At 39.8% G+C, this 72,089-nt stretch overlaps 2 protein-coding genes across 2 annotated transcripts; one reads left to right on the forward strand and one right to left on the reverse strand.

Annotated features, from left to right (window-relative positions):
* Positions 1-18,440: 18,440 nt before the first annotated feature.
* LOC137825233 (uncharacterized) lies at positions 18,441-20,612 on the reverse strand. The gene is made up of 2 exons (XM_068630907.1): positions 20,113-20,612; positions 18,441-19,911 (listed from the first exon to the last, which is right to left on the reverse strand). The coding sequence occupies exons 1-2, from the start codon at positions 20,610-20,612 to the stop codon at positions 18,441-18,443; spliced, it is 1,971 nt and encodes a 656-aa protein (XP_068487008.1).
* A 7,410-nt stretch (positions 20,613-28,022) lies between these two features.
* Positions 28,023-41,384, forward strand: LOC137825490 (BTB/POZ domain-containing protein At1g21780-like). Its single transcript, XM_068631159.1, has 4 exons — positions 28,023-28,291; positions 28,422-28,570; positions 40,230-40,345; positions 40,606-41,384. The coding sequence occupies exons 1-4, from the start codon at positions 28,179-28,181 to the stop codon at positions 41,203-41,205; spliced, it is 978 nt and encodes a 325-aa protein (XP_068487260.1). The 5' UTR covers positions 28,023-28,178; the 3' UTR covers positions 41,206-41,384.
* Positions 41,385-72,089: the final 30,705 nt, after the last annotated feature.

Below are 72,089 nucleotides of genomic sequence, written 5' to 3' on the forward strand. Positions count from 1 at the left end.
GTGCCGAGGCAAAATTTCAATTTTTAAAGCTATAATGGTTGCGACAAGGAACAACAACGACGCTATGGCAGAACAGATGACTTTGATTCAAACCCTCCAAACTCAGATGGAGGAACTGCGGCAAAAGGGGATGGAAGACCGTCGTCAACACGAAGAGAATAGACGCCGCCAAGAGGAAGAAATCACCTTATTGAGAGAGCAGAATGCACGACTCCAGCGACAGGTCGATAATCCCGAACGAGAAGGCCAATCCCATATGGCCGACCGAACCGCCTCTCGCATACCTACACCGGCCGACACCAATCCTGCTTCCAGAGCTGAAACAGTCGAAAGAAAGTCAAGTAAAAGGGGTCATCCTTTTACAGACGAAATCATCACCACACCACTTCCTGACAAATGGAGAGGCCTCGCCATTAAACTCTATGATGGCTCGACCGACCCGGACGAGCATTTAAATGTTTACAAGACGCAAATGACTTTGTATACCACAGATAATAATGTGTGGTGTAAAGTATTCCCCACGTCGCTTCAGGGAGAACCTCTCACCTGGTTTACAGAGCTACCTCCGAACTCCATTGACGATTTTGACATCCTAGCCGCGAAATTCTCCACTCAATATGCTACCAGCCGACCGCATCACATGTCCTCCATGTTTCTCCTAGCGGTACAACAAGAAAAAGGTTAATCTCTCAGAACCTTTTTAGATAGATTCAATAATGCATGCATGAATATCCGAGGGCTCAAACAGGAAGTCGCGTTACACCATTTGGTTTCGGCCATCCGACCGAGCCGTTTTACCGAAAGTCTCATCAAAAAGCCGCCTCAAGACAAGGAGATCTTCGAACTCGGGCAACCAAATTCATGCAAATTGAGGAACACATTGACTATCACCAACGTTTCAAAGCCGTCGGATCCGGAGTTCTCAAAGATCAAACCCCGAGCAAAGAAAGGGAATTCGAGACCGAACGAACCGTTTGAACCACCCCAAGGTCCGACCGGAACAAAGGAGGCCAAATCCCCAGGTTTAACAGTTACACCCGTTTAACTGTGCCGAGGGGACGAGCCCTAGATGAAGCACTGCAAACGGATTTAATTCCGACACTAAAACAGTATCAAACACCACAGAATGCAGATACTGCTAAGCGTTGTCAGTACCATTGGAATTTCGGTCACATGACCGAAGGATGTCAAGCGTTGAAGGACAAAATCGAAGAGCTCATCCAGGCTGGCCATTTGCGGCAGTTCGTCAAGAGGACAAGGAATTCAAGATCCCCACCATGGAGTACCGACCGTCCATCCCGTGGCGTCGATCGGTCATAACCGTAACGATTACAAACGCCGAACTGACCATAGCCAGGCTTCACGGAAACGCAGTGAATGCCCCGTTCGACGTACACGCGCCCGCAGCACAAGTCCCGACCGAAACGCCCGCCCTCGCCAACGAGTCCGCGAAGTCATCAACATGATTGTTGGACCCGTTACCTTGGGCGAACCGAACCACGAAGTAAATTACATAGTCGGGGTCTTTGCCGGTGGCAGGTACTCAAATTCCGCCCGAAAGAAACATCTCCGGGACATCCAGTCCGCTCATGCTACCACGAGGAGGCGTCCACACATACCTCCGATCACTTTCACTGACGACGACTTCACAGCCATAGATTCAACCCAGGACGACCCTATGGTAATCACCATCGAAATTGACAAGTTCGCAATTGCCAAGACTTTGGTCGACCAAGGTAGCTCGGTCGACATATTATACTGGGAAATCTTCAAGAAATGCGCATCCCAGAATCAGATATTCAACCCTATAACGAACAAATTGTAGGGTTCTCAGGTGAACGGGTCGACACTAAGGGGTATATAGACTTATATACAACCTTTGGTGAGGAAGACGGTCTCCACAAAACAATAAACGTGCGATATCTTCTGGTCAACGCCCAAACTTCCTACAACATCTTGCTCGGTCGTCCGTCCATCAACAGATTAAAAGCCATTATTTCCACCCCACACTTAGCCATGAAATTCCCTTCGGCAAATAACGACATTGCAACAATCCATGTCGATCAAAAAACCGCTAGAGAATGTTATGTCGCAAGTTTGAAAAGTGAGCCAACTCGACGGCTCTACACGACCAGTTCGGACGACCGACTCCCGCAAAAAAGAGGACGATCCCCGACCCGACATTTCGGACGGCACATGTCCCGTCGACAAATGATAGCCCTTGTTGATCTCGACCCTCGTTTGGACGATCCCCGTATGGAGGCAGGAGAAGACTTACATCCGTTCCCACTTCGCGACGATCGCCACGCTACATATATCGGCACTTCACTGAAGCTGGACGACCGAATGACCATCGGCACGACACTTGTCAAAAATGCCGATCTGTTCGCATGGACGGCCGCTGACATGCCTGGCGTAGACCCACAGGTCATCACTCACCGATTATCACTGTATAAAGAGACTAGGCCAATAGCTCAAAAGAAAAGACATCTAGGCGAGGAACGACGCCAAGCCGCACGTGACGAAGCCGATAAATTGTTACAAGCTGGATTCATTCGGAAAGCCCATTACACCACATGGCTAGCCAACGTGGTTATGGTAAAGAAAGCAAACAGAAAATGGCGAATGTGCGGTGACTACACAAACCTCAATAAGGCATGCCCAAAAGACTCTTACCCTCTGCCTACCATTTATCGTCTCGTTGATGGGGCGGCCGGACATCACATCCTCAGCTTCCTTGATGCCTACTCAGGTTATAATCAAATCCAAATGCACCCGACCGACCGAAAGAAGACAGCCTTCATGACTGATTCCGATAATTTCTACTATGAAGTTATGCCCTTCGGACTCAAAAACGTCGGGGCCACTTATCAAAGACTAATGGACCATGTATTCCACGACATGATCGGCAGGAATGTTGAAGTCTATGTCGATGACATTGTTGTCAAGTCCGACTCATACAAGCAACATATTGCTGACCTAAAAGAAGTTTTTCAGGCCCTCCGCCAGCACCAGATGCGACTCAATCCTGACAAGTGTGCGTTCGGCGTCGAGGGAGGGAAGTTCTTAGGTTTAATGCTGACCCATAGAGGCATAGAAGCTAACCCTGAGAAATGTAAAGCTATTTCTGAAATGAGAAGTCCCAACTCCATTCAGGAAATTCAGAGACTCATCGGCCGACTCACCGCCCTATCCAGATTTGTTCCTAAACTTGCAGAACGAATGAGACCCATCGTCCGATTATTGAAAAAAGCATCCCGCTTTGAGTGGTCGGCCGAATGCGAGGAAATTTTCCTCCAATTGAAAACTTTTCTATCTTCCCCGCCGGTCATCCAGAAACCGGACGCCCGAGAGCCCATTATAGTCTACCTCGCCGTTTCACACGAAGCCGTTAGTTCAGTCTTAGTGCAAGAAATTAATTTTGAAGAACGGCCAGTTTATTTCGTCAGCCGCGCCCTCCATGGCACCGAAATCCGATACCAAACAATCGAAAAGGTAGCTATGGCTCTCATCATTACCGCCCGACGAATGTGTATGTATTTTCAAAATCATCGTATTATTGTTCGGACAAATTACCCCATTGTAAAGATTCTCACTAAGCCAGATTTAGCCGGACGAATGATTGGATGGACGATAGAACTATCTGAATTCCATATTCAGTACCAACCACGAGGAGCCATCAAGTCGCAAGCTCTTGCTGATTTCGCAGTCGAACTCACTCCTTCCTCAGCCGAGACTGAACACTCATCGTGGATCCTATACGTGGACGGCTCCTCCAACGAAAGGTCGTGCGGCGCTGGAGTCGTTTTGGAAGGCCCCGGCGAGATTGTCATAAAGCAAGCCCTAAAATTCGACTTCAAAACTTCAAACAATCAGGCCGAATATGAAGCCATTTTAGCCGGTCTACGCCTCGCTCAAGAATTGGAAATCACTAAGTTAATTTGTAAAAGTGATTACAGGCTAGTCATCGGTCAACTTAATGACGAATATGAAGTCCGAGAAAGCTTTTTACAGCGATACTATCACTTAGTCAAACAGTCGATGAACAACTTTTCTGAAATTTCCATGCAACACGTTCGACGCGATCACAATACTCGCGCGGACGCCTTGTCCCGGTTGGCAACCACGAAGTGTAAGGGAATGCATAGGTCGGTCATCCATGTTACGCTTGCACGCCCAAGCATCGACCTACAGGAATGCCTAACGACCGACGCGGAATCTACTTGGATTACCCCAATTAAGCAATATTTACTCGACGGCACATGTAGTCCTCTCGGCGAAAAAACCATGAAGCTGCAGGCCGCCCGTTTTGTCATAATTGGCGACGACCTTTACCACCGAGGTTATACCCGACCACTCCTTCAATGTTTGACACCCGACCAAGCTTCCTATGTCGTCCGAGAGTTGCACGAAGGAATTTGCGGAACTCACTCCGGCGCACGAACAATGGCTGCCAAAGTATTCCGGGCCGGGTACTACTGGCCGACCGTCCAAGGCGACTGCACCAGTTTCGTCCAAAAATGTCTTAAATGCCAAGAGTTTGGCACTTTGTCCCATCAAAAACCTGAGGAACTTCATTTTATGTTATTACCTTGGCCGTTCGTCCAATGGGGTATGGACATCATTGGCCCTTTCGCCCCCGGTAAAGGCCAGTGTAAATTCTTACTGGTCGGCATTGATTACTTCACCAAGTGGATCGAAGCCGAGCCTCTGACTGCGATCACCGCCCGCAATGTTCAAAATTTCGTATGGAAAAATATCGTTTGCCGCTTCGGGCTTCCACAGATCATCATCACCGATAACGGTCGACAATTCACCGACTGGACGTTAGCTGAATTTTACGAGAAACTCCACATCAAACACATCGCCAGTTCAGTCGAACATCCGCAAACAAATGGACAAGCAGAAGCTGCAAACAAGGTCATCCTGAACGAACTGAAGAAACGTCTCGGCCCAGCAAAGGGAACTGGACTGAAGAACTCTTAGAGGTCTTATGGGCATATCGCTGTACTCCTCAGACGACTACACAAGAAACGCCGTACAGCCTAACGTATGGCACTGAAGCTATGATTCCCGTCGAGATTGGAGAACCTTCTCTCCGCCGACAAACCCTTGATCTTGATCTAAACAAGGAAAGTCTCTCGATCGGCCTCGATCTCATCAACGAACTTCGGGACAAGAGTATAATTAGAGAAGAAGCATGCAAAATTCGGGCGGCCAGATGATACAACTCCAAGGTCAAACCGAGACTGTTCCACAAAGGCGACTTAGTATGGTGAATGCGGAGTAGCGCCCGCAAGGAAGGAGGCAAGTTCTCTAGCAATTGGGAAGGACCATTCCGCATAGCAGATACGGCAGCCAGTGGAGCCTATTACTTAGAACATTTATCTGGGAAGGACATACCGAGAACGTGAAATGCCACGCATCTCAAATTTTATTACAGTTGAACTTAATAATAAAAGTGTACTCTTTCCTCGCTCGGTCGCTTTTTCCCTAAGGAGGGTTTACGACCGAGAAGGTTTTAACGAGGCACTATAAATTAAAATCCAAGTCTCCTATTCCTTTTATTACTCAATCTATGCCTCGTTCGGCATTCAAATTATTATTAACTTATCATTACTTTAACGTAAACGGAATTATTTATGCCTCGTTCGGCATCAGAATTATTTATGTCTCGTTCGGCGTTATGCCTTGTTCGGCGTCAAAATTATCATTACTTTAACGTATTCAGAATTATTTATGCCTCGTTCGGCATCAGAACTATCATTCCTTTAACGTAATCGGAATTATTTATGCCTCGTTCGGCATCAGAATTATTCAGAATTATTTATCCCTTGCTCGGCATCAAAATTAACTCATTTCTTTAACGTAATCGGAATTATTTATGCCTCGTTCGGCATCAGAATTATTCGGAATTATTTATGCCCCGTTCAGCATCAGAATTATTCAGAATTATTTATGCCTTGTTCGGCATCAGAATTAACTTATTACTTTAACGAAATCGCAATTATTTATGTCTCGTTCGGCATCAGGATTAACTTATTACTTTTAACATAATCAGAATCATCCAGACCTCGTTCGGCATTCGCATTATTGCTAATGAAATCAACTACGCCTCGTCCGGCATCCAAATTAACAAAATCTACTTACAACAAACAAACAAGGTTCAAAAATACCAATCCGGTCGATCAGCAATCAAATATTACATCTAAAATAAAACCATCATTGTACGATGCCCACATGCCGGGTCCAGCAATTATCTATGGGATATTCATTAATTCTTCAAACGAGGCGTCCGGCTGTGGTCCCGGAGTCTCCGCCTCAGCCTCCTCATTAATATCGCCAGGGTTGGTCGGCACAGGTTTTCCATCGACCACCATTTTCTCAATGTCATACCGGTCGTCCTCCAGTGACGCACCGTGCAGACAAGCCACTTGTTGGATGCCCAACCGGAAGTATTCTTCGCTAATGCGAAGCATGAAGTCGTGACACTTGGCCACTTCCGCTTTCAAAGCCTCCTCCCGGTCGGCTCCTCCTTTCAATTGCGCCTCAAGACTCTTCGTGAGTTCCTCTTGCGCTTTTAAGGCTGTCTGCTTCTCCTCCAACTGGACCTTCAACCTCTCGGCCTTCTCGGTCGACATCTTGGTGGCTTGAGTGGCCTCGGTCACATCTTTCTTTAACCGGGGTATGGTAACGGTCGTCACTCTCTCGAGCTCTTCAACCACCGTCCGGCTTGCCATAAGCGCCCGGCTTTGTAACTCTAATGTTTCCACCATCAGTTTAGTTGTAGGGATGGTGGCAAAAATCTCATTCTCTTCGGCGGTCAGCTCTGCCTGCAGGTGGGCCGCTATGTCCAGGCCGACCGCCAACAGCGTTGGCTCAGAGGTCGTTCGGGATGGCCCAGCTCGGCCCTCCTGATTTCCCTTCGGGGGCCGACCCCTTTTCTTCGCAGCAGCCGAGGCCCCCGCCGCAGGAACCGTTGTAGACGGAACGGCCGCCAACGCCCCGGCCGTGTCGACAGAGGCCGACTGACCATCCCTACTCTGGCGCAACTTGTTCATATACTCATGCAAAGAAGCGTCCACCCGACTCATGATTTCTGCAAAACACACAGGAATTAAACACTATTAATGAAGTTATTCAATCAAACCAAATTTACAATCACATACCAATAAAATCCGCCCAGGGATCGGACGACGCATATAACGAAATTATCTCCCTCGTAGGTAACTTGTGAGAGAGTTGGTCAAACACCACCATAACGACCTTATCCAAAGCCGACAGGGCCGTACGGGAACTCGTGTTAAGCACAGTCGGATTCTGGGTCCAATGGAACGGAAACTTGGTAACATCATCATTATAAAAATACTCTCGGTCGTCCGGCTCCACAAATATCTTGAAATATCGTTCCTTGAAGTTCTTGTAGGACGTGGTGAAGGCCACAAAACGCACACTCCCCGGACGGCTGGTCAATGACACCCAACTTATCGGGTTGGACGAATGTGTGTTATAATAAAATAAAAACACTTCCGCTCTGGGCGTCAAGTCAAAAAGTTGACACACCATTCGGAAGGCCTGCATGCACGCCCATGATTTCGGATGAAGTTGGGTTGGAGCTAGGTTGAGAAATCGTAGCACGTCCATCGTGAACTCATCGAACGACAACGTCACTTTCAAATCAGCGAACAACGTACTATAAACATAAAAGAAATCTACCGGAGCATTCTCCCTTCCCTGACAGACACGGTCGGAATACCCACATATTTCGGCAATAAGAATATCTGAAGGTAAACCCGACCGCACGACAGGGGCCCTAGCTATCACTTTATCCAGGTCGTCCGGTTTCTTAAAAACAGTGGGTATATTCCTAACGCTAATATCTACCCACTCATAGCTCGGACCCATGGACCCACTCGTACTTTCGTCACTTCCGGACGATGACTCCCCACTCTCACTCGACTCCTTACTACCTACCTACTCTATTTGAAGAAAGTTGAGACATAACTAACCTTTCGTTCACAAATTAACACCCCGGTCGACAACTATGGTTCGTACAGCGCAACAACTCGCAAAGTGGACTCGACAATCGGAGCAACTCGGATGCCGAACTCAAGGAAACATGGTCTCTCTACAACTAGGGACGCTATTTATAGCATTTCCCTCTCACCCTCATCCGTTAGATTCCCGCTCATCCTACGACCCATATCAGCCGGAAGTCGAAACGTCATTTAATCCACACCGCCAGATCCATCTCCGCCGTCTTCGACAAAAAGCGAACGTCCCGTCATTCCGTTAAATTTAATGCCTTACACCTCGAAAGGCACAACAATCATTACAACTCTTCGACATTTATTCACCTCGAGCCTGGGGGGCAAGTGTACCGGTAGGCACCGGACGAACGTGGCCGACCGACCGAACGCATAATAAATGTGAGGCATGTGTGACAAAGCTAAGGTGGTTAAGATACACCTCCGAAGAATAAGGAATACGCGTTTAAAGAAGATATGTTCCCCGGGTATTCCGGAGCACGATTGGTAAGACCTATCCATAACCACCCTGAGCCCAAGGGATAGAAAGCCCATTAGGCAATCCTATAAATACGGTGCTCAAGCCAGAGAAAGGTACGTTTTCATTCACTTACTAAACCACACTTAGAATCTCATACTTACTTGAGCGTCGGAGTGCCTTCGCAAGTACCCTCCCCCGCCCGACCGGAGGAGACACCAAGAAGGAACGACCGACCGAAGGAGAAGAAGATCGACACGTCAGCGATTATCCTACATCAGCCGACCGTGCCTGGGCCCCATCTCTCCACTCAGGTACAATTATTATTATTTATTAAAATTATTTAATTTACACTTATTATCATTGTTCTCGTCAACTAACTTCGATCAGTCTCCAAGTTGAACTCCGCTTTGACTTGTCTTCACTTTGTGCTTCAAAGTGCTCCTTCACTGGACAAAAATGGTTCTACATGTTGATCACACTCCGACGATCAAGTCAGTAAAAATATTCAAACTATAAAATTGCTTCAGTCTAGAGTATTCAGAAAAGTGTACCTTTACTCGGGATCTCAAACTCCTTTTATAGACATTCCTTCAACAATTTTCATCAATAAGAATATAATCTCAACATCCAGAATATAATCTTCAACAAAAATAATATCATTCAACAATAATTCGTTTACTGTGTACCTGTTACTTTCGTGTACAAACATTCTTAACCGTTTTGACTTACATTTAATAATATACTTCAACTAACTCAATTATTCCTTCTGTTATTTTTAATTATCTTTTCCATGTAAACTTACTAAAAACTCAGGGTTGACCTTGTAATGAACTATTGGGTTCACATCCGGCCCAGACCGAGCTTAGTATAACTTATACAACCGAGTTGACCAGTACAATCATTATTTTTAAAATTTATTTTAAATAATATTATTATTTATAATTTTGTTGTTATTCTATAAATTAATTTAAATATTATTATTATTTTAATATTTATATTATATTATTAAAATTAATTCTATTAAAAAATTTATAAATAATTAATTATGTATATAATTTTTATAATATAATCTATTAGGTTAACATATATATAATATATATAACCCTGTAAAATTTATATTCATATTGGATTATTTGTATATAATTGATTATACATATAAATTTTATAATATAATTAATTTTATTTTTATTAATATATATAATATGTTTTATTTTATTGAAGATATATTTAATATTTTTTAATATAAATATATTAAATATTTTTTAGTATTGTTTATATGAGATAAAATTTAAAAATAAAAAAAATCAAATAGTTTTAACTATTTGTTCCGGCCGGTTGACCGGGACCATCTTTGTGCGTGGCTTGTCCTTGCGAGCTAGGGCACCTTCGTTTGCTCCGTCAAAGACACCTTAAAAGAGAAGTGAACAAAGGGGCGCCCTCGTGGCCGTTTGCACTCCGACGATCAAGTCAGCTAGCGAAAAACATAAAAAAAAACTGCACTGAATGACTGAAACTGTGTAACTAGAACTGTGTTGCCCTAATTGCCTTATGCTCACAGTGAGTGTGCCGCGAAGACAATTAGGGTTTTTCTCTGTGTATCTCTGTGTGTATTAGGTTAAAACTCGGTCCCTTTTCAAATGCCCAAAGGTCCCCTTTTATACACCTCTAATCTTTAAAGCGCGTTAAAGCGCATTGAAGGCGTATCCAAACATTCCTTGGAACATTCGAATCTTAACTGAATTAGCGCGTACCTTGGCAAACTTTCCCTGAAACTTTTAATGAGCACGTGGGTATTGCCACGTGCCCTTTTGACCTGATCGTTTATTATGTGCAAAGGGTCCTACAGTGCCGCCACCCAACTTAGGGTTTTTTCCATCATGTGAGCCATCTTTTCTGCGAAGTGCATTTGTCACGTGGGTTGACTTTTTGGGTGCCAACTCATGCGCCGTAATCACTAGTCACTCGTCCTGGGGGTGTATCTACCTTTCTCTCGTATCATGCACGTGGTTCTCCCTGGTCATGGCCCTCTCATGGGTCGTATCTGTCCTAGGGCCTCCGAGCAGTGGCGTGGATACTTCACGAGTTAGGTTTACCCCCTACTGGTACTAGAATTTATGGCCTTGAAGCCACCTTTCTCTTCTCCTTGCTACTGTTCTGAACTGTCGAGGCCCGAAGCCTCCTTGCGATGTCTTAGCTTGGCAATGCTTTAACCTGGCGGTACCCTTGCTTGGCGATGCCTCTCTTGGGCGACGCCTTACTTAGGCGATGCCTCAGCGAGGCGATGACTTGAGTGGTCAACCTGTTGACCTTCTTCCATGGGTCCCCGGAGGGGTTCCACCATGCGTTGACTTTGACCTTTGGTCAACGCCCGGGGACGAGACGGTACACAAGCCCCCAGTCTTGAGCTGACACTTGTTTCAGCGAAAAGACTAAGGTCTCACCCCATTATCTACGTGGCATTCTTGCTGACGTGACATTCCTTTGTTCAGTTTGACCTGACACTCCCTGAGAGTCTGACGCGACGTTTTTTGCGTGAAAGATGTGACGTCTTAAGTTGTGCGTTAATCTTTTGACACGTGGCTCGATCCTATGGCTAGGGATGAGTGTCGTTAGCGCTCCCAAGTTAACGTTATAACTCTTCAAAATCGTGCGCGCTCAAGGCACTGTTCCATCCCCTCTCATATTCTCTGCACTGTTCATCTTCTCAGAGTTTCCCCTGCGATTTCTGCTCTCTTCACGCATTCTCAACCTTTTTACCAATCCAAACGCTCAAAGGTATGATTTTTCTTTATCGCTTATTCTCGCCCTTTACTGTATTGATCTCGTATCTGCCTGGGCCCGCTTATGCCTCTGTATTTCTTGTATTTCCTTTCCCATTTCTCTGTTTCTTTCTCTTTGAACTTCTCGCGTGGGTAGGGGTTTTCTTAGGGTTTCTCTCCCTTTTTCTCCTTGTTTGCTGAACCCTTTTTTCTTCTCCGTTCTCCAGTTTTCGCCAATGGCGCGTACCAAAACGACGGCCAACCCCCCTCCCCTCAACGTTAACTATAGGGACCTATACCCGTGGGCTCCGATCGAACTGCTCGATGAGTGCTCGAGCCTAGTGTCCACCAAAGCTTGGAGGGACCACGTAGGGGAGCCAATTACTTACGACCATCGTGCCTTCGGGAAAAGGCATTATGATGACATTGCAGTGCTCCCTTGCACTCTAGGGGAGCCCGTATGTGGGGACGCTCGGGCCAACAACGGGGTCCCCTTCTTCTACTTCTACCAAGTCGTCTTCAAGCGTATTGGGATGCGCTTGCCTTTCTCCCGGTTTGAGAGGGAGTTATTGACGGAGATTAACATCGCCCCAGCCCAACTGCACCCCAATGGTTGGGCCTTCGTCAAGGCTTTTAGCGTTTTGTGCGGCTTCTTTGGGTGCACCCCTTCCGTTGACATCTTTCTGCACTTCTTTAAAGTGAAGAAACAGGGGAAAAGCCTCTGGGTGAGCCTCAGCAATATCCCTGGAAGGGTTCTCCTATCTCTCTTCCAACAATCCTTCAAGGGGTGGAAGGGCAAATTTTTCAAAGTCTGCTGCTCTGACTACGACCCCTCTGCCCTTGACGGTTTTCCCCTGTATTGGGTGAATGAGGTCAAAACCACAAAGTCCAAGTTGCTGGATGAACTGCCCTCGAACGATCGAGAGGCTTGTCAGATCCTTACCAGTGTGGGGGGCTTCGAGACCGCCACTCTGATAAGTCTAGAGTTCAATGCCGACGCTCTAGCCAACTATATAAGTATGCATGTTCTTCTCTGTAGCTTTTTGGCCTTTATTTCTATTAAATTCCCGCTTGATGTCTGATTGGTCTGCTCCTTTGTGTTATAACTTTAGCCTGTGCCTAACATCTGCTATACTTGTCTTTCTTGGTGTAGATTCTAGAATGGATAGGCAAAGACGGTTGCGACTGGTCCAAGTGCTGAAGTCCAAAGATGGGGCTTTGGCGTCTCCACCCTTAACCTCTTCCGCACCTCCATCTTCTCCTAACCCTCAACCTCAATCTGCAACAACACCAGCGAATCCAACAAACCCAGCTTCTCCCGGTCCACTTCCAAGTTCTCCACCTCCCATCACAGCCGTGCCTCTCGCGCTGGTCGAGGCGGGTGCTTTCTCAGCCCCCCTTGACAAGGGTAAGCGGGTGGTGGAGGTTGTTTCTGATGATGAAGACTCCGCTGAGGGGCAAGTCTTCAAACGACAAAGAACCCAGCATGCCCCTCAGATGGTTACCTCCGCTACTTCCTCCTCTCATGGGGCGGAGTCCTTAAGGGAGGATCCACCGAGCGCCACTTCCCCTCCCTAATCAGTGCATCAGGAGAGGGGGTTTGAAACTGAACCTGTGGGTGTTCTCCCCCCTGCCCCAGAGCTCCCTCTTCCCATGCAGGAGTCATTAAGGGGATTTTTGAGCTTGGGATCTGCTAATAGCCAAGTTGAGGAGCCCCAGAGGGAGAGCATGTACTATTACATGAGCCTTTCATGTCTTGTGCCTACACTTGGCACAAACAGTCCAGGGCCAGAACCGCCCAAGCTTCTGCCTTCCAAGCTCTGGAGAAAGAAGTTGCTTCTCTGAAAGAGGGGCAGGAGAAGCTCAAAGAGGAGAAATAGAGGTTAGCCGCTCACTGGGGGCGTCAAGAGGGTGCTTACAAAGAATCCCTGAGGGTGGCACAAAAGGCAAGGGAGGAGGCCAACAAACGGCTGCACGAGGTGGCTCAAGCCCAGGCAGAGCTTCTTAATGAAGTGGTCCTCTTCGCACAAAAATTGTTGATCTTGAAGCGGTTGCAGAAACTTCCAAAGCCTACCAGAAGAAACTTGAGGATCGGTGTGTGAATCGGGAGCAGTCATTGGGAAAGACTGAGGTCGCCCTTGCGAACAAAACTGATGAATGCTCCCGGTTAAACACTGAGAACAAGTCCCTTCAAGCCAAAGTCCAAGAGTTGACTTCTGCCTTGGCCTCCAAGGACCAAGAAATGGTAGCTCAAGCTGCCAATTTCAAAGCTGTTGAAGAGAAGCTGGTAGGGGAGTCTGCTACCAGTTTCGTTGAGGAGTTCACAGAGGCCCTTGTTCAAGCTGCTTGTGCGAACCCAGGCATCGACGTTTCTGGGTGCAACCCCTTGAACGAGGTGGTCGACGGCAAGCTGGTGCCTTTGGAGGCCTCTGAAGAATAGCCCTTCCCCCTTTCTTTGCTCATAGTTACCTTTGCTTAAATTTGCCACTATTGTGAACTTGCATCTGTAATTATAACTCTTGATCTTTACTTAAATGCTTATTTTAAACTTTATCCTTGCGTGCTTCCAACTTCTCTTGCGCTTTTATTTGCTTTCCTTCCTACGTCAAAGGCCCAACTGGTGCTTGCTTTCAACGTATTTCTCGGTTGCTTATCTTTCATTCTTTAGGTAGCGCATGTTTCTCCCTCTTATTCTTTCTTCGTAAGGCGTGAGGCACACCCTCTGATGATTCACGCTTCTACGCTTCTTCTTCTTAATCTTCGAATTCTTTTTTCCCTCTGAACTTGTGAAATCTTCAACATGCTCCCTACCTACCTTTCCAAGGCCTAAGGCCCTCGTAGCCGAAGGCAGTACTGACTTTCTCATCGATTTAGGATGAAAAGGGGAGTCTCTTCTTCTTTGGCCTTGACATCGCTCAAGGGCGAGGGGGACTTATCTGTTCTTCTGTGGCCTCAACATCGCTCGAAGGCAAGGAGGACTTATCCTACCTGTGCTGGGTGTCTACGTTCGAGGGGAGACCTGCTCTGGGCGTCCTCAGCGTGTCTAAATACTTTGGGACAAAAATCGCGCTCTGGTGCCCACGCCCATGGGGAGGTCTAAACAATAGTACCGTATCATCTATGGAGTGTCTAAAAACACCAAGGTGTAACGTTCTAAACATCAGACGCTGGGGCTAGCTGTTGATACTTGAGGAGGGGGCGTCCTGAAGGAATCCCTTAACCCCTGATCAAGGACTAGGCACCCAGATTTTAGCTTGCATTTATCGCCTGATACCGAGGCCAGCTATTCATACTTGAGGAGGGGGCATCCTGAAGGAATCCCTTAACCCCTACTCAAGGACTAAGCACTCGGGTTTTTAACTTATACTGATATCTGGCACCAGGGCTAGCTGTTCATACTTGAGGAGGGGGCGCCCCAAGGGAATCCCTTAACCCCTGCTCAAGGACTAAGCGCCCGGATTTTGACTTACACTGATATCTTGTACCAGGGCTAGCTGTTCATACTTGAGGAGGGGGCGTCCCAAGGGAATCCCTTAACCCCTGCTCAAGGACTAAGCTCCCGGATTTTAACTTATACCAGACATACCTGTTATCTTGCTCTGAACTTGACTTTTGCTTGATTATCTGGTGGCGACGCCTTGTGCTGGCGACGCCCTGTTCTAGTAACACCTTATCTTGGCGACGACTCATCTTGGCGGCACCTTGACTTGGCGACGACTCATCTTGGCGACGCCTTATCTTGGTGGCGCCTCAAGTTTTCGTCTTTGTTTCTTTAACCTTTGATCTTACATTCGAATATGAGAAAAACTAGAGAAAAAATATTTTAACTTTTCTTTTCTTTATTTGGGTGACCTCATTAAAAAACCCCCGGGAGGGAAAAAGAGTGTCCCCTTTACAAACTTCAACTGGAATAACATCAACTGAAATAAAACTTTAAATTTGCCGCATTCCAGCTACGTGGGATGGGGCTTCCTTCTAAAGTCTCTAGCTTATACGAACCGTTCCCTTTGACTTTGGTTATTCTGAACGGTCCGGTCCGCTTGGGAGACAACTTGTTTTCTAATTCGTAGGAGTGGGCCTTCCTTATGATCAGATCACCCATCTGGAATTGTCGCAGCTTCACTTTGGAGCTGTACTGACGCTCCACTCTTCTCTTCACGGCCTCGACCTTAATTTTTGCTTCTTCCCTAGCCTCGTCTATCAGGTCCAGGTTCACCCTCCTTTCTTCGTTGGATTCTTCCGCCACGAAACCCAGGAAACGAGGCGAGCTTTCGTGGATCTCTACTGGGATCATGGTGTCCGATCCATACACTAAGCTGAAGGGTGTCTCCATGGTGGAGGATTGAGGCGTGGTATGGTAAGCCCATACAATCCTTGGCACCTCTTCTGCCCATGCCCCTTTAGCCTTCTCTAATTTGCGCTTCAATCCTCTCAACAAAACTCTGTTTGCTGATTCGACCTGCCCTTTCGTCTGGGGGTGTTCGACAGACGCGAACACCTGCTTGATTCCTACTTCTGTACACAACTTTCCCAACTGTTGGCTCGCGAACTAGGTGCCATTGTCTGAAATGAGACGCCTTGGCACCCCAAAACGACATATAATGTTTTTCCAAACAAAGTGTTGTACCTTGTGGGCGGTGATCTGTGCCACTGGCTCTGCCTCTATCCACTTGGTGAAATATTCGATGGCAACGATCAGATATTTCATCTGCCTTATTGCAAATGGAAACGAGCCTAGGATATCAATTCCCCAGGTGTGGAAAGGCCATGGGCTATATATGGATCTTAACTCCTCTGGCGGCGCCTTGTGCCAATCGGCATGCCTCTGGCACTGCTTGCAATGCTGGGCGTATCGTACACAATCTTCTCTTACTGTTGGCCAGAAGAAACCTGCACGTATCACCTTGGACGTCAAGGATCTTCCTCCCACGTGGTTCCCACAAATACCTTCGTGAAGTTCGGCCATTATCCTGGTGCACTCGTCGCCGCTTACGCACGTCAAGATAGGGTGCGTAAACCCTGCCTAAACAATATCCCATCCACTAAGGTGTACCTGGCGGCGTTCCTCTTAGTCTTCTTGCCCTCCTCTGGCTCTGCTGGGAGGATTCCATCCGCCAGGTATCGCCTTTAAGGGGTCATCCAAGTGTCACCTTCCTCCAAAGCGCATACTTGTACACTCCTTTCTTCACCTGGCGAGGCTACGTAAGTACTGATGCAAGGTGCCCTCACCGTCTCTTGACTCAACGAGTGATGACTCCTTGGTTTCCCTCTTGTTGTACTAACGTGAAGGACGTCTACCCTGTTGTCTGCAATGAACTTTCGCGACGTCTTGAGGGTCTCCTGTATTACGATCCTCTGCTTTCCCCCCTTGCCTGAGCTGGCCAACTTGGCAAGCAGGTCAGCTTTGGCATTTTGTTCCCTGGGGACATGCACCAGCTCAAACGTAGCGAAGGCTCTTTTCAATACCTCGACGTACTTCAGATACGCAGCCATCTGTGGGTCCTTCGCTTGGTATCCCCCTCTTACTTGTCCTGTGACTAGTTGTGAGTCACTCTTTGCCAAGAGGCTCTGAGCACCCATTTCTTTGGCCAAAAGCATCCCGGCAATCAACGCCTCGTACTCCGCCTGGTTGTTGCTTGCCTTGAAGGCGAAGCGCAAAGCCTGTTCGATTAACACCCCCTTAGGTCCTTCCAGGATTATTCCAGCGCCGCTTCCTTGCTGGTCGGAAGATCCATCCACTGAGAGCCTCCACTGTGCCCCTGCTTCCACCTCTTGAGGGTCTCCTCCTGGTGAATGTTCTGCTACAAAGTCAGCATAGACCTGGCCTTTTATGCATCCCCGGGGCTCGTACTGGATGTCAAATTCTGACAATTCCACTGCCCAACGTACCATCCTCCCGGCCACGTCTGGCTTCTGGAGTACCTTCTGGATGGGAAGGTCCGTCATTACCACCACCATGAAACTGTGGAAATAGTGGCGAAGCCTTCGTGCTGAGAATACTACTGTCAGTGCTACCTCCTCTAGTGACTGGTATCTTGACTCTGGGCCTTGCATTGCCTTGCTTACGAAGTATATTGGTCTCTGTACTTGGTCTTGTTCCTGGACCAGTATAGAGCTAATAGCCCATTCTATTACTACAAAATATAGGCGGAGGGGGACGCCTATTTGTGGCTTGCAAAGCACAGGTGGCGTCGCCAGGTACTCCTTCAGTTTGAGGAACGCTGCTTCGCACTCGTCCGTCCACGCAAAACGACTATTCCTCTTGAGGCATTGGAAATAGTGGTGCCCCTTTTCCCCACCAGCTGATACGAATCTTGACAATGCTGCCATTCGCCTTGTTAGTTGTAGAACCTCCTTCACTGAAGTTGGGATCCTCATGGCGATGATGGCTGCACACTTGTCAGGATTCTCTTCTATTCCCCTTTCCGTGAGCATGAAACCCAGGAACTTTCCTGCCTCTACACCAAAGACGCACTTCTCTAGGTTCAACTTTAGGTGATACTTCGATATGGTAGCGAACAACTCTTCCAGATCAGCTGCGTGTCGGCCCCTCTCATCCGAGGTCACCACCATGTCGTCGACGTAGGCCTGCACATTCCTTCCTAGCATCGGTGCAAGGATTTTGTCCATCAATCTCTGGTAGGTGGCGCCTGCATTTTTCAAACCAAATGGCATTACCTTATAACAGTAGCTACATGTATCTGTCATAAACGTCGTTTTGCTTTCGTCCCTGGGATGCATTTTGATCTGATTATAACCTGAGAATGCATCCAAGAAACTCAGCATCTTGCAGCCCGAGGCACTGTCTACTAAGGTGTCAATGTTGGGGAGTGGGTATGAATCCTTTGGGCATGCCTTGTTCAGATCTGTGAAGTCTACGCACATCCTCCACTTCCCATTTGCCTTCTTGACGAGGACTACGTTGGCCAGCCACTCCGGGTATTGTATCTCCCTGATGTGCCCGGCGTTCAGCAGCTTCTGAGTCTCTTCCTTTATGACGAGGCATCGCTCCTCATTGAACTTCCTTCTTCTCTGCCGCACGGGGCGAGCCTTTGTGTCCATGGTAAGGCGATGGGATAAAAAATCCGGGTCGATACCCGGCATGTCTGCCGCGGTCCATGCAAATGCGTCTAAGTGCCGCGAGATCACCGTTGTTACCTTCCTTCATTCTTCCTAGCTCAAGTGGCGTCCTAATTTGAACGCCTTGCCTCCTATCTGACTTTCCACCGCGTGTTCCTCTGGCTGGGGCTGATCACGTTGCAGGCCTACCAGGCAAGACTCGTTTATGGGGTCCTCTTCCATGGGCGTCGCTTCCTCTGACTCTCCTTCCATAGGCAAGGCGCCGCAGCGTCTTCCCTTTGTGCATACGTCATCCACAGGCATCGCCTCTGTAGGTAAAGCGTCGTCGGGCGTGGACTCTACGGGCATCGCCTCTTCTATGGGTCCTAGCTCTGTTGCCGGGTCTGAAACGAGAGGTCGTTCAATTACCATTACCACGCCTCTCTTTGTTTTCAAACTATTCTCATAGCACTTTCGGGCTTCTTCATGGTCTGACTTGATGACTATCATCTTGCCGCTAAGGTTTGGCAACTTCATCTTCATGTGGCGAGTGGAAGGTACTGCCCTCAATCTATTTAGGGCGGGTCTGCCCAACAAAATGTTATAGGCCGAGTTGGCGTTAACCATTAGGTACCCGATACTTTCGGTACGTGACGCCGTTCCATCAGTGAACGTCGTTCTCAGCTCCAAGTACCCACGTACCTCCACTGAGTTATCTGCAAACCCGTACAAGCATCCGGTGTAGGGTCTCAAGAGGTCCGGGGACAACTGTAGCTTGTTGAAGGTTGCCCAGAACATGACATCTGCGGAACTGCCCTGGTCAACGAGAACCCTATGTACCTTTCTTCCTGCTGTAACTATTGAAATGACCACGGGGTCATTGTCGTGCGGGACGACATCCCGTAGGTCAGCCCTCGTGAATACAAGGTCTGATTCCCAAGGGTCGTTTGGAAATTCTTCTACCATTGAATTTACTGACCTTACATACTTTTTTCGTTGAGAGGCAGTGGGCCCTCCACCAAAAAATCCACCAGAAATGGTGTGAACCTCTCCATGGACTGGCATCTCGTGTGCCTGACCCTCCTCTTGTACTGGCGTGGCTGCCGTTGTAGGGGATCCTACGAGGTAATCCTTCAGGAAGCCACTCTTCACAAGTTCATCCAACTGATAGCCCAACGCCAAACAGTTGTTAATATGATGTCCAAATGCTTCGTGGAATTCGCACCACGATTCCTTGTGGGGCCCCAGAATTTTGTCAGACTTCGCTGGTGGCCTCAACCTGTCTGCTATGTTGGGCACAACAATGAGGTCTTTGAGCTCCACCACAAAGTTGTGCCTCAACGGTCTACTCCCCTCTCTCCTTCCTTCTGCTCGGGCCCTTGACGGGGCCCTCCTCGCCTCGTAGGTGCGCTTTCTGTCTGGGTTCCTTCTTTCTGTGGCAGCTTCGTGGATCCTAGCGGGTTGTGTGCGTATCTGTGCCCTTGGTCGTGCAGGTGCAGTAGGTATGCACTTTTCGTATGCCTCGCCCTCTGAGGCAATGTGCTCCAACGCTCGTCGCCTCACTTCAGCAAAGGTCTTTGGAAGCCTGCAGTTTAGCGACTTACCGAAAGACCCGGGTCACACTCCCTTCCTGAATGCGTATACAATCATGGGTTCATCGGTAGTACCCACCTTCACCACTTGTGCTCCAAAGCGGCTTATGTATTCCTTCAGGGTCTCACCTTGGAATTGTTTCACGTCGAAAAGATCGTACAAAACTGGGGCTGGGGCTTTGTTGGCCAAATACTGTTCTCTGAACAGCCACGAGAGCTGGGCGAAAGACGTGATGTGGCCCTCTGGAAGGCTGATGAACCAATCCATAGCCATTCCCGTCAGCGTGCTCATGAAAAGCTTGCACCTTGCGGCGTCAGAACCGCCTACCAGCAACATCTGCGTGTGGAACACTGTGAGGTGTGCCTCAGGATCCTCCACCCCTGTGAAGGTCACCTTGGGCCCTGTAAACGTACTGGGTATCGTCGTCTCCAAGATTGCCTGCAAGAATGGTGTTGTGAATTCCCTAGGTGGGGATGCGGCTTCAGGTTCATCTCCGTCGCGCCACCCACGACGCAACTCCTCGTTGGTACGGTGGAGTTCATCGTTTCTTGCTTGAGAGGCTGCAAGATCTGCTCGCATGCGATCCTGCTCTACCTTCGAGGCCGCCATTGCATCCTGCAGCCCTTGCATCATGCCCATAAGTTGTTGCATGGTCATTTCTTCACTCCTAGCGCGTGCTGGTCTCGTGGTCATGGTTTTCTGGAAATTTTCTTAACTTGTCTAAGTATTAAGAACTGGAACTGAGAATCCTGTGTGGTGGGACTGATGTTTTAGATCGATCCCACGGTGGGAGCCAAATGTTCCGGCCGGTTGACCGGGACCATCTTTGTGCGTGGCTTGTCCTTGCGAGCTAGGGCACCTTCGTTTGCTCCGTCAAAGACAATTGAAAAGAGAAGTGAACAAAGGGGCGCCCTCGCGGCCGTTTGCACTCCGACGATCAAGTCAGCTAGCGAAAAACATAAAAAAAAAACTGCACTGAATGACTGAAACTGTGTAACTAGAACTGTGTTGCCCTAATTGCCTTATGCTCACAGTGAGTGTGCCGCGAAGACAACTAGGGTTTTTCTCTGTGTATCACTGTGTGTATTAGGTTAAAACTCGATCCCTTTTTCAAATGCCCCAAGGTCCCCTTTTATACACCTCTAATCTTTAAAGCGCGTTAAAGCGCATTGAAGGCGTATCCAAACATTCCTTGGAACATTCGAATCTTAACTGAATTAACGTGTACCTTGACAAACTTTCCCTGAAACTTTTAATGAGCACGTGGGTATTGCCACGTGCCCTTTTGACCTGATCGTTTATTCTGTGCAGAGGGTCCTACAGCGCCACCACCCAACTTAGGGTTTTTCAATCGTGTGAGCCCTCTTTTCTGCGAAGTGCATTTGTCACGTGGGTTGACTTTTTGGGTGCCAACTCATGCGCCCCAATCACTAGTCACTCGTCCTGGGAGTGTATCTACCTTTTTCTCGTATCATGCACGTGGTTCTCCCCTGGTCATGGCCCTCTCATGGGTCGTATATGTCCTAGGGCCTCCCAGCAGTGGCGTGGATACTTCACGAGTTAGGTTTACCCCCTACTGGTACTAGAATTTATGGCCTTGAAGCCACCTTTCTCTTCTCCTTGCTACTGTTCTGAACTGTCGAGGCCCGAAGCCTCCTTGCGATGTCTTAGCTTGACAATGCTTTAACCTGGCGGTACCCTTGCTTGGCGATGCCTCTCTTGGGCGACGCCTTACTTAGGCGATGCCTCAGCGAGGCGATGACTCGAGCGGTCAACCTGCTGACCTTCTTCCATGGGTCCCCGGAGGGGTTCCACCATGCGTTGACTTTGACCCTTTGGTCAACGCCCGGGGACGGGACGGTACTATATATAATATGTTTTATTTTATTGAAAATATATTTAATATTTTTTAATATAAATATATTAAATATTTTTTAGTATTGTCTATATGAGATAAAATTAAAAAATAAAAAAATCAAATAGTTTTAATTATTTTTTATTATATATTGAGAGCATAAATGTAAGTTTATAGGAGTTTGTGTGACTTTTTCTTTTTTTCATTGATATTTCTTTTCAACAATGCAAGACACACAAAATCACTCATCTTTCTCTTTTTGCACCTCTCCTCCCTCGTGCTTTTGTTGAAACAAATACGGGGTGCACCCTCACATCTGTTTACGTGAATAGTGCACCCTCTAATCCAAACACACTTTTAAAGATCTTTCTCGCTACATCACCCTATAGCCAATGCACTCTTTAACATAATAACTAACTAGTACTTATAAATTAAATCTTTCACTACGAACAAATGAATTGTGAATGTCCTTATTTGAGGCCATTTAAGCTTTTGAACCAAAATAGAAATCTTAAGATGATCATGGGGAGTAACCATAAGACCCACATGCTTCACATGTTCACGTGTGAAAAGCATGTATGTACAATTGACATTTGATCCACTTTGTACGACACTAAGTCCATGGGAGAATTCAATTTGAATGTCCTTCCCTTTTCCTCTTCAACCGACTAAGAACTCCTATAAATAGGTACCTTTACCTTTTGTGAATTCATTTGTTAATGACTAGAGTTATAATGCTAAATTGACATCTCACAGTTCTTAAGTCACCTTAGGAACTCATTCTTATTTTTGGCTACCAAAGCTTTTCTGAGTAAAGGTAGTAAACATGGTTTGTTATGCACAAAATAAAGTACTCATCAAACCCTTGTTGAAAAAGACTTATTATGAACTATGAAAGGATAGAAAACCCAACACTAGTTATACCCGTGCTTTTTGGTTTTAATAGTTATATACTTAATATTAAGGTTTAAACTGGTAAATTTGACTCCAAGGTTCATAAAGGAATATTTTTGGGATACTTTAATGGATCCAAGATTTATAGAGTTTACAATTCTTATACTTTGATTGTGGATGAAACCATAAATGTTAAATTTGGTGATTTTGCTCAGAGTGATAGGAAACTAGCAAGATCTTGAAGATGAATTTGCATATTTGAAGATCAAGACTTCAGACAAAGGTTGAGCATATGAAGCCAACACATTAGACAAAACCAGATCATTTAATGCAATGGATTATACCCTAAAGTAGACTTAAGTGAAAATGCATATGTTTTAGATCACACTCACCAAACCCAACATAAGGACTAAAAGTTCATGTTGTCTCACCCCCAATGAACATATCCTTGGTGAGAAGAATAAAGGGGTATAAACCAACTATTCTTTTAGAAATGAAGCATCATTCACATTTGAATCCCAAGTGGAACCAAAGAACGTCAAAGAAGCTTTAGCAGATGAACATTAGATCCTTACCTAGGAAAAAAAGTTCAACTAGTTCACCAGAAACGACATCTTTACCTTAGTTCCTCCTTTTCCATATCAAAGTGTGATTGGGACATGATGAATCTTCCAAAACAAGTTAGATGAAGATGGTAATGTGGTAAGAAACAAAGCTAGATTGGTAGCACAAAGCTACTATCAATTAAGGTATCAACAAGAAGGTAGTTTGTCTTTAAGTAATAAGGCCTTTATTAGTCTTTGTTGCTTTTAAAAATATAGAGCCTTTTCATATAGATGTTAAAAGTTCTTTCTTAAATGGTTTTATTAAAGAAATCTTTGTAAAATAACCCCATGATTTTAAAGATCCATCAAAATTGAACCACATGTTTAAATTGAAAACTTTGTATGGTTTTAAACAAACTCGGAGAGGTTGGTATGACAAACTAAACAAACTTTCTTCTCAAAAATAGTTTTGTAAAAGGAAAGGTTGATAAAATCTTATTTCAAATAACGTAATAAGGACTTTCTTATTGTACAAAAAATTACATTGATTTTATCATTTTCAGTGCTATTAATGAAAACATGTGCAAACACTATTCTATGTTGATGTTGGGTGAGTTTGAAATGAGCATGATGGGGGAACTCATTCTTCATAGGGTTAAAAATTAAATAGCGGAAAATAACATTACTATCTCCTAGAAATACATTAAAGAAAAGAACAATCTAGGCGAACCTCTATTTTTTCTTTAAATCAAGGTATTGATCATAAATTTTACAAAGAAAGCTTCAAGAACAACTTTTAGCTCAATTTAGGCTCTCTCTCAGTAAGTAAAATTATTTTGTAAAGAATGATTTTGATTTTGTGCTTATTGATTTTGAAATGAGAGAGTTATATAATACAATTTGTCGGTTTTAATGGATTAAAACTACATTTTCATCTCTTAATTTCAGTTACTACTGAAATTAATTGATTAACTTTTATTTTAACAAATTAATATCCTAATCAAGACAAATAACCTAAAATAATTTTAGGTCTTCATGAATCTTCAAAATCTTAATGGAAATGGTTGTATTAATCAAATTTACGAACCATAACTCCAACAAAAGCTTGATAAGATTTTCTTCATTAGAAAATTTGTGAATACGATATTATTTTTGTTGTCACTAATATTATATTGTGTGAGGAGTTTGTATCAACTATGCATGGATAATTTGAGACATCATGATGGAAGAACTATCATACTTCTTAAGACTCCAAGTAAAGCAGCTAAAGCATGGGACATTTATAAATAAATTCAAATATTGTCTTGATTTATTGAAAAATTGGAGATGGAAAAACTATAAGGTTTTTTCTAAATCAATGTTGACAAATTGTTGTTTGGATAGTGATGAGAAAAGGGACAACATTTGATTTTACAAAGTACAAATTGATTGAATTGCTACTCAACTTGATTGTTAGTAGACTTAGCATCATGTTCAATGTTTATATGTGTTCTAGATATCAGTCCAGCCTAAATGGATCTCATTACATAATAACCAAAATAATCCTAAAGTATCTAAAAGGAACTATTAACAAGTTAATGGTATCCAAGTGATGCCCCCTTTAACTTTAATTAATTTTTCATTTTTTATAGGGTGCAAGTTAGACAAAAAAAAGCACAAGGACAACCTTTCACATGTTAAGAAATAACAACCTTTCACATGTTAAGAAATAGTTTGATATCTTGGCATAAAAAGAAACAATCTTGTCTAACCTTATCCATAACAGAAGCTAAGAATATTGCTATTAAAAGTTATTTTACACAAATACTTTGACTCAACCAACAACTACTTAACTATGGATTGAAACTTGACAAAATACCTTTAAAATAAGATAATACTAGTGCCATAAAATTAATACTATAAAACAAAACACATTAAAATAAGACATAATATATTTATAATTGTGTTTGTTGATAAAATACAATAAACTAATATATATTCACTAAATCTCGGATAAGTTCAATAAATAAAAAAATGAGCTTGTTATTCTAGATATTGCATATGCCTAATTCTTCAACATATTAATTCATAATTTCGTAACTGTTTTAATCCAATTATATGTTTTTGGCAAACTCTTGGTATTAGATCATATTTGTAAGTATGATTAAGTGATATAGAAAAGGTTATCCTTGATTTGCGTTTAAATTCAATTTGGTATGTTCAATTGTTATCTTTGCAGTTTTTAATCTATTAAAATACAATTTAAGTCCACTAAAAACACTAAAGAAGACTTTATGAACATTTTTTTTTTCTATAAATCAAAATATAGAGCTATAATAGTTTTATAATAATTTGGTATGTTTATTATAATAATTACATAATATATAAAATAGTATTAAAAAATAATTTCATGATGATAAAAACTAAAATGAAACCTAAATTTATCGATTCATAACATTGGAAATACTAATAAAAATTAAAATAAAACATGTTATACTTAAAATTAAAATTTCAATGATATTTATCAATATTTATTAAGTTTATGAGAAATAAGAAATATTTAAATTAATTATATTTAAATTTTTTTAATTAAAAATATTATTATATTATTATAATAAGTTTTCAAGTAAATAAAATTTACTTTTTCATGGTCAAAAGTAATCTTTTCATATTTTAAGTTAATTTTTTTAAAAGGTAGTAAAAAATTGTATTACAAAATATTTTGATTGCATCCATTTATGTTTATTTTATGTCTATTTTCCATTTTTTTTAAGGCAATTTTTTGATTTTTTTAATAAATTATCTAACTATTTCACGGGTTCACCATTAGCATGTTTTGGAAGCAGCACCATCTATTCCAGGCTGCTTCATTCTTGTTGTGTTTGTATTTTAAAAATGTCATTTTGAAAAAAAAATTAAAATATATAAAATTTATGGTGTAGTTTATATTCACATTGAATTTTTTTTTTAAAAATTAGAAATTAATTTTTGGATTATGTAATCCGATTTTTTTTTTTAATTTGAGATTAATTCTTGATTGCATAGTTTTTAATTTTTTTTTAATATGGATTAACTTCCACGTTATATAATCCATAAGCAAATTATATAATCCATAAGTTAATCTTAATCTAAATATATTATAAATTACATAATTTGAAAGCTGTTTCTAGATTTGAATTGAATGTAATTTAAAAAATATATAGGATTTGAAGGAGTGGATGTGTAAGAATGTGTGAAAGTGTGAAGAAAGTGAGGGTGTTTGGATTTGGGTATGGTAGGATGGATGTGTGAGGAAAGTTTATGCGAGTTTGTGAGTGATATTATGGTTATGAGGAAATTTTAATTTTTTTTAAAGGTGTGAAATGTTACTTTACAGATTAACCCTTGCTTATTAAAAAAATTAATAATAAAATGAGTTGTTTTTGTTTAAAAATGAAAAACTTTCACACATTTCATAGATTTAAAAATGATAATTAAAAAATATATGTTAAATGTAAATATGTATAATATAAAAACTATAATTAGAAAAAAAATATGTATTCAACAAATTAAATAAAAACAGAACTTCAAGTAATAAAATTGAAAAATAAATCAAATCTTATATAAATAAAAAGATATTATTTTTTAATATTAAAAACCCTCTAGAAATGAAAAATAAAAAATACCACAACAACAAAAATATAACGTAATTAACAATAAAAAAAAATTTCATAAAAAATTATAACTCATAAACATAAAAACTATATATAGAAATATATTAATATAAATATAACAAAAATAAAAAATAAAAACAGAATTTCAAATAATTTCTTTAAATATTAAACATATACTATAAAATTAAAAAATAAATCACATCTTATATAAATAAAAAATTACTATTTTTTAATATTAAAAAATCTCACAATAAAGCAATCTAAAAAATACAATAGTAACAAAAATATAACTTAATTAACCATAGAAAAGGATTTCATAAAAAATTATAATAAAATATAAGGATAAAAACGTATTAGTAGTATAATCCGATATAGTTCAATAATTAATTATTATTATTTTGTTTTATTAAATATTTGTGTTAGTTAAATATATTTAATAACTAATATTTATAATAAAGTGTAGTTTTTATTAATAAATTATGTAAAAATACGTGAAAATATATTAATTATATTTTCAGTTTCTAATGAATAATTTATGTTAGAATAAAATTATTTTAAGTGATGGATTGTTTTTAGGGATTTTTTTTGTATTAAATAAATTAAATATTTAGTATAAAAAAATGAAAAATGTTTAGTATAATCTTTTGGTGATGATCATGATCCAACCCAGGTAATATTTTCAATTTTAATTAGATATAGTATATTCTTTTCTTAAAAAAAAACTAAATCCAACCACATTTAATAAAATATCTGATTAGAACTTGAAAAATAGGTATCACCTGATCTACCTAATAACTAATATATAAATGGAAGATTTTATTTAACTATATTTTTTACACTGATTTATAATATTTTATAAAATAATAAACAAACTTAAAACTTTTTTAAAATTTATTATGATTTGTTTCTTCATTTTAAATATTATATATATATATATATATTAAACATTGTACAATAAATTTTTTAAAATACTAATATATTCAAATGAAGCATTCTGATACATTCAAATGAGCGTAAATTTGGAAATAAGGGATGCTGACATGACTTTCCCTCTACATTCCTTTATTTTGAGGGAAAAAGATATTTACTGTTCACATGTATATTTTCTCTTTCACTTCCTTACACATCCCTTGATCCAAACCATACATATCCACTTACATTCTTCCTCTTGAACAGTACATTTATAGAAGCAAACAGGTTAGGAAAAAATAAACTAAACCCAGTAATTAGTCTTAACAATCAATCACGCGCTGTCAAACGCTACAAACCTCTCTCGGTTCTCCAGTCTTCTTCCTTCTAGGCGCTTTCCCAACACCCATAGCCTCTCAACAACATGGCCGATTCCAAGGTGGAAACCATTTCCCGATTAGCCCAATGGAGAATCGACAACTTCGGACCCTGCTCCTACAAAAAATCCGACCCTTTCAAGCTCGGAATTTGGAACTGGTACAAACATCACATCACACACCTCTATACTACTACTACTTTGATTAGTGCCTTGTGTTGTGAGTGATTGTGCCTGAATTGTTATCGTCTATGCATGTATGGTGTTTGATTATTTGTCTATTATTCCCAGGTACATTTCCATAGAACGGAATAGGTACCTCTACATACACATCTTTCCTGAGCCTTCTCGGCTTTCTAAGGAACAGCCACCTGTTGCTCGCTTCATACTACGAGTCTCCAACAACTCGGGCCCTACCCGCAAATTTTACATCTCCCCTGGTCTGTATCACACTGCTATTCCCTTGTTCCCTTTCTTCTTTTATAGCCAAGGTTCTGGATTGGGGTTTTGGTTTTCTGTTATTATATCTTAATGTTTAGACCAACATGGTGTGCGATATGGTTGTCAAATAACAAATTTATGTGGCTAGTGGTTCAATCGATTTTCAAAGTGTCTATGAAATAACATCAGTTGGGAGAAGGTAGTTTCTTAGATGAGTTTTTCATACCTGGAGGAATCATTCTCTGATATGAAAGATTACTATTTGACTGTCGGCTGAAGATACCCTTGGTACCCCAAATATCTTAATATTCAGATACTGAGTGGTTCAATATATTTCCATGTCGGTGTGTTTGGAATAACGTATGTTGGGAGAAGGCAGCTTCTTAAATGGGTTTTCGGACCGAGAGAATTAGTCACTGATACGTGGCTCTTGGCTGAAGATATTTTGGGCGCCAAACAAAATCTTCATATTGAAATAGGGAGACTTTATTAATCATGCGAAAATATTTGATCCCATGTCATGTGAGTATCCACGTGTGTTTGTATGGTTTGTGAGTGAAAGAGACGGAAGTTAGGGATGTTGAATGCAAGGAGATATAACGGAATATTTGAAGGAGATTATACTTGTAGACTAAGATTTTAGATTCTGCTTCTCGTTACTCAATTGTTATTATTGTTGGCTATTATAAAAAACCCGAGTCCTTGGTTAAGTAAGTTGAGACTCCCAAGATAAAAGATGTAATGTTAAACTCTAGGAAAGAGTTTAACATTGAGTTGAAACCATGTGCATATGAAACAACGTAATTAATAGAATAAATAGAGAAGATTTGATATCCTCAAATAAAAAAGATATGATGTAAAAAATAAATAAAAATGTTCCTAATAATACATATATGATCTAGATATTCTTTATTATAGTATTTGGTCAACTTGCTATAGATATAATCGATCATCGATGCTTTTGAAGACTTGGTGAATATGTCAACCATCTGTTCATTAGAGTTAACAAATCCAATGGTGATGTCTCCAAACTCTAGTTTTTCTCTTATGAAATGACAATCGAGCTCAATATGTTTGGTCTTGGAGACAATGTGTAATGTTGCATTGTTGGCATATACAAGGGGCATTTTTGAACTTTCTTCAAATTTAAGCTCTTTGAGGAGTTGTGCTAGCTATATGAGCTCACTGTGACTAATGTCATTGTGCTATATTCTACTTCTCCACTTGATCATGCCACAATATTTTGTTTATGTTAGAATAGGTCGTCTTAGATAGACTATAATGTGCAATATTATAAACTGCAATGTGCTTTGTGTTGTACCTAGTTTCTAGATGACTTTTCTTATTCTTTTCCTTACAATCATTGTATCTGAAATTCCAATGTCATTATAAATATGAGAACCTAAGAGAGGGTAAACAAGCTCTCTAATTTATTCTCTATTCTTTGGCATTCATTTCAAGTTGGTACTCAACTATGGGCTCGACTACAATGATACTTTCTCTTTGGTGTCCAAAATGACTATTGTCAAACTTTTTGTTACCATGACAACCATTCATCATTGACCTCTTCATCAATTAGATATTAAGAGTGCTTTTTTTGCATGACAATCTAGAGGAAGTGGTCTACATGGAGCAAGCTCCTAGGTTTGCATAGGACAAGGTCTATTTTATGAAGGTAAAGAGAATACCCAAATCTCTGGATACTGTGATGCTGATTGGGCAGGTTCTCCTATGGATAAACACTTTACTAAAAGATATTGTGTTTTCATTGAAGGAAATATCATCTCTTGGAAAAGCAAGAAACAAAATGTATTTGTTCGATCAACTGTTGAAGTTTAGTATAATAGGGCAATGATATCTCTGACTTGTGCGCTTGTATAGGTAAAACAGTTCCTCCAAGAATTAGATTTTTATGAGGTTAAGTAAATGAAAATGTATTGTAATAACTAAGTTGCTCTCCTCATTGCTTCCAACCTAGTCTTCTATGTGAGGACTAAACACATAGATATTGATTGTCATTTTATTCGAGAAAAGTTGTCCAAAGAAATTTGCAATGAGTTTGTTGGATTCAACTATCAACGTCCAAATGTGTTAACAAAATCCTTGAGAGGACCTTGAATTGAATTCATTTTATTCTTTTCTCTTTCCTCACATTTATTGTATCTAAACTTCCAATGTCATTAAAAATATGAGAACCTAAGAGAGGGTAATCAAGCTCTCTAATTTATTCTCTATTCTTTGTATTCATTTCAAGTGTTTCTTATTTTTTCACGATATTAAATTACCTCCAACAAGAACATAGTACCTTGAAGTGGAATGTCTATCACTTGATGTGCCTACCTAGTTAGTGTTAGAATAGCCAAATTTTAGTATTTTGCTTATCTTCATTAATGAAACCTTTTTCAGGAGCCTTCTTACTATACTTTAGGATCCATACGACTACATTCTAATGGTATTGAGCACGAGAGCTTAAAAGTTGACTTCCTACACTAATTGCAAAGGTGCTGTCGTGACGAGACATAATAAAGTGATTTAGCGTACCAACTAATCTTTTGAATCTCCCAGGACCAAAATACAATTTTCCTTGGTTAGACACAAGTTTGAGACTTGGATCCATTGGTATGTTCCTAGGCTTAACATTTATAATCAAGTGACTAATCTCATTGTGTTGTATTATGCTTCTCCACTTAATCATGTCCCGACATTTTGTTTCTTACTTTTTCACGATATTAAATTATCTCCAACATGAACACAACCCTGAAGTGGCATGTCTATTACTTGATGACCCTACCTAGTTAGTGTCAGAATAACCAACAATTTGAGTATTTCCCTTATCTTCATTAATGAGACCTTTTCCAAGAGTCTTCGTAATATACTTTAGGATTTGTACGATTGCATTCCAATGGTCTTGAGAATAAAAATTTAAAAGTTGTCTTACTATGCTTATTGTTAAGGCGATGTCAAGACGAGTCATAGTGAAGTAATTTAGCTTACCAAATAATCTTTTGTATCTCCCAAGATCAAATTATTGTTTTCCTTGGCCAGATACAAGTTTCACACTTGGGTCCATTGGTGTCTCTATGCTTAGCATTTATCATCCCTGTTTCTTCTACAATGTTGAGAGCATATTTCACACACACACACACCTTGAATAAGGGTTTGGAATTAAGCTTTTGCACTTGAACGAGATATTCTATCTTATTTTTTACTCTTTCGGTGACCAAATTTTCTCCCTGAAACATACAATACGCAGAGGTAGATTTTTTTGTGAGTAATGGAACCTGCATAATTTGCATCAGTATATATCTATAGAGTCAAAGTGTCTTTTTTTTCTTTTCTGAGTAGTAGTTCCTTTTTTGGGCTTGATTTCAAGTACTATTTTTTTTTCAACAACTTGTGTATGTCTTTCTCTTAGATAATGCATAAATTGACTAACCACACTATCTGCGTAAGCAATGTTTGGTCTCATATGTGATAAATAAATGAGTTTTCCTAGCAATCTCTTACTATAGAAGAGCTCTTTTCACTTCCAATTTTATGATTTTGTTCAATAGGAACTTATGAGGATCTACATCCCATATAACCGGTTTCTTTGAAGAGATCAAGAACATATATTTTTTTTGAGACGAAAATCATTTTGTTTTAATAAGTAACTTTACTAGGAAATACTTAATTTTCCTTGATCTTTCATCTCAAACTGGGCTGCAAATTTTCCTTTAAAGCCAATATCTCTGTTTCATCATCTCTTGCAATAATTATATCATTTACATAGAGCAACAATAGTGTAAATTTACCTATATTGGAGTGTTTTATGAATAAAGTATGATGTCCTTTGGCTTTGCTTATATCCTTAGGAAACCATTGCTTTTGTAAATCTCCCAAACCATGCTCTTGAAGATTGTTCAAGTCCATATAAGGCTTTCTTTAAGAGTTAAATCTTATTCCTTCCATTATGAGCTTTAAATCTGGGTAGAATCTCCATATACACTTATTCTAAATCTCCATGAAGAAAATCATTCTTCATATCTAGCATATGCAAGTTCCATCCAAAATGAGTTGCTAGAGCAAGAACAAGTCAAACTACATTCATCTTTGTTAGAGGAGAAAACGCTTCCTCATAATCAATTCCATATGTTTGAGTGTACCCCTTTGTAACCAATCTAGCTTTATACCTGTCAACAAACCCATTTGCCTTATGTTTTATTGTAAATATCCATATGTACCTTACAATCTCCCATGTTGAGTTTCTTTTTAATGCATCCATATCTTCTCTCATTGCTTGAGTCCAATGTTTGCTTCTCATGGCTTCTTGGACTAAGGTAGGAATTTTCATCACATCAATGGCAATTCGATGTCAGATTGTTAGTGCATACATAATGATAAATAGGATATTTAACACAATCTTTTTCCCTTTCTTAATGCAATGGGTAAATTCTCAATAACACTTACCTCTTCACTATTACCTTTAGGGTTCCTCATCTTCGAGTCAGACAACTCTTCTTGTTCAGGAGTCAAAGTGGGGTTGCCTTTGATATTTTTTCCAAAGAATTTGTCTTCTTCATCTTTAATATCACTTGGTCCCACTTGTAGTGACTTCATCACTTAATTCTTGAACATCCTGCAAAGACATATATGGTAATGACCAAGAGAGATACTCCGCTTCAAGTGCTTCCTTCCCTTGAAGTGAATGGATTGACAAAAAATTATTTTGTTTCAAGAAAAGTGACATCCATTGTGATAAAGACACGATGACTCTGAGGGTGATAACATTTGTATCCCTTTTTGTTTGAAGGATAACTAATAAAGATACATTTAAGAGCTCTAGGATCTAATTTACTGCGATTAGGATTATGAGAGTGAACAGAAACAACACAACCAAAGGCTCGACACGGTAAACTTGAAACTAAGGGAGAAAAGTGAACAAAACAAATAGAGACTCAATAGATTGATGCCATTTAAGACACGAGTCCATAACCTGTTGATGAGATATGTGGCAATGAACACAACATCTCTCCGTTATGTTTTTGGAACAAACATATAGAAAAAAAATGCCCTAGCTACTTTTAAGGAGATGACGATTTTTCCTTTTTGCAACTCCATTTTGTCGTGGAGTCTTAAAACATATGTTTGACGTTCAATGTCGTTGTTGAAATCAAAGAGTCTAAGTTTCTTTAAATTGTGTTAGGACATAAAATAAGGACAGTACATGGAAGGTGTATTATAGGAGGAAAGTTAAGAATAAAGGATAAGGGGGTTGGTTAGTTAGTTGGTTATGGTTGGTCTTTAAATAAAGACCAATCCGGTAAGGGAAGGGGGTATGATTTTTGTATGTCAGATTTGGTGACAGGATAAGACCTGTGTGAAAGGAATCATTGTTTCCTTTGTCAATGTTCTGGTTGTTTTGTACCGTGTTGGAATAATAAAACAGAGAGCTATTCATTCTTCTTCTGTGTTCTTGGAGTGAATCTCGGTATTTCCTTTTTGGGATCCTATCAATTTACAATATATAGCACAACCTAGATCAATTCTCAAAGGACACATATATTGTATTCAATCTTTAGTATTTTTTCGTGAAAATTAAAGTTGGGGGTTTAAGGATTTAGAACCGTGAAACATAAATTCAAAATGCGAATAGTAATCAAAAGTGAAAATCAAGAAGATGAGAACAAATCAATCCACATATTCAAGAACCAAACAATCCTCTTCCATACTTATCTTAAAGATTTAGATCCAAGTTTGAACAATTAATCAACTAAATTGGTCATACGAATTAAATCAAAGTATCATTCAATTTAATCTCTATCTAATTATCAAATAAAGATCCAATCGATTCCTAATTTGATTATAAAATCAGAAACAAAATTTTTAATCACAGAGAAAAGCTGAGATTGGAGAAGAGCAAACTTGGAAATAATGTGGTTATTATAAAAGAAGGGTGTTTTGGTGGAGTACTTAAATATCTTAGTTCTCTTTGAAAATTAGTTTTTAACAAGTATTGGAGATCTTGAGGTTGAATTAGGCCTAAATTCATTTTGTATTGGACCACTTACAAATATCTAATCCCATGCTCAAGTTGTCTAGTCTCTGATGTGAGGGGATATGTTGGAGATTTTACATCGACTAGAGACTAAATTATAACTTATAAGTGTTAAGAAAAGAGAATGACTTGATTAAACCAAGAGGGAGGTGAATTGGTTTTAAAATATTTTTCTAAAAATCACACTTTCTTGAAATTCTATTTCAAAACCGTTTTAACACTTAAATTAAGAATGCAATTATTAAAGAAACAAGACTGATTCAAGAATATGTTGCAACACAAGAGGTTTCTATTATTTAATTTTCTTTTAAAATAATTTCAATAAAAAACCATAATGCAATTAACTTTGTGAATCAAGATTGATACAAGATTAATACAAGATAGTTACAAGATTGATAGCTGCACAATTAAAGAAGTTAAAGCAAGTGCAAGAAAACACAAGAAGATTTATACTGGTTCACATCCACCGATCCTACATCCAGTCTCAACTATTCAACCTTAGAATCGTTAGTTCCACTGTTAAATCAAGTTTGTATAAAGCAATCCGCTATTACAAACTCAACAAAACAACAATTCACTCTTGAGCACACTCAAGAGGATATCAACCTCTATTAATTTTTGCCCACAAAGAGGATATATGCCTATTAACTCTTGACCAATATCAAGAGGATCCCAACCTTTATCAACTCTTTATTTCCCAAAAGGATATATGGCTTATCAACTCTTGTTAACAACATCAAAACAAACACATGAAACGCTCCAGCAAGAACACAATTACAAAACACTACTAGAACAATCTAGCAAAAATAATAAGAAAGAGTTTACCCATCTTGTTCACAACAAAAGCATGTAGAAGATTCAACAACACAACCTTTGATAATCAAATCTTGAAAGCCCAAATTGAGTGAAAGAAACTCTTTGAAAAACTCAAATTATATTGTTTCAAATTATACATCAATCCTCTTAAAATCTATATAAAAACATTGAGCCAAGTGCTCTATTTATAAAGTTTTGGAATCACAAATTAAAACTGAATCCGACACTTTTAATTGATTTTTCTTTGAAAGACAGTTATAACAACTTCCATTTTAATCGATTAAAGTGTTAATCAATTAAATGACTAAAATAGGTTTTCACAACTCTAAGGATTAATCTGTTGAAAAGTAAGATAATGTGTTAAATCTTTTGGTTTGATCGGTTAAAAAGTGAGATAATATGTTAAATCACTTAACCAGGATTTTCCAACTTTTTGCTTTAATCAATCAAAAGAGAGATAATTGGTTACAATGTTCTTAAACCTTTTTCATATTTCAAAACCCAAATTAAGATGGCTGAATGCTTGACTTCTAAATACCTTTTTGTGAATGACTTAGATAACAATTACACAAAAGCTAAAACATTCTAAACACATCTACAACATCTTTATCTTCATTCTTCATCATCAAAACATCCTCTCTTTAGGGCTTGAGCCTCTTCAATTCTTCAAGACTAACAATAAGTGGATGAAAACATCGGTGTTATCGCTATCAGATAACGGAAAATATGAGGTATCTCAAAAATCTTTTATGAATTTATAACAGAAACCATAACGGGTTATGGCAGAAACATTGTGGTAAAAAAGGTACAATATATACATATAGATAATTTTAAAAAATATAATTGTAATAGGAAGATCCAATAACAATACCACCACTTAATGGTTCCTTTTTTTATTGGTTGCTTGTCTCCTTGTATAAATTATTGGTTCTCCAACATGTGAAGCTTCAGTAGCCCAATTAAGAGTGAGATCATCATAAAAAACCTACTCATTTCCCCTTCTTCATTATCATTATCATTATCATCATCTACTTGTCCCACTAACCACTCCTTGCACTCATCAATGTCATTCAATACAATAGGGTCCATTTTCCATTCCTAATTTTGTATCTTTGAGCAAATTGTTCGTTATATTTTATGTAAACCAAATCGGGAAACTTTATGTGCTCCAACCTATTCCTTTTTTTTAATGAATCTGCATTATGAATAAGTAAAATGTGAATTAATTTTTTCTACATTCTACAAAAAAAGATACTAATGAAATGAGTCTTGTCATGAACAATAATTATCACTTGCTCAAATACACTCAAATTGCGCTCACATCTCGATGAACTACATCTCAAACATAAAATCTTGATTGCTAGCTTTTGTAAGTTGGGAGTTGTGTGCCTATAATTCTTCCACCATCGAGATTTAAAAGCAAAGAAAGTAGGTCTCAAAGTAACCATTAACGCAATTTAGAAATTGTTTAAGTGTCTCACTTAGGGCTATGGTCTTCATAGTCTACTCCCACTCTGATAAAGAGGCAACTCAGTTAATTTTTTTTTTTTGCACTTCTTTACTTGGCACCAACGTCTTGAAGCAAGTATGTAATCATTTGGAAGCTCTTAAATCATATTCCATTTCCAGGTTGGAATAATAAAACTCTGGGGTCAAATAGTGACCAGTCGCATGCAAGGGGCGATGAAGTTGGCATGTTCATCTATTATCAATGATTGTAAATACATCCTTGTATTTACTTTCATTGTTATTGAATAACTTCATTATTGTTTCCTTTGCTTTCTCCATTGCTTCATATATATAGGCCATAATTGATTTTCTTTCCCCATCCAGCAGACAAAGTACTTGAACAAAATGAGTCATGACTTTGAGAGTAAATACGACATTCCAAAATGAAGGCATAAGAACAATTTTTGTAGCTTCCCTCCCCTTAGCTTCCTTAAACAACTTGTTCTTGCTCCATTCATCTGAAGTGAACATCTTTCTAAAATTTCCATTCTCTTGATGCAACCTTTGTAATGATAAATAAGAGGTAGCAAACCTTGTAACCGCATGTGTTACCAGTTCCCTCTTATTTGTAAATTGTCTCAATAAACTTGAGGTAATGGCTATAGATAAAGTCAATCAAATTAACTTCTCTTTGAATTGTCTTCTTTATCAAAGGAAGCTTTTCAATGTTTTCAAGCATCAAATCTATACAATGGGCAACACAAGGAGTCCAATAGAGATGAGGTCTTTTTTCTTCCAATAATTTATCAGCCAACACATAATTGATTCTATTATCTGTGATAACTTGAATAACATTTTCTTCTCCAATCTCCTCCACTCAAAGAGCTTTTCCTATGCCTTTACAAATTTAGAACCATCAATCGACTTGACAAACATTGTCCCTGTAGGGGAGCTCACAAAAAAAGTTAATCAAACATCATTGCTTCTGGTCAGTCCATGTTTGCTCCACTGCTATTTGTGATCTTTCAACAACTTTTCAGTGTAGTCAATCTCCTTGTTGAGAAGTAAAACTCTAATTTTATGATAAGAGCTGACAAAATAGGTCCATAAGCACCTATAACATTAATCATATTTTGAAAACTTTTCAATCTTTACAAGGTTGAATGACAAGTCTGTTTGGTACCAAAATTGAGTAATATGTTGATGAATTGATGCCTTTAAAATTTTGCCACATACTTCTTTTAAATTAGCTTTCCTTAGCTTTTCTTTATTTTTCTTCTCTATTGCAACACTTGGATTTCTACAAAACATATTCGTTGGTCCTTTTTTTCCACCACTATTTCTCCCCTTATCATTACTAGCTTGGAAATTTCAACATCATCTTCTCATTATTATCATAACTTGCATGGATTGATGGAAGAGGTGACTACTTTTTCTTTAAATAATTTCCAAAGCTCTTCTCTCACATTTTTTGGAGTCTTGGTACAAGCAACAACATTGTCCTTCTTTATCACCAAATGTTCTTTAGCTCTAGGGTTTCTCCTTTCATAACTTTCCCATAGTAATTACATACATTTGTATTTAGTTTGTTTCATCCATAAGATGACAATGTTTCCAGCCTGGGTCATTTCTATGGGATGTTCTTGAAGTCTCTTGGTCATTGGCCATTATTGTTGTTGGAAAAGAGGTATATTTTCAAAAAATAATTATAGTGGAAGTGGAAAAGAAAAAAAAAATTAGGACCAAGGTTGCCAATGGACAAAAGTATTTTAAAAGAAGGAAAACACTTGCAATCAGCGATGGTGGCAGTGGCGGCGACAAGAGTAGTGGCAACGACGACATAGGCGTCAACGGGATCGTTAGCGGCGGTGAGCATGTGCAAGTGGCAAGCAACAACTGGAGTGAACAAGAAAAGAGAGGCTGGTGAAATGTGGATAGGGTATCAGGTTAAATTATAACGTTTGAACTGGGACGGGTATGGACCAATTCCTTTTAACAAAATGAATATTTGGCCTGATAACCCAAAAGAAGAACATTAGAGTTTCTTGTGTGAACCTTCTTTTTTTTTATGGGTCTCGCGCCACTGCACAACCTCCTTCGTTTTTGAATGGCTCTCGCGCCTCACGTTGCTGCACACGTAAGGGTTTCTCTTAGCCTTTTTTGCCATCTCCGTTCAGTGCTAGCATCTTGTGATGCAAAAAGTGGCCGCCATGGGCTGCCATGACAAACCTGCATCGCCACCGTCATGTTGTGGCAACAAGTTGTAAATTTGCACCGCTTTCCGCTATGGTGCTGCCGTAACCGGTTTTCGATAACACGAGCAAACCTCCTTTTACAAACTCGTTTTGTGATGTTGTATTAGGTTTAAAGTCTACAATCTCAAAAGAAGATTGATGTAGTGCTTCAGGACTTATCAATTAGTATTAGAGTTTGTTCTCAGTGTCTCTAGAAAGGGCTACACTTGGTGGGATTGATAAAACATGTTGAGTGAAGTGTCATAGAGTGCCTTTATTGAGACCTTGATTCTCAAAGGCGGTTATTGGAAGAGAATTTGGTATTTAAGGTGTCTTAGTCTCGCATTATGTTGTATGGGATGCTGAGTAGAATCCTTTATTGGTGCGGTTTGGATGCTTGGTGGAGTAGATAAGTGATTGGGTTCTCTCGCTTGACAACTAGCTTTTACTTGGAGGGTTCTCCAATTGCGTGACTATCAATTTCATATTCCAACAAGGATTATTCTGCATTGGTAGTAGTTTCCAAATCTCCAAAAGGATTGTTTTACTTTTATCATTTGAGTTTAAATTTTAATCAATAGTCATTGGAAAAAGAAGGAATTGGCTACTTGGAGTTGTCAAGTCTGGAAAAATGGTCTAGTTACACATTAACTACCTATAATAGTTACACAATTTTTGTGTTGTATTGTGATCACATAATCTGTAGTTACTTAGTACAAACCTTTTAAATAAGGGCTTATATGACCCAAAACACAGATAATTACGATAAAGTGCCTGTAGCAAAAAAGTGATTTTGGTTATGGAAGTTTTATCCCCGTAAGCTTGATGTTTGCTTCCTAATTTTTTGTATGATGAGGGCTAAATTCTGATTATGGTATCAGAAAGTTTTATCCCCATAAGCATGGTGTTTGCAATGAGGGTAAATTCTGATTATGGTATCTGCTTTTCTACACATGCACTCGTCACGTCTGTTTACCTACAAGAAATAGAACTTAATTTGCATCACCACCTCAAAATGGCAACTGTGAAGATTAAAATTACATTTACCTTTACCAACTTCACGATTGTATATTGAAATGCTGACACAGGTTATCTCATAACTTGTATGTGCTTAATGTTCAGTTCATGAAAGGGTGCTTAGAACAAGTGACGACTTTGTCTGGCCTGTTGATACTGCATTCCTAGGACGCTTTGTTGTTGATGTTGAATTTCTTGACCTGAAGGCCTGCCCTGGCAATGTGAGTCCCTAATTTTTGTAATCATTACTATATTTATATGATATTGATGTGAATACGTAATTTTATAGTGTATCCCTAAATATAATGGTGTTTGTTTTTTCCTCTAAATATCCATTTGCTTGTAAAATATTGCTGTAAGTTACTTGCTAAGCACTAAGAAGCACATGTTCTTTTTCTGATCAGTATTGTCGGGAGGGACCCTTTGAACCTGTAATAGATTGTTGCTTTTATAACCTTTGATCAATTCTTTTGAACAACAGGGTGGAGTAACCAGATCTATATGGCCATCTGATGGAAAACTGCAAACTGTTGCAGCTCAAAGCACTCTTCGATGCCTGTCTCGCATGCTTGACGAGTCTATACATGCTGACCTCACCATCATCACTGCAGATGGTACTCTGAAGGCTCACAAGGCAGTTTTATCTGCTAGTTCTACAGTGTTCCATGGCTTGTATCTTCAGAATGGTGATGAAGAAGATACATCTACGATCCACATGGAAGATATGTCTGAAGAATCCTGCAAGTCCCTTCTAAGTTACCTGTACGGTACTATTAAACAAGAAGATTTCTGGAACCACAGGCTTCCATTGCTTGCAGCAGCCAATAAATATGAGATTGGTGATCTCAAAGATGCCTGTGAGGAAAGCCTACTAGAAGATCTTAACTCAGGAAATGTTCTGGAGAGGCTAAAGGACGCTTGGCTTTACCAGTTACAAAACTTAAAGAAAGGGTGCTTCACATTCTTATTTGATTTTGGTAAGATATATGATGTTAGAGATGAAATAAATACCTTTTTCCAACATGCTGACAGGGAGCTAATGCAGGAGATGTTTCTGGAAGTGCTTACAATTTTGAAATAGGTTGCCTTGAAACTCTTATCATCCTTGTCTTTCAAATGATGGATCCTTTTTTATAATCATGTCTAGTTTAAGCTTGTATAGTACTATATTATAATATGATGTAGATATTACGAATATGCCCTTTTGAACAACCTAGCGGTTAAAATGTCAAATGAGGTAGTACATTATTTTGTGTGTAATTGCAACTTGAGTTTGATTAGTTTTTCTATTTCTACTCTATTCACAAGTCAGACTATTTCTTCCTGCACCTTCATACCTTCTTCTCTCACCTCCATAAATTTTCGAATTTCCAAAAATGCTCCTCTATAATATTCTGGATTAGATAATCCGGAAGACATTTTTCAAATTTGTAATTAGCTTCTGGATTACATAATTCGGAAGCCTTTTTTCAGATGCATGATTACTTTCCGGATTACATAATTCAAAAATCTTATTTAGCTTACGGATTATGTAATCGAAAAGTCTTTTTTCAAATGAATTTCTGGATTACATAATTTGGAAACTACTCTATGGGGGGTAACAAAAGAAGGATAAAAATGTATTTTGATGTTGTGTATGGAGGTGGCAGAAGAAGATATGGAGGTGCAGGAAGAGATAGTCCGCAAGTCAAATCTTTTCTTTGGAGCCCATCATCACTTGTCACGCTGAAGGCAATTGCTTCCTGCACCCGATCAATTGTGACTGGCACCCGACGTTTTTTTAAAAATCCTATTATGCCCTTGTCTTCTTCACTTTTGAAAATATTTAATGGTGAATGTGCTACGGATGAAAATATCCGGAATGCATGAAATGTGTTACAGATAAAAATATCCGGAAGGCAATGTGTTACGGATGAAAATATCCAGAATGCATGGAATGTGTTACGGATAAAAATATCCGGAAGACATGCAATGTGCTATGGATGAAAATATCCGGAATGCATGGAATGTGTTACGGATGAAAATATCCAGAATGCATGGAATTTGTTGAAAATATTCGGAATGCATGGAATTGTCTTCTTCAATTTTGAAAACATTGAATGGTGAGGTGCAGAGTAACTTCATTGCTGAAGAAGTGTTTTTAGTGTGGTTGTGGTCAGACATTATGCAACCCCTTTGGTAGCCTACACAGTCCAAAACCCAAAAACATTATCCCTGTGTTCCTTAAAACTATGCACTGCATTGGCACTATTGGCCAGTTCCTTATGCTTCTATATTCTTCAGATCACTCCAAACTTTATGCAACCCCTTTGTTTTCGTTCAAACTGATGCGGTCCCAGATATCATCGTCCAAAAGTCTGGACTTTGTATTATGGATGTAGGCATTCGAAACTATTGTATTTACTACGGACAAAACCATCTGCAGGTTTCCATTTGTCCCAACTTCCGGACAAAACTATTCGCAGGTCAAACAATGTATTATGGATAAAAATATCCATAGCTCAAACCATCAATTCTGGATAAATATATCCGGCATTCAAAGTTGAATTTCGGATAAATATATCCGGTAGGCACACATGAGTTCTGGATGAATATATCCGCAGGCATACATGACTTCTGAATAAATTGATCCGCAACATTTATTTTGTTTTCTCCGACGTTCGCTCCTGGGTTTCGCTGCCTCAGAGGTTCTACTCTGCGACAGTGGTGTTCCCTCGACGGTGTTGCCTGCGACGGTGGCTGTGACGGACGAAAATAAGTGTTGCGTCGTAAGGTTCACTGCGGAAATGAAGAAGAGAAAAAAGTTGGGTGCAAATCTCTCACTAACCAAATGTCAATGTTAATTAAGGGCAGTTTAGTCTTTTCTTGTTTACAATTGGGTACCAGTCACAAATGATCGGGTGCAGGAAGAATCAGCCCACGCCGAAAGGCGACCCAACCTAACTATGGCTCTAGGGACGGAATTAACACTCATGCTAATCTGGTTAGATTGCTGTCGAAGTAAAGGGGAATTCATCTATGGGATGTTAACTGCTGCTATTATCATGGAAAATGGTTTGAATGATTAACGGACAAATAGTTTGAGGAAGAGACCAAAAAATAAGGACCAGTCTCTTCTGTAAAAACTTTCTTTAACAAATTCAACTAATTAACATCGCAATTTCAACGTCAATATCTCTAATTTGAAATTGGATTTTGAAGAATTTCAACACATGGTCTTTGATTTCAAATGAAGGGTTGAAATAATTCCACGAAGAAGCACTATTAAAGGACATTATGCACCTCCTTTAATAGTGTCGCCATATAATTATTCAAACCATTCAAGGTTTATAATATATGTTTTGAATTATTATTATTATTATTTAATCATAAATCGCTATATATCATTCAACTATCTTTTCTCTCTTTCCATCAATCCACTAAACACAGTCTTGGTGCCTATTGCTCACAACACAACACACTATTTCACAAACATACACACGTCAAACTTTCTTAATCAAAAGCAAAAATGCTTGACATTTGTCTCAACATGCCATCAATGTTTCAGAACCTCTTTACAAGGTGTTGCATTTGGGTGAATGGACCTGTGATAGTAGTGTCTGGTCCTTCAGGTCTTGGAGTGGTTGCAGGTCTCAAAGACCAAGGTGTTCTATTTACAATCCTCGATAAGTGGGCAAGTGAACATGTTCAAAGAATATATCACTACCTAGTGTAGTTTCCTCGACCAAAGACTATTTAAAAATTATGTTTGACAGAATCCACAAACTGATATTAAAATACTAAATTACTTTATAATATAGAGAACCAACCAATAATTACAAAATTATTGCATATTCTAACCACAAGTTTTCAACACTCTTAACATAATCACGTAGTTATAGACTGGAATAAAATTATATAGACTACAATGTAATTGGATCCCAAATTAATTTTAATTTTGTCTATTTCTTAATTTTTAGTCATCCTTTGATAATTTATCCTACTTTCAGAAACTATACGAAAAATAAATAATTTAGGTAATAAATAATGTGATAAAAGTCAATTGTGTTGTGAAAAAAATTGTATAGTGAAGCTAGCGTGTTTTGTTATAAATCTCAATCAACCTCATTATTTAGAACATTTATTTAACCTCATTAATAACAAAATGTAATAGTTGAGCCATGGATTTGGAGTACATGTGAGAATACTACTCTTTCTCAAGATTATTCTCTTTTGCATTCCAGAGGAAAACACTCAACCACATATTCCAAAATGCCTAAATCATTACCACCATGAAATTTCTTCACACAAAAAAAAAGTTTAAGATTCTATTCAACCCCTATTTAATAACTATTTGTTCCAAAACCATAATTTTACCATTTATAAATGCAAATTTGTGTGGGTCCAAACAACTCTTAGTACATAATTTGGGTAAAAAGATCATTAAATAATTTCTTATTAGTAGATCTTTGGGTTCCTTTCTCGGATTCCCACTTGATGAAGCAATATGATAAACTTTACTAGACAATGAAATGTATGTATGATTATGAGTTTTATTGTATGTTTTCCCTTTGTATCCAATCTCGAATTTATGATGTGGTCTCATTGATTTTCTCACTAGAAAATCCATATATTTCCCATTTATGGCATATCGGGATAAAACCTTTATCAGGGAAGCATTTTGAGATAGTTAGACCATACAGGGTGTTGTTATCTTCATCTCTTTCAGGTATTTTTCCAATACTTTCATTTTTCAGAACCATTTTCTTTTTCAATTTTTCAAAACTTGTGTTTAAAATATTAAGTTTTTGTTTTAGATCCATGTTCTCTTTGCTCAATTTTTGTTTTCCTTAGCATTCTTGCAGGTAGCATTAATTGTCCCGTGATAAAGCAAGTCATAATTGAATTGTGACACTTGGATTGCTACATTTTTTAATTAGAAAGAGTTATATCTTGATTATTAACTATAGTTTTCAGCCTGGTGGTAAGTGTTCGATTCAACAATAGGTATCAATGTCAAAGTCACAAGTTTAATTCTCAGTGGGGAAATTGCTAAGGGGGAGATTGTTGCAGGCACATATTTATATTGATTCTTGATTGATGATTGATATTATCATTTTATTCTCAAAGTTTGAAACTATTCATGATTTTGATTCTTAGATTTGATAGAAAAGTACTTCTAAGCATATGACATAAATGATAATGTTTAACATATTTAAATGCTAATAATAGATTTGAAATATTAATTGACATATATGAAATATTTGATAATGCTAGGCAAAAACTTAATGACTCTTTATAATGAGAAGTGTACAATTCAGATACATCAACTCGTCTTCTAACATGATTGATACTCCAAAGGAATCAATGGTTGTTGCTCATCATTAAGCATTAAGTATACTATCAAAACAAATACAACTTAAATTTCAAAGAAAAAATGCATTCATAAATAACAATAACTCAAGCAATCTAACATTAGGCTTTGTTTTAGTTGTCTTGATTTATCTTTTTCCTTTTGTAATGATGAAGGGTCCAAGAACAAAATAATTTCAATTGGTTAAAATTATTTTTAATTGATTAATTTTTTTTTTCAATTGATTAAAAAAGTTTTCAAATGGTTAATTTATTTTTTTGGAAATTTGCAGTTTTTCAATTGGTTAAAACTGTTTTCAACTTGTTATAATTTTCTTTACTAGAAAGCTATAGTTTTTTAATTGATTGAAACTATTTTCAATTGGTTAAAATTTTCTTACTAGAAAGGTGCAGTTTTTCTATAAGTTGTTTTGTAAATCAATTGATTGAAAATCCTAAAATGTTTTAGATTTTTCTGTAATGTGTTTCATCTATGAAAAATTATATTTTAATATGTAAGATATACGATTTTTTCAGTATAAACACTTTCCTTTTAAGAAAAATAATTTATGAAACAAACTAAGTGTTTTAAGTAAAATCAACCGATTGTTTTAATTTTTAACCGATTGATCTCCTTGACAATACCCTATTTTTGTTTTAAAACAATTTATGTTTTAAACCTGTAAAAGGGTGAGTTTGTTTTCTGAAAAAGGTTATGAGAATCTATTTATACTATAAATAGAGGCCTCTTGGGAAGCTTTTTATATGTGTCAACACACGGTAAATCCAACAAAAATAAATCAAAATTGGATTTAACTAAAAGTGAAAGTGAAATCTGACGCACTATGAGGAACACACGTATCTTTTTTTTTTTAAAAAATTTACTCTACCTTTTTATCTCACCCGTCCCAACTCTCTCTCAACTTTCTTATTTTTTCTTTCACCCTCTCTCATCACTCTTTTCTTTTTCGCTATTTTGAAACCCTTTCATAGCTCGTCCTCTCTCACGTTGCCCTTTCTTCTTTTACTCTCTTTTATCACAACCACCTATACTTTCATAACTTCCTTCTTTGTGAAAATGAAGGCATCGTATCTTCAACCATCGTATCCTCAACCACGCCAACGGAAGATATTGGCCTTTTTTGGTACGCTTGGAAAAGCAAAACTGAGGCATCTGTTGATTCTTCTCCCCAAATCGTGTTACATCTTTTCCATGGTTTTGTTCGTGGTAATATACTTATGATTTGAAATTGGTTTTTTTTAAGGTTAATGTTTGATTTTAATCCTTTACTAATTAGGGTTTATGAGTATTTATGGGTTGAACTTTTAATCGGCTATTTATCTGTATTTCAAAGTCTTTCTCTCAAAGATATATGCTTTTAAAGCTTAATTTTTATTTTTAATCGTTTTAGAAGTCATCAGTTAATTTTTGTGTTTAATCGTTTTCAGAGTCATTAGGGTTCTAAGTATTTGAAAATATTTTTGGTTTGGTTTTGTTGTATGTTTTTTTTTACACGGTTCTGCTTGCCTTATTTTAGTATTTGTGGTTTTAATGTTTTTATAGACTTATTGTTTATTTTTAATCGTTTTAGGAGTCATCAACTAATTTTTGTGTTTAATTGTGTTTAAAGTTAGTGGGGTTTTGAGTAATTCAAAATATTTTTGGTTTGATTTTGTTGTATTTTTTTTACACTGTTATGCTTGCCTTATGTCAATATTCGTGATTATTTTCCAAAACCGTGTTACTTTTTTTCTATGTTTTGTTTTCAAAGTCTTTAAGATTTTGAGTATTTCAAAATATTTTTGATTTGGTTTTGTTGTATGTTCTTTTTCTGACATTGTTTTGCTTGTCTTATGTTAGTATTCGTAGGTCTTTTTCCCAAATTGTGTTACATCTTTTCTATGTTTTTGTTCTTTGAACAATTTTTCCTTTTCCTTTAAGCGTTTCCTGATTCATGATGTTAACTTCTTTCATGTTTTGGTATTTAACAATTTCAAAATTCAAACTTGGTAGGACATGCATGCATGGCACATGAATAAGGTAGGACACTCTCAGGGCGGATGGCCCAGAGATTGGGTGCATGAGTTGGCACCCAAGTGGTCATCCCGCGGGGGTTGCACTTCAGTAAGGGAGTTTTACGGACTAGATGGCCCTAAGAATGGGTGATAGTGTCGCTAAAACACACCTACGGTAAGTCTAAGTCACAGTTAGCGAAAGGGGCAAAAACACTAAAGAGTATATAAAGGGTAATAACCACCATAATAAGGTATGCAATTCTAATGTGAAAAGACACACAGTTACACAAAGCTCTTAGAGTTCTAGAGTTTTTGGTGTTTCTTTGCTCGGTGTTTGACTTGAGCGTCAAAGTGCAAACGGCCGCGAGGATGCCCTTTGTCTCTTTGTTTTCAGGTGATTTCGTCATTGGAAAGGCACGTAAGGAGGAGGGATTCTTGGACGCGCGATTGTCGTAGACGCACGAAGACGCTATAGGTCAACCGGCGAGAACATTTGGAGCCCACCGTGGGGCACGATCTAAAACGACTGTCCCAACTGCAAGAACTGAGAAAGATCCACCAAGATTCATCAAGAATTGATCAAGATGAGGAATACGAGGCAAGGATCCGCTGCGCCAATCGGGGGAGAAGGTCTTACCCTGCAAAAAGTTATGGAGATGATGTAGGGCCTTCAAGAAGCGATGGCAACATCAATAGCTGATCAAGAACGCATCCAGATTGATCTGGCTGCGTCGCGAGCGAGAAACGAAGAGCTACACCGAACCAATGAAGGGTTGTGGCGTGATTTGCGAAACCAGGCAAGGGATCGTGAAACAGAGGAACAAGAATGTGTGACTCCTCCCAAGGAGTTTCCCATGCCTTTCTCGCAGACGATTATGGATGCTGTGATACCAGCTACGTTTGTGGGACCGAAAGCCACGTTCACCAAGATGGACGATCTAGAGCCCCATCTCACAGCTTTCCACACGTAGATGATGCTGGTTGGTGGTTCTGATGCAGTAAGGTGTAAGTTGTTCATGAGCACGCTGGTAGGGACGACGATGGATTGGTTCATCAGCCCCCCAGAATGGCCACGTGACGTCGTTCGCACAATTGTCGAAATTGATCAGGGAGCAGTACATTGCGAATCGCGCCCCCCCACCCAACTCTTACGATCTCTTAGATGTAAGACAATACCAGGGTGAGTCGCTGAATGAGTTTTTTAACCGTTTTGGGGCGCAGGTGGTGAAGCTTAACACCAAGGATGAAACGATGATGGTTCACGCGTTCAGAAAGGAGTCGCCCCAAAACCTTCGTTGAGATAAGGCGTCGAGCGGTGGCTCTCATCGCAGTTGAAGGGGAGATGAATGAGAAGTGTGCGCGTGTTGTTCCCACGCGCCCATGAGTGCCGGTGCATGCACAACCAATAAGAGTGCATGAGGCTACAACAGAGAAGAGGAGCCCCGCGAAGAAGCAACCCTACGAGCCTAGGAAGCCTCAGACCAGGGGGCGCGCAAGGGAGAATAAGCCTTTGAGGCATAATTTTGTGGTAGAATTGAAGGATTTGATAGCTGTGCCCAACATAGGAGAGAGGTTGAAGATGCCGCCCAAGACTGAAAAGAAGCTGGGACCTCACAAGGAGGCTTGGTGCGAGTTTCACCAAGCATTTGGTCATCCCATACGCAATTGCTTAGCGTTAGGACACCAGTTGGACGAGCTGGTGAAGAGTGGGTTCCTAAACGACTACCTGGCGGAGCCACAGAGGACTGAGACCTCAGCAGCATCAGGTGAGGACCAAGGGCACGAGATGCCCATACATGGATAGATCCACACCTTCTCAGGGGTTTCTTAGGTGGAGGATGCACTGCTTCTTAGCGCAAGAGGTATGCACGATCGGTGATGTCAGTAGAGGCGCAAGCGGTGGATGACGTGCTCAACGTCGACCTTACTTTCACGAAGGCCGATCTTTGAGACGTCGTTCCTCATGATAACGACCCTGTGGTGTTTCTGTTGTAACCGCGGGAAGGAAGGTGCACCGAGTGCTAGTAGACCAAGGCAGCTCGGCGGATGTGATGTTTTGGTCCACCTTTAATAAGCTGCAGCTGTCTCCCGATCAGCTGAGGCCTTACACTGGATGCTTGTATGGCTTCGCGGGAGACCAGGTGGAGGTGCGGGGGCATTTGGAGCTAAGGACCACCTTTACGGATGGCTTTGCATCCCGCACGGAGAACATAAGGTACTTGGTGGTTAATGCTTCCTCCGCCTATAATATTTTGTTGGGGAGACCAACTTTGAATAGGCTAAGGGCGGTAGCATCAACACGCCATATGAAGATGAAGTTGCTGGACTTGAGTGGGAAGATGATAACCATCATGTCGGACTAGCAAGAGGCTAAGAGGTGCTATGAGAACAACCTCAAGAGAAAGAGGGGGGTGTTCATGGTTACCGAGCACCCACCTAGCAGAGACGGAGACGCCCGCGTAGGGGTCTCCTATGAAGAAAGCGCTCGAGAGAGGCGACCCGAGCCAGCAGGGGATATCGTGGAGAGACAGATCGGGGGCAGAACATTCAAGCTTGGTAAGTTGTTGAACCAAGCTGAGCAAGATCAAGTTGCTGGGGTGATAGCACGACACTTGGATGCTTTTGCATAGTCCGCCTCAGACATGCCAGGCATAGACCCAGATTACCTGTGTCACCGCCTCACCATGGACCCCAAGGCCAGACTCGTCCGCTAGAGAAGAAGGAAGTTCAACGAAGAGAGGCGGCAGGTCATCAAGGAAGAAACAAAGAAATTGCTGAGTGCCAACCACATAAGGGAGATCCAATACCCTGAATGGTTGGAAAATGTGGTCTTAGTAAAGAAGGCCAATGGGAAGTGGAGAATGTGCGTGGACTTCACCGACCTCAACAAGGCATGCCCGAAGGATTCGTACCCCTTACCAAGCATCGACGCCTTGGTGGACAACGCCTTAGGCTGCAAGATGCTTAGCTTCTTACACGCTTTCTTTGGGTATAACCAGATTAAGATGCACCCAGAGACGAGTGCAAGACAACGTTTATGACCGAGACGTCTTGTTAATACTACACGGTGATGCCCTTCAGGCTGAAGAATGCGGGCGCTACCTACCAGAGGCTGATGGATAGGGTCCTTGCACCCATGATAGGCAGGAATGTGTAGGCCTACATGGATGACATTGTGGTGACCTTGCAGGCGAGGGGTCAACATGTGTCTGATCTGGAAAAGCTATTTGCAACAATAACTAAGTACCGTTTGAAGCTAAACCCTAAGAAGTGCGTGTTCGGGGTCGAGGCAGGAAAGTTCTTGGGTTTCCTACTCATCGAGCGTGGGATAGAGGCGAACCCGGCGAAGTGTGCGGCAATCCTTGCCATGAGGAGCCCGACCTCGGTGAAGGAGGTGCAGCAGTTGACAGGGCGGATGGTCGCCTTGTCCAGGTTTGTATCAGCTGAAGGGGACAAGGGTCACCCCTACTTCCAGTGTTTAAGGAGGAATAACTGGTTCGTGTGGACTGAAGAGTGCGAGAAGGCATTCCTTAAGTTAAAGGAGTATCTAGCTACCCCTCCCGTGTTGTGCAAGTCACAGTTGGGTACGCCGATCCATTGTACTTCGCTGTGATGGAGCAGGCAATTAGTTTGGTCCTCGTCCAAGAGCAGGACCAAGTACAGAAACCAATATACTTTGTGAGCAAAGTATTGCAAGGGCCGGAGGTGAGATACCAAGCCCTAGAGAAGGTGGCCCTGGCTGTGGTGTTTAGGCTTCGTCATTACTTCCAAAGTTTCACAGTGGTGGTGATGACAAACTTGCCTATCTGAAAGGTGTTGCAGAAGCCGGACGTGGCAGGAAGGATGGTACGTTAGGCAGTGGAGCTCTCGAAGTTTGATATTCAGTATGAACCCCGAGGCCTCATCAAAGGCCAGGTGTATGCGGATTTTGTGGTAGAGCTCTCCCCGACAGATGCACAACAAGAGGAGGAGGCCAACTTCAGATGGGTGCTCTCAGTGGATGGGTCATCCAACCTACAAGGCAATAGAGCTGGCGTGATCTTGGAAGGACCGAACGGGCTATTGATTGAGTAGGCCCTAAGGTTCACTTTCAAGGCAGCAACAATCAAACGGAGTATGATGCCCTCATAGTCGGGATGCTCTTAGCCAAAGAAATGGGAGCGCATAACTTATTGGCAAAGAGCGATTCCCTTTTAGTCACAGGTCAGGTGACCGGGGAATATCAAGCCAAAGATCCACAGATGGCCGTGTACTTAGGATACGTCCAGATCTTAAAGGGCTCATTTGCAGTGTTCAAGCTAGTGCATGTCCCAAGATAGCAGAACACCCGAGTTGACTTGCTGGCCAAGCTCGCCAGTTCGGGCAATGGGGGAAGCCAGAGGACGGTCATACAGGAAACCCTCAAGGCACCGCGAATTTTTGTTACTGATAACAGGGTGGGCATTCATTAGGTCAGTACGACTAGTGGAAGGGCGAGGAGTCATTGATCATTGACTCAAGAGACGTTGGGAAGGCCTAGTGTAAGCGCTTACCCGACCTTGGAGGGGGAGCCAATGCAGATATGCATAGTTGAGGAGGGGGACATGGATGACACCCTATAGGGGCTATCTAGCTGATGGGGTGCTTCCATTGGAGCCCGCTGAAGCCAAGAAGATAAAGAGGAACTCCGCCAAATACACCCTCGTTGATGGGAAGCTGTTCAGACATGGGTTCACCCACCCGATTTTGGTGTGTGTGAGTGGAGACCAGTGTACACGAATAATGGCAGAACTCCACGAGGGGATTAGTGGTAGCCACATTGGAGGTCGGTCCTTGGCATCGAAGGCCGTTCGTGCAGGCTATTACTGGCCAACAATGAGAGAAGATTATACAAGGTACGCCCAGCAGTGCAAGCAGTGTCAACAACACGTCGACTGGCACAAGGCGCCACCAGAAGAGCTAAGGTTGATTTACAGCCCATGGCCGTTTCACACATGGGGAATCGACATTCTGGGGCCCTTTCCTTTGGCGGTAAGGCAGATGAAGTACCTTGTAGTGGCCATAGAGTACTTCACGAAGTGGATAGAGGCTGAGCCAGTAGCGCAAATCACATCTCACAAGATCCAACACTTCGTGTGGAAGAATATAGTGTATCATTTTGGCTTACCGAGGTGTCTAGTTTCTGACAATGGCACATAGTTTGTGAGCCAACAATTGGGCAAGTTATGCACAGAGGTTGGAATAAAGCAGGTGTTCGCATCAGTTGAGCCCCCCTAGACAAATGAGCAGGTTGGGCCTGCCAACAGAGTCCTACTTAGAGGTCTGAAGAGAAGGCTTGAGAAGGCCAAGGGGACCTGGGCAGAGGAGGTTCCTAGAATAGTGTGGGCTTACCACACCACGCCTCAGTCTACCACCAGAGAGACACCCTTCAGTTTGGTGTACGGATCGGACGCAATGATTTCGGCAGAGATCCAGGAGAGCTCGCCACGATTTCAGAACTTCGTGGCTGAGGTGTCCATCGAAGAGAGAAAGGTGAACCTGAATCTATTGGATGAGGTCAGAGAGGAGGCAAGAATTAAAGCTGAAGCGTTAAAGAGAAGGGTGGAGTACAAGCACAACTCGAAGCTAAGGCCTCAGCAGTTCCAGATTGTCGACCTAGTAATGCGCAAGGCCCACCCATATCAGCTAGAGAACAAGCTGTCCCCCAAGTGGACTGGCTCTTTCAGGGTGACGGAGGTCCTGGGAAACGGAGGCGCAATTCCTCGTACCTAGAATGCGATCGATCTCAAGTTTTATTTCAGTTGAACTCTAGCATTGTACACAATTTAAGAGGACGCTCCTTTTCCCTTTTAAGGGATTTTTAACGAGGTCACCTAATAAAATTACAATTGAAGTATGTGCTGAACCAAGTGGTGTTCAAGCTTTGAAGAATCCAAACCCTTTGAAGGATGATGAAGACTGGCTGTGCTTGCTGTTGCTGAGTTGTCCTTTAGATAGGATCTGGGGTAGATTTAATGTGTAATCCACTCTTGATTGAATCCAAAGCATAAGCACTCTCAATCTTTTTAAAAGAAAAGTGTTTTTCAAGCTAAGTGAAAAACAACCTGTTGTTTTGTCGAAACAACCGATTGTTTTATACTTAGGTGTTTTTAGAAAAGGTTGAAAACTGTTTTTATGGTTGACTTGCTGTCAAAACCAAAACAACCGATTGATTCGAGGAAACAACCGATTGTTTGTTTTGGTACCATAACAGAAAAATGGTTTGTGCTTTGATTGAGCATTAAATGATTTTCCAACTGTTTACGCTCCAGTTTTTAATGCTTTGACCAATCTTTAAATGCAATTAATAGTTTGTTAAGATTTGATAACAAACAACAACTTTGTTTTACAAATAGAAAAACAGATTTGAGTTTTTCAGAGATTTTTTTGAACAGATTTTGAAAGAGTTGAGATTGCTTAGAGATTGAGATTGATCAAAGTGTGTGAGATAGGATTTTCTCTTGTATTGATTTCAGATTTCATTATGTAACAAGTGTAATCCTTTTATTTGTTGAAAGAAACATTGTGTGTTTGCTGAGAAGTGTTGTGTGTTCTTGAGGGGATCAAGATCAACATTCTTAGTGTTGGTGTGTTGACCAAGAGAAGTGTGTGTCTTGAGGGGATCAAGGTCACTTCCTTGGTTGTGGTGTAAGTGATCTAGGTTTGATTGCTTAGTGGAATTCCTTAGTGGTTTATGAGAAGACTGGATGTAGCTCTGGGTTTAGAGTGAACCAGTATAAACATCTGTGTGCATTCTCTCTATCCTTAATCTCTTTAAATTCAGTTTTAATATTTGCAAACTGGTATAAACAACCGATTGTTTCTGCGAACAACCGATTGTTTTTCTGGTGTTGTTGTTTTTGCTTTGTGTTTTGGAAAACTGAATTTCTTGTCATTTGTTTCTCGAAGTATTTTCATTCTTGGCTTAAAAGTTTGCGAAAACCCTCTTTAAACAGTTCACCCCCCTCTAGTTTAAAGCCATCCATTCTAATAATTAACATCAAGAGCTTGGTTCTTGAAAGTTATTCAAGTTTATCCTAAAAACTGTTTTTCAAATGGCTGATAGACTACCTTTTGGGGAAGGTGCTTCAATCAACAGACCACCTCTGTTTTTTTGTTTGAACTACCAATTTTGGAAAGTGAGAATGAAAATCTTTGTGGAATCACTTGACAAAGGAATTTGGGATGCAGTTGAAAATGGTCCTTTTGTCCCAAAGTTTGAAAAAGATGGATCTTCCATTGAAAATCCTTGGTCTCAATGGACTGATTCAGAAAGCAAGAAGGCCAAATTTGATTGCATTGCTAAAAACATAATAACCTCTGCTTTGAATTCAGATGACAAGCATGTAAGGAGTATAACCTTAAAAGCTTCCAAGCACAAAGGCAAACAAGAATCCAACGATGATAGTGATGAAGAAAACCTTAGCTTGCTATCCAGAAAATTTAGCAAATTCTTGAAGAGAAACCGCAACAAGGACAACAACAAAGATAGGTATGGAAACAAGAAATCTAATGATTTTAATTCCAATAACTATACTTGTTTTGGTTGTGGTGAGCAAGGTCACATAAAGGCAGATTGCCCAAACAAAAGCAAGGAGAAAAAGCCTAGCTACAAGGAAAAGAAGAGCAAGACAAAGAGAGCCTACACAACTTGGGATGAAAATGAAGTATCATCATTAAGATCTTCATCAAGTGAAGATGAGAAAGCAAACATCTGTTTGATTGCTGAAGATGATGATGAATCTTGCAGCTCAAGTAAAGTAAGTTCTTGTGCTTCTTTAAATGAACAGAATTATAGTGAATTGCTTGAAGCTTTTCAAGAAACTCACAATGAAGCTAATCGATTGGTGCTTTCAAATAAATGATTGAAAGAACTTAACAACTGGCTGGAAAAGAGAGAAAAATCACTTGAAGATGAGATTGAAAAATCTAAAAATGATTTCAAAAATCTAGAAACAAATATAAAAAATTCTTCTTGCAAGTGTGACACTCTCATTTGCGAAAATTGTGAAAACCTTGAGAAGAAAATGCATTATCTTGTTGATACTGTGGACAAGCTCTCGAAAGGGAAATCTAACTTTGAGAATGTCTTGGCATCTCAAAGCTGTGTTTTTGGAAAGGCTGGTTTAGGCTTTAATCCACAAAACAAACAAGACACGTTTTCAAATTTGTTTTCAAGAAAGCCAGTAAAACAACCGATTGTTAAGTCGAAACAACCGGTTGTTACATGCTTTTATTGCATGAAAAAGGGCCATTCAGTTAGATTCTGCAAAATAAGAAAGTTTTCTGTTCCCAGGGGCTTCATGAAATGGATTCCTAAAGGATGTGAGGTTCCAAATGAAAAAAGAAATCAATTGGACCCACATTTGTGAAGGGGCCAAATCTTATTGCTTGAACTCATGCTTGTGTAGGAATTCTAAAGAAGTGTGAAGGACTGAGTCATCTAATCAAGTTCTTGGAAGAAAAAGACCAACATTGAAGTTGAATCAATGTTCTGCATCTGTCTAAAGGCCCTCAACAGTTAAAAGAGGCTTCTTGATCACAAAGCACATGACTCATTGAAAGAACAACATAAAGGATAAGACCTTCCTTTTCTTTGTTCTTAATTTCTGTGTTTAAGTTCTTTTTCATGTTAAATGCCTTCTTTAAGATGTTTAATTTCATCTGCTTTGAATTCTTTCTGCTCATAGTTAAAATTCAAAATCAGTTTTAACTGCTACAGAAAAAACAACCGATTGTTTCCTCGAAACAACTGATTGTTTGGAGTCTGACAGCACTGTGAAGAAATCAATTTAATTTCTTTTTTGAATTTATATCTGTTGCAGATCAAATTAAAGAAAAAATCCTTGGTCAATGAACCTGTGTTGAAAGATGATTACGCTCAGAAGGAAGTTACAACAGTCATAAAGGAATATATTCCACAATCTTGAAAATTTAAGAGCTTTTATGACTAGTCAAAGATCACATGTGAAGACCATGTGATTTTCTGCTTTTTCTGACGTTTTTCAGTGCAGGGCATGGTCAATTCTTCTCTTTCTGAAAATCTGGTACCCACTCATGTCATTGAATGCTTTTTGATTCTATAATTGCTATAAAATCTGTTGCAGTTGATCTCTTCCACAAGAACAACCAATTGCAACATCTCTTGCAACATCTCTTGCATTTCTTGTGTGAGCTTCTCTCTGTTTCTTCTCTGCCAATCATGGACTCAACTCCTCCCACCTCAAGAAGAGTCAAATCCAGAGCAGTAAGGTCTGGAGGAAGGCTGGAAGGATGGTTTTCTGGTGATAATGATCTAATTGAGAGGTATAGGTTTGAGACTAGCACCAAAGTGATACACAACCCCAAGGTTGTTTGCTTTGATTGGCTGAAAAGCCAAAAGTTGGAAAATGTCAGAAGGCTCCTCAAAGATCAATCCCTCAGAAAGTTCTTGGAGATGAAGGGGGACATCTACCCAGATTTGATAAGAGTTTTCTACACAAATCTCAAGTTTGAGGGAAACAACCTTGTTTCTCATGTAAAAGGTGTAGACATAGAGATCACACATGATGTGTGGAATGCAGTAGCTGGTCTTAAGTACTCTGGCCTCAGAATCAACAAGGGGAACCTTGGAGTAGTGGAGGATTTCAACAAAGTCCAATACTGCAAGAATTGTTTGAAGAACCAAAATGCTCAAGTTAGGACTTGTTCGGTTGGTGGCTTAAGGCTTGATGAAAGGTTGCTAGCCCTCATTGTGACTTGGATTCTAACTCCAAGGGGGAGCAATCATTCTGTTCTTAAAGAGGAGGACCTGGTGTACATCTTCTGCATTATGAAGAAGATCAAAATAAATTGGATCCACATCATGAAAGAGCACATGCAAAAGGCAATGAAGTTAAGTGACTATCACTATCCATATGCTGTTTTGGTTTCTAAATTTCTTCTCTATTTTGAAGTGAACCTGCAATCATTCTGTTCTTAAAGAGGAGGACCTGGTGTACATCTTCTGCATTATGAAGAAGATCAAAATAAATTGGATCCACATCATGAAAGAGCACATGCAAAAGGCAATGAGGTTAAGTGACTATCACTATCCATATGCTGTTTTGGTTTCTAAATTTCTTCTCTATTTTGAAGTGAACCTGCAATCATTCTGTTCTTAAAGAGGAGGACCTGGTGTACATCTTCTGCATTATGAAGAAGATCAAAATAAATTGGATCCACATCATGAAAGAGCACATGCAAAAGGCAATGAGGTTAAGTGACTATCACTATCCATATGCTGTTTTGGTTTCTAAATTTCTTCTCTATTTTGAAGTGAACTTAGAGGATGAAACATTTGAGTTGGTCAAGTCAACTCAAGAGTTGAACAATGGATCTCTCAGTAAAATGGGATTCACTAAAGTAGGTGGCAAATGGATTAGCAAAGATGGTGATCTTGGTGCCTCATCAAGTGCTGTTGCTGATCTTGAAGAAGGTGAACATGCTGATGATATGGATTTTCAACATGAAGATCAACCTGAAGCAAATCAAGATGTTGGACCAAGTACTGGTGCTGAAAATCTAGAAGAAAGAATGCTAACCATGTCTTCTTTTGAGAGATACATGGTCAATAGGCTTGATGGCTTTGCGGAGAACCAAAGGAATCTCCATGATCTATGTGTAAGCAACTTCCAGAGCATTGATAACAGGTTCAACAACATGGATGCATGCTTCATGACCTTAGATGAACAGATTGAGGTAGTTCAGAACCAGATCTTTGATCTTCAATACGTTGATGATGAGTAAAGAGGAAAAACAACCGGTTGATGTATCGAAACAACCAATTGTTTTTGATGTTTGTATCAGTTTCTCTTGTTTTTTGCTTCTGCTTTTTAAATATGATGTATTAAGAACAATTATCTTTTTCATATCTTCTTTTTGTCTATTTGTGAAGACAAATAGGGGGAGAATTATGCTATTTTAATTTTTTGCAAAACAGTTTGTATGGGTGAAACCTTATAGGTTTTTGCTTTTATATTGTTTGTCCTTTTTTGCTCTGATATTATGTTCTGAAGTTCTGTTTTTATCTTTGTGCTAACCAAATATCAGAAGTTCTATGCTTTGCTTAAAACTGTATCTTGCAGGAACTGCTTCAGATTCAATCAGAAATAACACAAGCATCAGGGATTTGTCTTCATCAAATAAGGGGAGATTGTTGAACCAAGTGGTGTTCAAGCTTTGAAGAATCCAAACCCTTTGATGGATGATGAAGGCTGGCTGTGCCTGCTGTTGCTGATTTGTCCTTTAGATAGGATCTGGGGTAGATTTAATGTGTAATCCACTCTTGATTGAATCCAAAGCATAAACACTCTCAATCTTTTTAAAAGAAAAGTGTTTTTCAAGCTAAGTGAAAAACAACCTGTTGTTTTGTCGAAACAACCGATTGTTTTATACTTAGGTGTTTTTAGAAAAGGTTGAAAACTGTTTTTATGGCTGACTTGCTCTCAAAACCAAAACAACCGATTGATTCGAGGAAACAACCGATTGTTTGTTTTGGTACCATAACAAAAAAATGGTTTGTGCTTTGATTGAGCATTAAATGATTTTCCAACTGTTTACGCTCCAGTTTTTAATGCTTTGACCAATCTTTAAATGTAATTAATAGTTTGTTAAGATTTGATAACAAACAACAACTTTGTTTTACAAATAGAAAAACAGATTTGAGTTTTTCAGAGATTTTTTTGAACAAATTTTGAAAGAGTTGAGATTGCTTAGAGATTGAGATTGATCAAAGTGTGTGAGATAGGATTTTCTCTTGTATTGATTTCAGATTTCATTCTGTAACAAGTGTAATCCTTGTATCTGTTGAAAGAAACCTTGTGTGTTTGCTGAGAAGTGTTGTGTGTTCTTGAGGGGATCAAGATCAGCATTCTTAGTGTTGGTGTGTTGACCAAGAGAAGTGTGTGTCTTGAGCGGATCAAGGTCACTTCCCTGGTTGTGGTGTAAGTGATCTAGGTTTGATTGCTTAGTGGAATTCCTCAGTGGTTTCTGAGAAGACTGGATGTAGCTTTGGGTTTAAAGTGAACCAGTATAAACATATGTGTGCATTCTCTCTATCCTTAATCTCTATAAATTCAGTTTTAATATTTGCAAACTGGTATAAACAACCGATTGTTTCTGCGAAACAACCGATTGTTTTTCTGGTGCTGTTGTTTTTGCTTTGTGTTTTAGCAAACTGAATTTCTTATCATTTGTTTCTCGAAGTATTTTCATTCTTGGCTTAAAAGTTTGCGAAAACCCTCTTTAAACCATTCACCTCCCCTCTAGTTTAAAGCCATCCATTCTAATAGTATGAATATTCTTGAATTTTTTGTACAATGCAGTGACGAACCTGTCGTCTTGGTGTTCAGACACCTCGAGAGGGAGTGGCAGCTTCCGCTTAGGTCGCTTCCCCCTCGACCGTGGACGCCAAGTGCAAAGAGCAGGGTTCGACCAGCGACGAACCTGTCGTCTTGGTGTTTAGACACCTCGAGAGGGAGTGACAGCTTCCTCTTAGGACGCCTCCCCCTCGAGCGTGGGTGCCAAGTGCGAACAGCAGGGTTCAACCAGCGACGAACCTGTCGTCTTGGTGTTTAGACACCTCGAGAGGGAGTGACAACTTCTGCTTATGACGCCTCCCCCTCGAGCGTGGGCGCCAAGTGCGAACAACAGGGTTCGACCAGCGACGAACCCGTCGTCTTGGTGTTTAGACACCTCAAGAAGGAGTGGCAACTTCCGCTTAGGACGCCTCCCCCTTGAGCGTGGGCGCCAAGTTCGAACAGCAGGGTTCAACCAGCGACGAACCTGTCGTTTTGGTGTTTAGACACCTCGAAAGGGAGTGGCAGCTTCCACTTTGGACGCCTTCCCCTCGAGAGTGGACGCCAAGTACGAATAACAAGGTTCGGGCAATTAAGTCCTCCTTTGCCTTTGAGCAAAGACGAGGCCAGTAACGCGCCTTGAGGCTAGAAACCTTGAGAGGGAGGGGCAGCTCCCGCGTAGGACGCCCCCTCTCAAACGCGAACGCCAAGGCTCAGCGAAAGGATTCCTAGTTAAAGTCCTCTACCGCCTTGGGGGCAAAGATGAGGCCAGTTGGTGTATCCTCCCTAACCACAAAGCATGGGTAAGGATCTGTAAAGAAGTTTCCTTTGTCTAAACAAGAGGTAAGGCAAGGCCAGTTAAAGGTTCACGCACACCCCACCTCCATCGCAGGTTGCTAAGCAGTTAAGCCAAAGGGCGAGAAAGCGTGCTACCTAGAGTTCAAAAGTTTTAAAGTTTGTCAAGGACATCATATGTTAAAGATGTTAGCATCGAAGCACTGTTGGTAAGAGCGGCAAGTTAAAGATGCAGTTATTGGCAAACGAAGATAAATAAGGCAAGTGAAGAAAAGTACAAGTTATATTAAATTACAAGTTTTTAAAGGGGCATTATTCCAAGATAAGTTACACAAGCTCATATTGGGGGCGCCTAGGCACGATCTGCCCATCCACGACGTGGTTCGACGTAGCAAAGGGGGAGACATCCATCTCAGGATGCTTGCAAGCAACCTGAGCAAGGGCGTCCTTGAACCCCGCTGCGTATGCGTCAGTTGCATCGTCGAAGAGCTCCGTCTTGACTCTCCTGAAGGCTTTAGCTTGAGTAGTCAGTTCTGCCTTGGCCCTCTCAAGGGCTTCATTTTGTGGGGTGAGCTCAGCTTCCACCTTCCCCAGCTTCACCTCCCGCTCCGTGGCTTGTTCTTGGAGTTTGACCATCCTCGCTTTGTTGGCCACGTCTTCTTCCTCGAGTCCCACCACTTGGGTACGTAGTGGCATGACCCAGGCCAACAGAGTGGTGTACTCTTGGCTCTTGTCAAAAAGTTTCTTATTGGTCTCCAGCTCAGCCTAGCGAAGGGCATTTAATTCCCGATTCAGCACGGTCTCACAGTTGGAGAAGACCTGAGCCTGTTGGGCCAGTTGCTCCTTCACCAGAGCTAGTTCTTCAGCCAAAGCCAGCTTCTCCTTTGCTTTTGACTCCGCCTCGTGAGAGAAGGCGTCAACTTGGGCAAAGAATTCGCCAAGGTTGAGGGCCAGGCTCTCCCGCACAACCTTTTCGTTGGAGCTTCCCATGGCCCCTTTTTGGTAGCCCTTGAGGATTTGTTGGAGGACCAGGGGACGCTTAAGGGCGGGGTCAGGCTCAGGGACGCTCTCACCACCCACCTCGAGCGTGAAGAGGCTTTGGGGGGATGAGGCGCTGGGGGGTGATCTCTGAGCGAGGCAGGGCGCCTAGCAGAGGAAAAGTGTGAAGTGGCCGCTACCGCCACCCTGCGCCTTTTGAAGACAAGGTCGTCTGTAGTGTCTGCGTCATCATCAGACACAATCTCCACCACCCTCTTGCTTTTCACAAGGGGGGCTGGAGTAGGAGAAGCCCCAACGGCAGCCAGAGGCACGACATCAAGGGGGTTGAGGGGGCAGGAGAAGGTGCGGCTGGTGCGATGTTTGAAGCAGAAAGGGCTGGAGCTCCTGCACCAGTGGCCGCCTCTTCACGAAGAGCTAAGACCTCAACCAACTTTGCGCGCTTCTCTTCGTTCAGTATCATGCCTACACCCAGAACAAGGAGAGATGAGAACTTGGCAAGACAAAGTTAGACAAGAAATCAACACATGCATAAGTAAGAGCAAAGCAGAGTAGAGTTAAGAGAAAGGTCACAAGCAGGTTTTTATACCGATGTAGCCAGCAAGTCTTGATGGGCTATACTCATTCTTGATGAGCTCAACGGTGTTGAAGACTGCCTTAAGGCTAGCCAGCACTTGGCATACCTCACGATTAGCAGAGGATAGCTCATCGAGAGTCTTGACCTTCTTGAGGGTTAATTTCCCCACCCAGTACAAAGGGAACCCATATAGGGATGTGCGGTCGTGCTCAGAGCAGCACAGCCTGAAGAATTTCCCCTTGAAACCCTTGTAAGATTGCTGAAACAGTGTAAGGATGACCCTTCCTGTCACCCCGCTGAAGCTTACCCAGAGGTTCTTCCCAGGATTTTTGGCTTCGAAGAAAGACATCTACAGTGGGTGGATGGCCAAAATGGTTGCAAAGGATGGAGAAGGCCCTCACAAAGGCCCAACTGTTGGGATGCAGTTGGGCAGGGGCAACGTTCACTTCAGTTAACAACTCCCTCTCGAAGCTGGTAAGTTCAAGGTTTGAGTTATTGACTCCATCACTTTTGTGCTTTTTGACAGGGATGCAACTACACTCATCAGTAAATCTTGTGATGAAGTATTTGAATGTCATAACAAGGTCAATTTTGTTAAATTTATGTTTTATTGGTTCAATTATATAATGTATATATATTAATTGCTATATTTTTATGTATTTAGAATGTTGCCACTGGTGTAATGCCGAAAGAATTTTTTGTCTTGATTGATAAAGTTGTGCTTTTTAAAGTTAGTTGTACCAAAGATCAAAACTATAGGTTTCACCACTCATTTCGTGTCAAGAAACTGTGTATCGATCATAATGTTATCCAAAAATATTCTGATGCTAGTTTTAACAGTGTGGTATGTATAGATAAATATTTGTCCATCTTTTTTTTGCATTTGTCCAATTTATTGTGAAATTCATTGTGTATAGTGTTATAATGTTATCTTGTCAAGGAACTTTATTCCCAGAACAAACAGATGTGCAGTAAAAAACCAGTAAAAAACCAGTTCAAGATGATAATTCCTCAGTAGCATTTACGGAGGTATTGTTGGATTCAAATGAATAATTTATAATATTTATTGTGGTTGCTACAAATGGAGCATATAAATTTTGGTACTTAATATTTCAGGATTTGTTTACTAAATTATCAAATGAGTCCAATGATTTGCAATCTCACATTGTTGACAGAAGGAGTGATATTGTGTTAAGTGTTAAAGTTGTATCTCCAGGTCTTATAAGAGATTTTGCATCCCCTGCCCAAACACAAGATGATGTTGTTCCATTAAAGACATTGAAAAAAAATATAAAATTGAGAAGGGAGTAATATAATTTCATTATTTAAAAGTTATTGGGTTGTAAGTGATCCTGCCTGTTGACCAGAACGCTGGAACCTGCCTCGTCAAAGGATCGACGTGTGCACCGCTTCAAACCTCCGTCCTTCTTCAAGATCCACCTCAAGCACCTGCAAAAAAACAGAGCGGCGCCGCTGCGGCCGATCGCACTCCAACGCCCAAGTCAGTGACCGAACCACCAAATACTAAGAGCAAGATCACTCGAGAACTCTCAAGGAACCGTGCAATGTTCTCTCTCACAGTCAGCTCTAGAACTCGCAAGCGTAAATAGTATAATCTGAACGTGCGTACCTCAGAAAGTTCGTTGAGAACTCTTATATACCTGGTCACTTTCTCTCTCCTGGCAGTTACAGACCTGGACACGTGGCTCGCATCCAGTCGTACACGTGCCATCATCTGGAGCCTCCTTGACTTGGGCGCTGCTTCTGACTCTCTTTTTGGCTAAGTTACTTATGCATGGTACTGCCTAGTGCATAGCTAACTTGGGAGCGCGATCTCTACTGGAATTGGCGAGTTAGGGTGCTCTCGTACACCTTCCCTGTGGTCTCGCCGGCCGCCTTCATAATCTACACCACCTTCATCTTCGGCGATGTGCTTGCTCTGGCGATCTCCAATCACTTGGTCGCCTGAGTTTATCATCTGGCGACTTCATCTTCAACTGGGCAATCGCCTGGTATGCTGGAGATCGGAGCACGCCAACTTAACAACTGGCGACTACACGAGCCCCCCGACTTCCTTCCCTTCTGCAAATCTGGCGCCTTGTCAACACGCCTACACTGTAGCTTGATGCCACGTCATCACTTCCGACTACCAGGGCGGTACACAAGCCCCCCAGTCTTAAGCGAAGACTTGTCCAGCGAAAAGACTGAAAGAGTCACGTCAACACCGATCTACGTGGCACTGACGCAGAATTCCAAGCGGTTGTACTTTCTGCTTCTCTGACGCTCCACCAAACCCCTCACCCATCGCTCGACACGTGGCTTCATCAACGGTTACCTTCAGTTACCATTTGCGCTTCCCAAACCCATTTCGAAAACCCCTTAAACCCATTTTCACTCCACTGTTCCATCACTTTTCCTCGTATTCTCAAACGCTCTAACTTTCTTCTGCAAAAAAGCTCTCAGCGTTCTTCAACATTCTGAATCACCAACATCTTTAATCGCCTTCCTGATCATAAAAAGGTACTTCCTTTCCTTCTTCTGCTGGTTTTTCCTGCATTTTAACCGATTCGCATCATCCTGTAACTGTCTGGTGCATACGTTGTGGGTTGTTTTTTCCATTTCTCCTTTCTCGTAACTTAGGGCTTCGTCAATGGTTGCAACGAACCTATGTTCGTTCGTTTTTCACCCTTCTCCCATGATCGAGTCAGCCTCTGCGAACCCTGATCATTTTTCCTTTTCTTCTTCCTTTGCAGCTTCAACAATGACTCGCTCAAAGATCACCCCAAATCCTCCACCTTCATCACGAAACCCTTCCTCACAAGCACACGACCCACCGCGAGCACACGGCGCTTCATCTTCTCAGGCTGAGAGGCCTGCACCTTCCCGCCCCAACCCGGCCCAGGCGACTCCGCCTGTCACCGGAGGAGCCTCCGTTCCCCCACCAGACTTCAAAAACCTGTATCCCTGGGCCAACTCGACCCTCTTGAGGGAAACATCTTCTGTGAACATTGCTGGGGCAGTTTTGCGTTTGACGAAAGGGGATGAGCCCCACCAAACATTCCACAAGGAGCACGACGAGAAGATGACGGTGCTACCTTGCCCCTCCGACCTGCCAGTTTGCGCTGATGACAAGGCAAACAATGACGGACCCTTTTGTTTCGTCTACACAACCTTGTTCAAGAAGGTGAAACTCAGGTTTCCCTTCACTCGCTTTGAGAGGGAGCTTCTCACCGAGCTCAACATCGCCGCCGCCCAGCTTCATCCCAACAGCTGGGCGTTTGTGCGGGCATTCCAAGTGATGTGCGACCATCTAGGGTTGCCAGCATCTGTAGATGTATTCTTATTTCTCTTCGAAGCCAAGCACCCAGGAGACCGCCTGTGGGTAAGCTTGAATGGGATTGCTGGGAGGTCGACCCTCTCCATCTTCCAGCAATCCTATAAAGACTGGAAGGGAAAGTTCGTCCAAGTGCGCCCCAACGACAAGGACGCTTCCCTACTCGACGGTTTCCCCTTGTACTGGGTAAACAAGGGGAACAAAGAGTCCAAGAGTAGCTTCAGGAGGCCAAGAAGTCCTGACAGCATGGGTGCCTTGGACAGAGACCTTTGCTTCTTTTGGAAGAGTGTGGCAGATGCCAACATCACCTTCCTCACCACCACCCTGATCTGCTTCAAGTTTTACGAGGACCAACTTGAAATCCGCATAGGTTAGAACGTTTAAGTTCTTGTTCTAATACTGCTTCTGTTAACTATTTCTGGGCGTCTTGTGCGTTGGGCACAAGACTTTGGTTTTATTCTTTTGCATCATTTATCTGCTTTCTGTTGCACACTGCCTTATGCATTGATTTTCTCTCTGAACTAACCCATGCATTATTTAAAATTGAGAAGGGAGTAATATAATTTCATTATTTAAAAGTTATTGGGTTGTAAGTGATCCTGCCTGTTGACCAGAACGTTGGAACCTGCCTCGTCAAAGGATCGACGTGTGCACCGCTTCAAACCTCCGTCCTTCTTCAAGATCCACCTCAAGAACCTGCAAAAGAACAGAGCGGCGCCGCTGCGGCCGATCGCACTCCAACGCCCAAGTCAGTGACCGAACCACCAAATACTAAGAGCAAGATCACTCGATAACTCTCAAGGAACCGTGCAATGTTCTCTCTCACAGTCAGCTCTAGAACTCGCAAGCGTAAAGAGTATAATCTGAACGTGCGTACCTCAGAAAGTTCGTTGAGAACTCTTATATACCTGGTCACTTTCTCTCTCCTGGCAGTTACAGACCTGGACACGTGGCTCGCATCCAGTCGTACACGTGCCATCATCTGGAGCCTCCTTGACTTGGGCGCTGCTTCTGACTCTCTTTTTGGCTAAGTTACTTATGCATGGTACTGCCTAGTGCATAGCTAACTTGGGAGCGCGATCTCTACTGGAATTGGCGAGTTAGGGTGCTCTCGTACACCTTCCCTGTGGTCTCGCCGACCGCCTTCATAATCTACACCACCTTCATCTTCGGCGATGTGCTTGCTCTGGCGATCTCCAATCACTTAGTCGCCTGAGTTTATCATCTGGCGACTTCATCTTCAATTGGGCGATCGCCTGGTATGCTGGAGATCGGAGCACGCCAACTTAACAACTGGCGACTACACGAGCCCCCCCGACTTCCTTCCCTTCTGCAAATCTGACGCCTTGTCAACACGCCTACACTGTAGCTTGATGCCACGTTATCACTTCCGACTACCAGGGCGGTACAGTAAGTTTGATGAACATTTTACATGTATTCCTGACACTTTGTAGTACCTATTCAGAACAAATCACCATGTATTCGTATTTTATAATTTATGTTAATTAATGTTGACCTTAGATATAATGGTTTTATAATTATATTAGTAATATTATCTATTTTTCTATAACTGATTTAATTTTTCATTTTTGTAAAGTCTGTTTAGGTAATATGTTGGCTGATCAAAGCTCATAATGTTACATGTACATAAATTTAACTTCTCTATTAGTGTTATATATTTTCATTGTTGGATGTAACTCAGCCGTACAAAATATAATTCTTTTTGTCTAAGTTATTCATTATTTTGCCCAGTTTTTTTCATTACAATTTGTGTAATTTTTTAATAATTTATTAATCTAATAATAAACTCTATATGTGTTTTATACATTTAATGATATTTTATTCACTTATCATTATCAGTCATTTACATTTATTATGATTATTATACATGGCCATAAGTTTTCCATTTTCAAAGTTTGTCACAATATTTATTAGGCACAACCCATTTACAATGTTAGTATTTCGTGTCGTATTATTATTTGTGTCGTACCTCCTCGATTGCGTTTATTGCGACACTTAATAGATCTATCTTTTCACACACACTGTCGTTGTTGTCATACCCCTACAAGTCTTTTCACCTCTTTCATTTTGTCTTCCTGCTACATATTTACTACATAACTTAATCATTACATTTTAACATTAACCATTATTAATTAATTCTGAATTTTCATTAACCTAAAACATTAAGATATCATTAATATTTATATATTCATATATATATATATATATATATTTATATATGAATATATTTTTTGTTGTTAATATTAAGATATAAAACTAAGTTTCATGTTAATATATTATTATATCAATATTAATATTATATTAATTTCTATTTCTTTTAATATATATATATATATACATATATTAGTTATACATTTTGATATTAAAATCATAATATCATTAATATTTACATATTAATATATTAATAATTCTTAAGTTCTTAATTCTTAATATTCAGATTTTAAATTTTATTTCATGTTAATGATATTATTATTATATTAATATCAAATAATATATATATATATATATATATTAATATTAATTATGAATTCTGATATTAAAATAATAATATGTTTATATATATATAATTTTTTCTTTATATTAGTTAATTAATTATTCTTAATACTAATACTAATATTAAGATACAAAATTTTGTTTGATGTTAATATATATATATATATATATATTAATATATTAACATAATAATATATTAAGATTTAAAATAAATTGGTCAAGTTTCTACCAAAGGGAAATAGTTAGCTTGAATGGCTAATAAAATAACTACGCATAAGGGCAAAGACCCTGATACGAAGCGAGCTTCCTGCTAGAACACTCAAAAAAAATTTATCTCCTTCATGAAATGAATGAAGACAACAGAAGTCCTTCCAGCCACATCCAATCTTCACACTTTTTGCAGGTGAAAGTTAAGATAACACCTTGCAATCCACCTGATTTATAAGCCCATATAGAACAACTTTTCTAAACTTGCCTCTACAAATGTATTTGGCAAAAGGAGCAAGTAGATCCTTCAAGAAAATTCAACCAATGAGTAAAAAAATTAATATAAAATATAAGGATTGAAATTTAAAAAAAGACGAAACTTAAATGTCACCAGATAACTTGAGCGGGTCTGATAAAGAGACAACATTACATAGAAATGTTCAAAAGGACCATTGGTGAGCGGTTCACAACCTTCAACACGGTCAAAATACTGAGATATAGAGATTTCATAAGCCTCTCTCATGCATATGGTAATATGAAAGTAGTTATCTCCCACATAACGGAATAATATATGGTGTTCCATTGAAATGATAAAAATAACGAAAAGCAAACCATTTATAGATTGTTTGAGAGTTCAATAAATCCATGTTATAGTTTACAACATGGGTGTTCCCCTTACTATCTGCTAGGAACCATTGTTCACCTAGTTCCTTTCGAAATTCTATAACAAATGCCCAGTCAACATAACCACACTGTTATTTAAAAATCAAAATAAAAACTGTAAGAAATTCATTGAAACGTGTAAAACCAAATATAACCACATAAACCACGAAAACACATACCTCATCTCTATGATTCAAAATTCAGAAGACGCCTTTGGTATCAAGTCTGATAATATCCTCAACTGTTGCCATTAATGTGTTTATAGTAAAAGAAAGGAATATGAAAAGCATATATAGAAGGAGATAAAGCACAAACAGTGATAGTAGGATTTTGAGTATAAAATAATATGAGTAACCATACCTATTATATAGCATATTAATATGTGAGACCTTTCGCTTATCCACACTGTTGCTAACAATTGTGTTAATTCAAAGTTAGTTTATGTTTGTGACTTTGGATGTTTATTTTTATTATTATGTTTATATTTATTATACTTCTTTCTTTATGGTATTTCTTCTGTGCATAAGTTGTAATATGCATAAATAATTGTTACATTTTTTCATTCATCTAGCATATTTATAATGTGTTGAGATAATTTAATGTGCTTAACACTCAAACATTGGCCATTGGCCAGTACCTTAAAGTTCATAAAAAATAAATGCATAAACTTTTTCATGTCTTATATTATTAATATTGATGATTGATGATGTATTCATTTATTCTTTTGTTCAGCAGAAAATTGTTAAGGCATACATGTTTACATCTTTTGTATAAATTTGTAATTTTATTTTTCTTCCATCAATACTTTTTGATTGTACTTGAAAAGTTTAATAACTTTCATGTCTTAGCCTTTTGTCATTTTATTTATAATTTATACTTTTATATGCAAAAGGTGGTGGCATAATTTAATGTGCTTTTCACCCAAATCCCGTTTTAGTTAAGAAACACACATTTTTATTCATCCATTCTACATTCAATGTCTTTTTGTGTTATGTAATTCCTTTTACTTTGTACATTGATTACTATTACCAGTTAGAGCAACTCTGAAAATTACCAAAACTGCTACAAACTGTAACAAAAGACTAGAGATAGATGAAATCAAACAATACTATGATTGTAGATATATATCTCCATGTGAAGCGGTTTGGAGAATATTTGCTTTTGACATTCGTCACATACGATTGTTCAAAGGTTGACATTTCATCTATTTTGTGAGCAACATGTTCTATTTAAAAATGATGATGAAATTGATGTAATTTTTAACCAGAATGAAAATAAAAAAAGCCATATTTTTAGCTTGGTTTGAGGCTAACAAAATTTATGAGGATGAGAAAGATTTGACTTATGCTGAATTTCCTAGCAAGTTCATTGGATGACACAACAAAGGGATGGAAACCGAGGAAACACGATTTCAGTATTGGAAGACTTGCCTATATTCCTCTTGGCTCAGATGAGTTTTATTATTTGAGAATATTGTTGACAAATCAGAAAAGTTGTATTAATTATGATAGCATCAAAAGTGTTAATGGAGTAATATGCAAAACATATAAAAGAGGCTTGCCATGCAATGGGACTAGTGGCTGATGATAAAGAATTTATTGATGCAATTATAGAATGTAGTCAACTTGCTTATCAAACTAAACTTGAATCTTTCATAATTCATTGTGTTTTAGAAATATTCCAGTTTTTATCTTTGAATATTATTTCCAATATTCATTATGTATAAAGATAAGAACAAATTAAAAATAGGATTCTTAATTCAAGAATATCATTTGTTAATTCTAAAAGTAACATGTTGTTATTTTTTGTCAAATAAATCTGTTCTTTTATTGACAAGATTTCTTAAAAAGTGTATTTGCGAAAATTATCCATAATACAATTCACCCTCTTGAACTTTCACTTCCTTAAATTCAACAGGAAGAAGATTATCATATTTGAATTGTATTTATTCAATTTATAATTTATGTTGCTACTGGGACGTTATCATATTTCTATTCATTCCATTGTGATTCATTTATATACAAGAGTATAATAATGATGTTCAATATTGTTTCTATGACAATGGTGCTTTTTGACAACAAAAGTAATTCTTATTCCTGGTTGTTTTTTTTTTTTTTTTCTGATATGTTCTTAGCTTATTTCACATGTGTTCAAATAATATATGAAGAATATACACGAGGGCATTTTCAGAGGTACAAATATGCCATCTTCCCTTTTATATGTTTATTCATTATAATTTATGTTATGTTTTTTGCAACACTTAACCTCAGTTCTATTTTTTTTATTGTATTTTTTATAATAGTGTTATATTATTATTGTTATTGTTAATAATTTATTAACTTATATTTCCATTTTCTTAGTCTACCATTTATGATTTTATTACTATATTACTTGCATGGTGTCATAATTGTTAGAACGTATGACTTTAAACTAGAGGGAGAGTGAATGGTTTAAAGAGGGTTTTCGCAAACTCTTTAGGATAGAATGAAATTCTTTGCAAGAAACTAGATTTAGCAATTCAGTTTGCCAAGAACAAAGCTCAAAACAGAAAAACAACAGAAAAACAATCGATTGTTTCGTAGAAATAATCGGTTGTTTATACCAGTAATATATCAGCAACTGAAATTAAAGAGTTTAAGGAAGAGAGAATTAATTTCCCAGAAACCACTAGGGAATCCACTAGGTAATCAAATCCAGATTACATACACACACCACCAAAGAAGTGACCTTGATCCCCTCAAGACACACACTTCCTTTGGCTCAGCACATACATCACCAAGAATGTTGATCTTGACAACCTCAAGAGCACACAACCCTTCTTGGCTTTACAACACCAAAATGTACACAAATCACAGAACGAATTACACTGTTACAGAATCAACTGAAATCAATACAGAGTAATCCTATTCCACTTCTCTCTTGAATAACCAAAGCTCGAGTTCAAACTCAAATGTTTCAAAACTCTTTGAAAAACTCAAATCTGTTTTTCTGTCTTGTTGTTTGTTATAAAACATTAACAAACTATTTATTGTATTCAAATATTGGTCAAAGCATTTAAAGCAGGAGCGTATTCAGTTATGAAATGAATTAAAGCTCTTCTAACATCCAAAACTATTTTCTGTTATGATTCCAAACAAACAATCGGTTGAAATAGCGAATCAATCGGCTGTTTGGGTTTGACAGCAAGTCAACCATCC

The sequence above is a fragment of the Phaseolus vulgaris genome, chromosome 8, assembly GCF_000499845.2.
Source record: "Phaseolus vulgaris cultivar G19833 chromosome 8, P. vulgaris v2.0, whole genome shotgun sequence".
Lineage (NCBI taxonomy): Eukaryota > Viridiplantae > Streptophyta > Magnoliopsida > Fabales > Fabaceae > Phaseolus > Phaseolus vulgaris.

Excerpts from the sequence above, each read along its gene's own strand:
- LOC137825233 (XM_068630907.1), bottom strand. The coding sequence starts at position 20,612 with ATGACCACGAGACCAGCACGCGCTAGGAGTGAAGAAATGACCATGCAA. Across the intron at positions 19,912-20,112 it reads TCGTGGCTGTTCAGAGAACA|GCTTCCAAAGACCTTTGCTG; the intron begins GTATTTGGCCAA and ends GCTAAACTGCAG.
- LOC137825490 (XM_068631159.1), top strand. The coding sequence starts at position 28,179 with ATGGCCGATTCCAAGGTGGAAACCATTTCCCGATTAGCCCAATGGAGA. Across the intron at positions 28,571-40,229 it reads CAAATTTTACATCTCCCCTG|TTCATGAAAGGGTGCTTAGA; the intron begins GTCTGTATCACA and ends CTTAATGTTCAG. Across the intron at positions 40,346-40,605 it reads TGAAGGCCTGCCCTGGCAAT|GGTGGAGTAACCAGATCTAT; the intron begins GTGAGTCCCTAA and ends TTTGAACAACAG.